At 47.3% G+C, this 72,089-nt stretch overlaps 1 protein-coding gene and 1 long non-coding RNA gene across 2 annotated transcripts; both read right to left on the bottom strand.

The window, feature by feature from the left end:
• Positions 1–2,964: 2,964 nt before the first annotated feature.
• On the bottom strand, positions 2,965–4,114 carry LOC141093989 (uncharacterized). The gene is made up of 3 exons (XR_012233005.1): positions 4,013–4,114; positions 3,707–3,917; positions 2,965–3,512 (listed from the first exon to the last, which is right to left on the bottom strand). It is a non-coding gene; the product is annotated as an uncharacterized lncRNA (long non-coding RNA).
• Positions 4,115–20,434: 16,320 nt separating this feature from the next.
• Positions 20,435–65,387, bottom strand: LOC141094264 (uncharacterized). Its single transcript, XM_073580089.1, has 6 exons — positions 65,227–65,387; positions 46,380–46,559; positions 46,173–46,296; positions 45,992–46,089; positions 45,708–45,798; positions 20,435–21,740 (listed from the first exon to the last, which is right to left on the bottom strand). The coding sequence occupies exons 1-6, from the start codon at positions 65,302–65,304 to the stop codon at positions 20,542–20,544; spliced, it is 1,770 nt and encodes a 589-aa protein (XP_073436190.1). The 5' UTR covers positions 65,305–65,387; the 3' UTR covers positions 20,435–20,541.
• Positions 65,388–72,089: the final 6,702 nt, after the last annotated feature.

The following is a 72,089-nucleotide window of genomic DNA, read 5'->3' as shown; positions in this document are numbered from 1 at the left end:
TTTGAAGAATTTGGCGGATTTTACAGCGGAGGCAAATCGTTTGAGGGTGATTGTTCTGGAGAAGGAGAGAGCGAGACAGCAGCGCATCAGGCATCGTAGACGACGTTTGTGGATCCACCCCATCACAGTCAAGAGAATGACGCGTGGGGTCTATTCTACACTATGCATGGACCTTCGACGAAACCCGGATAAATTTTTTGGATATGTTAGGATGAAAATGGAGAATTTTGATTACTTGGTGGAGCGCATTGCACACCTCATAAGAAAAGCGGACACCTATTGCCGCTTCTCTGTTTCACCCGCAGAGCGTCTGATGGTGACTTTAAGGTAAGCCACATTTATTGGATATGATCGCATCAGAGCACACTTTCACTGCAATCTTGTTGGTGGTAATTTGTATCTCCAAGTGTTATAGGTCAGTTTTGGTATGTAATGCTGTGATTTAAAACTAATTTATTGTTTTTTAATTCCCCACAGATTTCTTGCAACTGGAGAATCCCTTTCGTCACTGCATTTCCAGTACAGACTCGGGATTTCCACCATATCTGGAATTGTGAAGTACACATGCCGTGCACTGTGGGACTCCTTAGCTGAAGAGTTTTTACCAGAGCCCACAACAGAGAGGTGGATTGAAATTGCTGACAAGTTTCAACAGATATGTCAGTTTCCAAACTGCTTGGGCGCTGTGGACGGGAAACATATCCGCATTGTAAAGCCAGCTGGATCGGGATCGGAATATTTCAATTACAAGAAATATTTTTCAATTGTCCTCATGGCCATCGCTGACGCGGAATACAAATTTATTGCGGTTGATATTGGGGCCTATGGCCGCTCCAATGACTCTCAAGTTTTCAAACTGTCTGCCATGGGGCGTAAACTGTATGGAAACACCTTCCAGTTCCCACCACCTAGACCGCTGCCGCAAACATCTGGTCCACCTATGCCATTTGTCTGTGTAGGGGATGAAGCCTTCCAGCTGTCAGAACACCTTTTGAAACCGTACTCTAGCAGAGGATTGACAAGACCAAAACGCATTTTTAATTACCGCCTCACAAGAGCAAGAAGAATAGTTGAATGTACCTTTGGTATTCTGACAGCCAAATGGCGGGTCCTATTGACTGCGATCAACCTCAAGACAGAAACTGTGGACGAGGTGATCAAAGCGTGCGTGGTACTCCACAATTTTGTTATCTGCAAGGAACCCATTTCCATTGAGGACACCTCTGAAGAAACCACCTTGCAAGATTACCATGACATTACCACTAGAAGTTCTGTGACGGTTTCAGTAATGAGGGACAATTTTGCACTATACTTTATGTCACCTCAAGGCAGAGTACACTGGCAGGATGACAGAGTGTGAAAGATTTGTGCCCTAACCAAACTTGTGTACCTTCTGGACCAACAGTATATACCTTTGCCAACCAAAGTTGGCTATCTTGTCATGGTCTCTATTTTTAGCTTTAGGCCACAGGTGTGTACCTGGTTGTGTTTTATGCAAAGTATTTCACCTTTTAACAAAAGTTGTGTACATTGTTAGGAAATCACCAACAATAAACACAACTTTTTAGGTGAAATACTTTGCTTCAAACACAACCATGAACACAACTGTGGCAAAAAGCTAAAATTTACCCACAGTTATATACCTAGTTTTGAATACCATTTCACCTTTTAAATACCCTGTATTTAACCTTTTTCGCCGCAGAAAGAAATGACAGACAACCAGTGTAAAATAATTTAACTTTTATTGAAAAATGTTTTTTTTAGTAAACTTTTTTAAAATTTTAATAAACTTGTTTAATAAAACTTTGAAACTATAAAACTGAAACCATACAACTGGTCATTTTTATTTAAATACACACATTATAATTCTGTGTAGTGTGTGGTGGAAATACTGCTGTAGGGGCTGCGGGACACTTCGACACTGGGAGTGTGGAGAGAGGACTGGGATCGTGGTGGGGAAGGAACAGTTAGAGGTGAAGGTGTGGAAAAAACTACAGAATGGGTGGACATGTGGGAAGCAGAAGAGGTGGTGGGTGGTGGAGTGGAGGGTTGGGCAGGGACTGTAGGAGCAGATGATGTTGATGGCAAGTTGTATGGGGAAGGAGTTTGGTACGGGGCAGGTTGCTGGAAGTGGGGAGATGTCTGGTACGGGGCAGGTTGCTGGAAGGGGGAAGGAGTTTGGTACGGGGCAGGTTGCTGGAAGTGGGGAGATGTCTGGTACGGGGCAGGTTGCTGGAAGTGGGGAGATGTCTGGTACTGGGGAGGTTGCTGGTACTGGGGAGTTTACAGGTACTGTGGAGGTTGCTGGTACTGGTGAGGTTGCTGGTGCTGGGGAGGTGGATGGTGCTGGGGAGGTGGATGGTGCTGGGGAGGTGGATGGTGCTGGGGAGGTGGATGGTGCTGGGGAGGTGGATGGTGCTGGGGAGGTGGATGGTGCTGGGGAGGTGGATGGTGCTGGGGAGGTGGATGGTATGTAATAGGAGGGGGAGGATGGAAAGTGGCTGGAGGTGGATGGTATGTAATAGGAGGGGGAGGATGGAAAGTGGCTGGAGGGGGTGTAGATGTAATAGGAGGGGGAGGATGGAAAGTGGCTGGAGGGGGTGTAGATGTAATAGGAGGGGGAGGATGGAAAGTGGCTGGAGGGGGTGCAGGTGGAGGAACTACTGTGGTGGGAGGAGGAGGAGGTTGGGAGGTAACTTGCTGGAGAGCAGCGTGGCATGAATGCATTACATGCATCTGCTGGGCAGGAGAGAGCGTTTCCATGCGCTCCACAACAGACCTGAAAAAGGTGTGGTTTGGCGAAGATCTTGCTTCTGAATGCATGGTTTGCAGAAGTGTCTTCACCTCCAGAATGCTGGAGTTGATCTGCTGATAGCCTGCGGATATTTGCTCTGACAAGACTTTTAGACAGTTCTGGAAAGATGCATTCAGATGCAAGAACTCTGGCGCATAAGTCTTTTCCTGACCCCTCTGCCGCTGCCGCCCAGTACCCGCAGGTGTACTAGAGGTGGCAGGGGCAGAAGGGTGGGGTAAAGGGAAAGCGATCTCCTCACCAGCAGCTTCATGTAATGTAGGCGGCCACGATGCTCCTGTGCTGGTGGATGGGACAGATGGGTCGAATGTGTGGGAAGGCTGGGAAGGTGCAGATGTACCGGGGCGGTCGAAGTGTCCCTCGGTGCCGGTCTCCTCAGGGATCGCCTCAGAAGGGTCCAATCGTGCCGGCTCCCGAGTGCTGCTCACCGTGCTGTGGAATAAAGAGAAAAAAAAACAATTAAAATACTGACATGGTATGGCCCTGGCTGAAAAAAAAATTTACATATAACATTTTTTTTCACATGTGGTGTGTAATATTTACCTTCTGGTGACCATTGTTTCCCGGAGGAACGACAGGGCTTCTGCTTACTTGTACTTGCTCCTGCGTCCTCCAGATCCACTCGGGGCCCGCATCTCTTTATTGAACTCCTTCTTGAAACGATCTCTCACAGACCGCCACCGATTCACAATTCTGTTCCCTTAAACGAGAAAGGAGTGGTTAGTATACAACATCAGTGTTTCCCAAACTCCAGTCCTCATGGTCCCCAGGGGTCATGTTTTCATGATTTCCATAGTAAATAGAAATCCTGAACACATGATCCGTGGGGACCACGAGGACTGGAGTTCTGGAAACACTGGTTTACATCAAGCAACCGGTACTGTATATACTTACGCTCTTTAATCTGGGCCCGAGCTTCGAGGTCCTCCCAGCGGCCAACAAGGAGCGAACAGATTTCCTCCCAGAGTCGTCGGGTAACGATCAGGTCAGCGTGGCGGCGGTCAGCCATATTCCAGAGCGGCTCCCTTTCTCTGACAAGATCGATGAGGCGGTCCACATCAATCCCTCCATCCTCACCGTCAGAGTCGGGAGCACGCTGTGAAGGCTGTTAAAGAAAAAGACAAAAATAACATAATTAGCCTCCACAAAAGAAATGAAATAAAAAGTGCAAAAAAACAAAGCAAAAATATTTATACTTACACGCTGGTGACCGCCGCGTTGCTGTCGCCGACGACCCTGGGAGGCACTGCGAGGACCTCTTGGCCAAGCACCAGATTGGGAAGACTAGAGAAGAAAACAAAAAATGTTATGTCTTTGGATGTAGGCATTTGTTTGCTGTGTGTGGTCTGCAGAACATTGTTTTCTATGTGTTGTGTGTAGTGTGATGTTGTGTTTCTGCGTTTGATGCAAAAAACTTACGAATTGTGAGCCCACTCCAGGTGTCTGTCCACCCCTTCCTTCTTCTTCTGGGAGCTCCTCTTCATCTTGTGATTCCTGTTTTGAAATAAAAGGCAATGAATAGACACATATTACAGAGAAGATGGATTTTGGAAATAAAAACTTACCGTCAAACGCTGACGATGCGAGGGAGGGCTCCCAGAAGATGATGTGCTGTGGTGGCCACACTCCATGCCTGTGGGTGGTGTTCCAGCTGCTGCCATTGCTGCTGCTGCTGCATCTATTGGGCGGCTGTTGAATAAAGAGAAACAAAGGGCCAATGAATATCTTGATATTCAATAGCCCTAGTTTGGAGGAATGGGTTATTTGATAATTACCGTCTCTCATCTGCTGCTGGCCTCCCCTCCTCAGCATGTTCTATTTGCTGCTCCATTTGGGGTGGTGGTGGTGCGGATGGTGCTGCAGTGGTCTCCTGCCTTCTCCTGCGCCTGGTTGCTGTCTTGGGTGGCATGTTGGGTGTGGCTGTGGGTCCCACTGTCTTGCTTTTATATATGTCTTGTGGGCAGAGCTACTGAGCATGCTCAGACCAAAAAACCGGATCCGGCCGACGGATCCGGCTTTCGCCGGATCCGGCGCATTGCGGCGCTCATAGGCTTTCATTGTGTGAAAAAGCCGGACGCGCCGGATCCGGCGTGTCCGGCTTTTTCGACGGAGACAAAAAACGTTACAGTCACCGTTTTTTCCAGACGCCGGATCGCGACACATTGCCGGATCCGGCGAAAACCGGATGAAACGCATGGCCATCCGGCGCGATCCGGCGCAAATGCAAGTCAATGGGGGGGAAAACGGATCCGGCATTGCATTTCGCCGGATCCGGTTTCTGTCAAAAGCGCCGGATCGCGCCTGACGGCGAAAACCTGATGTGTGAAAGAGGCCTAAGTAAAAATCCATTGTTCAATTACACTACATCATTATCTTCTAAAGATGGCAGACAATAAGTTGTAGGAGATGATGTAAGAGGCAAACATTAGCTATTCAAAATGATCAAAAATCATCGTTTAAGACTAATATGACAACAGTGTATGGTTCTTGACCAACTGAAGAACAAACGCATAAATAAAAAACTCAACATATAGATAACAGTCTATTCCTCCTGGCTTACAGGAAATAGACGTATGGATAATTAAGATAAAATGCTGTGTGGTCACATCAGATTTACTGTACATTTTTTTTTATGTTTGGCTGCTGTCCCACACAGACGCTTTTTATTGCAAAACTTGCATCTCCATATTTTGAGAGCTAGAATTTTTCTTAAACAATATTTTTATTGAGGTTTTCAGAGTAATAAGCAAAAATGTAAGGCATACATTTATACAATCACATCCAAATGAATTTTGAGTGATGTAAAGCAATACATCACAGTGTAATGACATTACAATCTTATCAACACTTGAAATAAGTGCAGTAAACAATAAACATAATAATAGAAAAAAAAAAAAAAAAAAGGAAGAAAAATAAAGAACCTTTACAAAAGTACACTAGGCACCTAGATATATGAAATTTTGGCACATCATGAATCAAAAAAATAAAAGAAAATAAAAGTTCAGGATATGAAATCTTCTATTTTGGGCTTGAGTTCCACCCATCTATACCACCTTTCATCAAATAACTTTATTGATATATTGTTAATGTAGTGAATCCTCTCATAAACACAGTGTTTATCTACCAGCATAATAAGTGTGACAATATCTGGAGGTTGCTTACTGTTCCAACCTTTCGCTATGAGGAAAGCTGCGGACATAAGAATGTGAGCGGCCAGGAACTTTTCCTTTTTAAGTCTGTGTATGTCTATGAGTAGCAAAGCTAAAGCAGGCTGTGGCTGAATACGCCAATCACATATGAGTGAAAGTAAGTCAAAAACTTTAAGCCAATATAGCTTCAATATAGGACATCCCCAAAAGACATGAAGTAAATCTGCTTGAGATCCACAACCACGCCAACACGTTCCAGAACCCCCCCCTCCAAAGTGCCTGAGTCTATTTGGGGTGAGGTAATATCTGTGAACTAACTTGTAGTGTGTTTCAAGTATGTTCATGCACCTCGTAGATTTAACCGCAATTTTAAGAGATGAAGTCCATTGAGGGATATATATCTGTCTCTGCAGAGTGGTTTCCCATTTCTCAAAGCATCCCTCATTAGTGAAGGTGTCCTTGCCAGTCAAGCTGTTATACAGAGGTCTGAGATAGCTCCCATGTCTGGGGGACATGCTAAATAAAAAATTATAAATAGTGTGGTTAATCAAAACCACTCTGCAGAAGTATTTCTTATATTTATTGTATTCCTCCTTGAGCAAAAGATATTTCATGTATTCCGTATTAGGAATTCCAAATCTGGTCTTAACCAGCTCAAAGGGCATGACTCTGTTGTTATCCAACAAGTCATCCACAAAAGTGATTGGAAACTTTGCCCAACTGTCGAACATAGGTCTTAAGGAAGTCCTGACAGGAGACAAAAAGGGGAGTCTCAATTTTTCAGTTGAAAAAGGGGAAACATTAGATTTTCCTTTACGCAAGTGTGACCAACACAACATAGAGGCTCTGAGTATTGGATTATCTATATTCACAATCTCTTTTCTGTGCAAAAGAAAGTATGATATAAACAAAATTGGTTCCCTGTTGGGCATCATATCCCTTTCAATTTTTGGCCATTCCAGTTCAGTCTGTTCCGTGAACCAACTTTTTGTTAATTCAGTCACAGTGGCAAAGTAGTATGCCTCCAGATCTGGAAGAGCTATTCCCCCATTTTCTTTAGATTTGAGTAATGTACGTTTCTTCACTCTAGGTTTCCGGTTATTCCAAATAAACTTATTCATCTGGTGGGTTAATTTTTGTATGGATTGTATGGATATGGGCAGAGGGACATTCCTATATAGGAACAGGACTTTAGGAAGGCAGAACATTTTGTATAACACTATTTTACCCATCCATGTGACCGGGGTTTTTGACAGTTCCCTCAACTTAAGGTCGAGAGACTGCAAAAGATGATCTATATTTGTCTCACTAATATGTGTGGGGTTACCTGTAAGCCAAATTCCTAAATATGGGATCTTAGCACTGTCCCAGTTAAAGGGATACTTGTCTCTTAATTGCTGTTTAATGGAAGCTGAAATAAAAAGTGATAAGACGTTAGTTTTCTTTGCATTAAGTTTGTAGTATGAGACAGAGCCAAACAAATCTATAATGTCCCAGATCTTTTTCAGTGAGTCAACTGGATTTGTTAGTGTAAGTATGATGTCATCTGCATAAAGATTTATCTTATGCTCTTAGTCCCTTATCAATTGAGCCAAAGGCTCCAGACTCAGGATAAAAATAATTGGGGACAGAGGACATCCCTGTCTTGTCCCATTTGTTATGGAGAATTTGTCTGACATCGTGCTGTTGACCAGTACAGAGGCAGACGGCCGAGAGTACAAAGCTCGAATACTCCTCAACATCTCCTCACCAAAGCCCATCCTCTCTAATACTGTGAATGCATAGGCCCAATTAATATGGTCAAAGGCCTTCTCAGCATCAAGAGCCACAAACAAGCTGGGAATTTTATTTTTGTTACATGAATGTATATGGTGCAGAACACTTCTAGAACTATCTGAAGTTTGTCTAGATTTTACAAAACCGACTTGATCGGGATGTATGAGGTATGGAATAACATCCTGCACTCTTTCTGCCAGTATTTTTGCATAAACCTTGATGTCTGCATTTAGGAGGGAAATGGGCCTATAATTTTCAATTTTGGTCGGGTCCTTGTCTGGCTTGGGAATCACCACTATTGTGGCTCTCAGCATGTCTGCATTGCACGTTCCTTTTGATTTTATAAAATTCAGGGCATTTGTTAAGTGTGGGATAAGATCCTTTTGAAATTCTTTATTGTACTCTATGGGAAAGCCATCCGGACCTGGAGCTTTATCACTTTTAAGGTTGCTTACTGCAAAAGAGACCTCACCTTCAGAAAAGGGTGCATCAAGTGATTCCCTCTGCTCTAGAGACAAAGATCCCAATTTTACCTTTCCCAGGAAATTATTTATCATCTCTGCTGTAGGAGAGGGATGAGCTCCATTTTCTCCTATGTTGTATAACTTTGAATAATAATTCTCAAAGGCCAGGGCTATATCTTTTGGCTTTTCTATATTCCTTGAGTTTTGGATTATTTTTTTGATTAAATGTTTTTTGTTTATAGGTTTGAACCTATTTGTCATATTTTTTGAGGGTTTATTATTATTTACATAAAACCCTGCTCTATTAAACAGAGTCTTTTTCTCATATAAGTTTATGAGGAGATTTCTGAGTTCTAGTCTAAGGGAGTATAGTTCGTTATATTTAGCAAAATTTTTATCTGCCTTGGCTTGGTGTTCTAATTTTTGGATTTGCTCTAGCAATATTTTCTGTTGGCTCTCTCTTGCCCTCTTCTGTCTCGAGGCCATCTGAATTAAGTGGCCTCTGATGACACATTTGTGTGCCAGCCATAATGTTTCAGGTGTGATCTCCTGGGAGTTATTCTCTTTAAAATAGTTTGTTAGGACATTCCTTGTTAATGATATATTCTCTGGGGAGTCTACAACAAATTTGCTATATCTCCAATTGTATTGTTTTGGAGTCAATGAAGAAATACGTAAAGTCAGTAGAATTGGAGCATGATCTGACCATGTAATGGGGCCAGTTTGAAAATCTATGTACGAGTCCAGTAGTGAGAAGTTGGTGAATATATGATCTATTCTAGTATAAGATTTGTTATGTGGGCAAAATCGAGTGTACTCTTTTGAAGTAGGGTTCAATATTTTACAACTATCATGTAAATTGGAGTCTCCCAACCACTTTCCTAGATTCACGCTCCTATAATATGGAGCTGCAGATGAGCAATCTGTATCTGGGTTGACTATACAGTTGAAATCCCCTCCCCATATGATTTGCCCCCTACTGAAATTGGATAATTTCTTTTTGACCTTATTGAGAAAGCTGATTTGTCTCACATTGGGTGTGTATACATTTACTACCGTATACTCCACACCTTCCAAAGTAAAATTGATGGCAAGGTGTCTGCCTTTGTTATCCCTATATATATCTGAAATTACTACTGGCAAATCTTTGTGGAAGGCAATGGCTACCCCAGCTTTCTTCCTTCCTTCATTATTAGAAAAGAAAATCTGAGGGTAGTCTATATTTTTGAATCTTATATTATCAATTTCTAGAAGGTGTGTTTCTTGTATCATTGCAATATTGGCCTTCAATCTTTTAATCTCCTTCCACAAAGCAAATCTTTTGAAAGGACTATTAAGTCCATTTACATTAAATGACAGAACTTTCAACTCCATGCTATATCAGGAAGAAAAATATGCATTAAATAATTCAATGAAGTAGAGTATTTCACCTGAACATACATCCAAAAGGTATGAGATTTCTCCAGTGATTTTTTGTTAGTGCCTGGTGTGCCTGTGAATAAAAACATGTTACAACCTAGAACAGAACAAAACTTGTTAACAAGACAAATTGGATTTCTCAAAAGAAATGGTACCGAGAGAAGATCTCTCAGTTAGCACGTGGGGGGTGAAAAAGAGAGAGTTCAGGCCTAGAGCCAGGGTCAGTACCACCAAGTCCATTATCTTTTCTTTTGTATGGTCCAGGACTGGGAAAGGCGCCTCGGCTGCTGCGAAGGGTTGCTCCTCTCTTGATTGTAGGGTGATGTTGATGATGGAGTCTCCAATGGAGGGATACCTAAATCTTGGAAAAATCTGTTACAATTATCAATGTTAGACAAGGCAAAAGTGGTGTTTCCCTTCATGACTAAAATTTTTGTAGGAAAGCCCCATCTATATAAAATCTTGTGTTTCCTCAAGTGTGCAGTAATTGGAAAGAAGTCTCTCCTCTTCTGCAAGGTAGCTTTTGAAAAGTCTGCAAAAATCCTAATATCCTCATATGGCCTTGGTAGGGTGGGTGATTGCTTACTTTTCCTCAGGATGTCCTCCTTTGTCAGGAAATAGTGGAAATATGCAATAACGTCCCGTGGGGCTCTATCTGGGGCATACTTGGACTTGGGTAGTCTGTGTATACGTTCCATTAAAAGATCCCCTTTGGTGGCCCCTGGGAGCATGGTATGAAGCAACTTTTGCAAATAAGCATTAAGGTCTCTGTCTTTAACATTTTCAGGTATTCCCCTGAATTTAAGGTTATTTCTTCTACTTCTGTCTTCTTGCTCTATCAACCTTGATTTTAAGAAAGTAACCTCTTTTTCTAAGGCATAATGTTCGTCTATCAAGGTATTGTGGGATTTGACCATTTCCTCCATTTTGGACTCTAAGTGGTCCACTCTCTGGCCCAAGCTGTCTATATTATTTTGGAGGTTTGTATTGTAACCCTCCAGTTGTTTTTGGAATGTCTTTGCAAAAAGGCATAGCATATTTTTTATGAATAATTCTGAGGCTGCATTGCTGGTAGCCTCTACCTCTGTTAATACATGTAAAATGTTCTCCGGTATAGGGTCATCAGAGGGACAAGAGTCCTCCATTTGTATTTCCTGTTGCAGCTCAGCCGAGCTGCTACTAAATCTGTGGCTATTCAGTGAGGAGGGGGACAGTTCCCTCTGTAATGGCGTTAGAGGGGTGTCTGATATATTAGAAATGTCGGGGCAAGATGAGGAGCTCCTTATTATGTTTGTGTCCTCCATAGCAGCGGTCATCGTTGCTGCTGCACTAGATTTCACAGGCTGCGCAAGATTTGTGCTTAAGTTACGCAATTTGCGTATCTGCTGCGTAGTCCCGTCTGTCCCCCGGTCAATCTCGCGGTATTTCGCTCCCCTCTCCTCAGCTCTGCTTTTATTGTAAAAATTGCCACTTTCTCTGGCCTGTAGAGCGGCGGTTTTAGCAGGGGTGGGTGAAGACTTACCCCCCGACTTGAACGCTGCATGTCTCAATCTCTGTGGTGTTCTCAGCTGCTGTGTGCTGCAGGCTGTGGCTGCTGTGAGGTGGGCGCCATCTTGGCTCCTCAGCATGAGGGGAGAGCGCTCCAGCTTCTTTGCTTTTCCTGCTCTTTTACTGAGCGGATCCATAATGTGGGGGCACCGCTGGTATTTATGGAGGTTCCCACAAGTTTGCTGTTAGTCCTGGCTCATAAATCGCTTATTAATAGCGCTTGGTAGGCCGCGCTGGAGAGGAGCACAGAGCTCAGGCTTCCATACAGCTCAGACGCTGGCCACGCCCCCCAGAGCTAGAATTTTTCCACAGTTTTGCTGACAGTCATGTGAGGGCTTGTTTTTTTGCAGGACGAGTTGACGTTTACTGGTATGATTTTCGGACACATGACATTATTTGATCACTTTTTATTCCGATTTTTGGGAGGCAGAATAAAAAAAAAACCAAAAAACAGTAATTCATATATTATTCTTTTTATGCCTTTCCACATGTAGTAAAATTGATAAGGCGGTTTTATTCTTCGGGTCAGTACTATTACAGCGATACCTCATTTATATTTTTTTTTAAGTTTCAGTGCTTTTACACAATAAAACTATTTTATAGAAAGAAAGAATCCCTTTATTAGGAAAGCTATAACTTTATTATTTTTCTGCGGACGGACCCGTATGGCGGCTTGTTTTTTGCAGGACAAGATGACGTTTTCAGCTGTACAATTTTCATGTAGACTGGGTTTTTTTAGCGTGCCATTTTCCACTTTTTGTTCAGCAATAGGATAATAAAGCATGTTTTTTTTGTCTTGCTTTTTTTGTTTATTTTTATGGTGTTCACTGAAGTGGTTAACTAGTTTTACGGTTTTATAGGTCGGTTCGTTCCAGAAGGGGTAATACCAAATATGTGTTGTCACGAACTGGGGGTGTTTGGTTGCCCCCAGTTCTTCAGGGGATTTATTATATCCCATTTTCCAGTTCCAGTTTGGAATTTGCAGCTCTCTGGCACCCCCCTTACCCTCAGGTGAGTCAGGGAACTACACCTAGGATAAGTAGTCACCAGAAGGGCTGCCTTGCTGTGTACTGGCTATTCGGCATGCTGCAGTGAGGGCCATAAGACTTTTCCCAGTCTCAGAAGGGAAATACACGTATAAATCTCCATCCGTCACTGCTAGTGTCTCCCCAAAAGCCCAGAACACTTCGCTGCCACCAGCTCCTGGTTTAGTGATTAATATCGGGTCAGGAGCCAACCTAATCAGTAGCGTTGACTTAGTTCGGAGGTCATGGCAATAAGTATTAGAGCAAGGAAAACCAAACTAGTAAATATTATAGCTTTTACTCCAAAAACAAGTAGGCAATGTTTACAAAATATAAAAGATATTACAAATGAGACAATCTACAGTATGTACAGACGATTACAAAAAAAAGATGGATTAAAAAAAATGAGCTTACATGTTTCAGTTACTGGCACGCTATGTGGAGATGGTTGGTGGGGGAGGGGAACCGTCCCAATTCATCAGGCCAAACTGAATAGCCTCTCATAGCTTGTTCCCCAGGGAAAAGACACCGTCCTAACTGGGTTCCCTAATGTTATACACTCTGTGCATTACCTGAGTGGGCAGAGCTAAGGAATTTACTCCCCTTTTCAGAATTTACCAAAACCTTATTAATTCCATATCTCTGGGTGGTACCTTGTAGAGCAACGGCAGGACTATCATTAATCTTTTTCTGAAATTAACTTTCTATTACTTCAAAACAGGGAGTGGAAGTATGATCCGGTTAAGCAGAAATCCATTTCTCGGATTCTGCTGGTGCGGAGCCTATAAAATTCACTGGGTGGTGGTTCTACAGTTGTAGATCCCAGAAATGTAAGTTATGTGTTTTTATGGCTCTTCTGTGCCAGTATTTTTTATCTTACATGAACACCGTACTAAGACAAAGAAGTGGCCATGTGCTCCTGCTTTTTACTTTCAGGTTCGTAGCTGTACGCAGGAGTAAGGGGTGAGGGGAATCACACACACATTCTGGAGGGAGGTGGGAGAAAGAATTACATACAGGCAGGTAGAGAAGAGAAAGATAGATGCAGCTTGCACAAAAAAAAAAGAGGGGGGAAGCTATAAGGGGGAACGTGGCTGCAGCATAAAAGTCACATACCAAGGAAATGTAGCAGAGATGTGTATGTGTACCTATTCATGACAGTTCCTCCTTTTGGACTGCACTACGGAGGCAGGACCTCTCGCTGGCGTCAGTCTGTACCAGGAGCGGCAGACTGATGTCGACTGACTTTAGCACTGGAGAGTGGCTCAGGGCTGTTTCCAAAGCCCGGAAGGCGACCTTACAGCCGTCTGTCCGGGGTAGCTTTTTCCTGGTGAGGTCAGTGAAGGGTTGGACTGTTGAGTCACCCCCAGCTGTAACATCTCATTGATCTCCTGGCGCATAACATGCTGCACCTCGTCAGAAATTGTATAGGGTGTCTGCCGTAATGGGGCATGATTCTCAGTGTCCACTTCGTGGACCGCTAACTGTTCTTCTGGGTCTGTTGGTAAACACGGCCCAGAAGGATTCAAGCATGGCTCACAGCTGCAATGGCTAGAGTGCGGATAGCACGGCCCTTATCTCCACGCCCTCTATGGACCCACCAGCCTTAGCTTGGGCCAGCATGTCTTCCTCCCCATCCTCAAGCAGGTTGCAGACCACTAGGATGCAGGCTTCATGTTCTTGATGAGTCTTCATCATATTGACGTGGAATGCCTTGCACCTAACCCGAGCGTGGTCAAGGTTTGACCATGTAGGTGACTTGGTTCAGCTGTTGGTGCACGACGTACGGGCCTTCCCAGGCTGCCTGAAGCTTATCCTTTGGTACGGAGACCAGCACCCACACTTTCTGGCCCACCTGGTAGAACCACTCCCAGGCGTTCTGGTCGTACCAGTGCTTATCGTCATCCTGAGCTTGTGCCATGTTGTAATGCATCAACTGTGTCAAGATCTGCATCTTGTCACAGAAGCGCTTGACAATCCACAATGGACACTTCTGAAGGGTTTAGCTCTTCTTCACAGGATTCCCTTATCAACCCAAGGGTTCTCCGAACTTGCCTGCCCTACAGGAGCTCGAAGGTGGAGAACCCAGTTGAGGCCTGCTGAACCTCTCAGTAAGCGAATAGCAGGTGTGGGAGGTACTGCTCCTTGTTGCATTTTTGGGTCTCAACCAGCATTCTTAGCATCTGTTTGAGGGTACCATTGAAGCACTCACACAAACCATTAGTTTGTGAGGTGATAAGCGCTCGATACCAGACGCTTCACCTGCATTTTCTTACAGAGAGCCTCCATTAGGCGAGATATGAAATGGGTCCTTTGGTCGGTAAGCATCTCCTTGGGAAATCCTACTCGTGAAAAGATGGCCAACAGTGCATCCGCCACCTTATCCAACATATTTGAGGACAGAGCCACTGCCTACGGGTAGCGTAGTCTACCACAATGTCCACCGCGATCCTCTGCAAAGGCTCCTCTATCACTGGCAGAGAGAGCCTTCCCCACTCTCTGACATGTGAAACAGGAGCGGCAGTAGTTTGTTACATCTGTCCCCATCTAGGGCCAATAGAAGTGTTGAGACAGCCAGGCCTTAGTTTTGCTGATCCCCAAATGTCCAGCGAGTAGAAATTGGTACGGGACAACCAGCTGTCTTTCCCTCAACCACTCCTTTACCGGGAACTGCCTCCTGATACAGCCTCGCTTGTTCTCAGAACACCCTCTCTTTATCAGACTCAGAGGTGGGCTTCTGAGCGAGGCGTCTCAAGGTGTCCAGGCTCGCGTCTGCATGCAGAGCAGCCTGGAACTCCTGGCTGGAGGCAGCCAGAAGTGACGTCAGGGTCCCCTCCTCAGGGGAACCCTCTGGGACCTGCTCAGGCGACATCTCTGGTTCAGTCAATTCTCTGACTGAGGAGGGTCCAGAAGGCAGGGTGTTGCCTGTATTCTGGGCACTCTGACTGCGGGTGACAGCAGCTACATAGGCTGTGTCCCCGGAGATTTCCACAGACCCATCAGCCGGCGCTGCTATGGGTTCCACCTCCCCATCCACCCCATAACTCAGGAGCAGTGGTATACACAGAGCAGTTACCTTCCTCTGTGGTACTGGTCAGTTGCAACGCATCACCTTCCTCACGGTTCCCGTGCATCTCCCCATTTCCCTTAGCACTGTCACTTGCTCCTGTTAGGGGTTCCTCAGCCATTTCACCCCACAGTGACGTGGCTGAGTACTCCTACACCTGTAGACACATCATAACTATTGGATAAATGGTTACCAGGTAAATCACTGTCAGGTAGAGTATGCAATTTCACAACATTAGCATCAACATTACCCTTCATATCAGATTGGGGAGGGGGGTCAGGGACATAATATGCAAACATTCTCCCCAAATCAGTCCCCAACAGAACGTCGGTGGGCAAGTTTTCGGACAACCCCACTTAATTCACCCCGCTCCCGGCACAATCTATAAAAACCCGGGCTATCGGCAAGGGACAATGGATACCCCCAATCCCTGTGATAGTCAGGGTTTTCTCAGGAATAACCTCTTCAGGGGCTGCCAGTTCAGGTTGGATGAGGGTTCGTTCAGTCCCGATGTCCTTGAGGCCTCTAGCGACACGGCCCCCCACGGTGATGTGCTGCACATTGTCATAGACCCTCCCAACCTTCCCAACCACAAAAAGAACTGCTGCATTAGGCCCTGAAGCCTTGGCTGGGTGGTTCTTCTGCTTCTCCGGACAGGTGGCGCTGATACATCCAGTCCGATTGCAGGAAAAACACTTGCCAGGATCTGATGTAGGCCTGGTGTTGGCAAAGGTGACAGGGCCTCCAGTGAGTCGGCTGGCAGGGGCACTGGGGTTGGTTGATGATTACCTCCTCTCCAGCTGGCCGTGACTGGCTTCCGCACCTCTGGTTTCTGGTTGGCCTTATAGTGTCGGCAATCTGCGCTCCTTTGTTTACGTCTTTTGGTTCTCGATCCAACACGAACTGCCGCACCTCAGCTGGGCAAAGATGTAGGAACTGGTCTTTGATCATCAGGTCCCTCAGCTGCAAAAAGGTGGTTACTTACAGTCCTTGGATACACTGGTCAAAGTGGGCCCTGAGTCCATGCACCACATCGCTGTAACTGTCGTGTGGGCCACGTTGGAGGTTCCGGAACTTTTTCAGGTAAACCTCAGGAGTTAGCTGGTACTTCTTTATCAGGACCTGCTTGATGGCCTCATACTTTCCATCTTGGTCTGGAGGGAGAGAAGCAAAAGCATCCAGAGCTTTGCCTTTTAGCCCTGGTGTCAAATATCGGGCATATTGGCTCTTATGCAGCCGATATTGTCTGCAGGCTTTCTCAAATGCCCTCAGGAAAGTGTCCAAGTCCCCGTCCTTTTCCATCACCGGAAAGTGCTCTGGCCAAGGTTTAGGGGGTTGAGCGTTGCTGGACGCACTGCTCTGCATGGTAGATGGTACTGCCCTGAGTTGGAACATCTGCCGTTCATGGTCTCACAGAGCTTGGGCCTCTGTGGCTCGGGCCTCTCGCTCAGCTTGAGCCTCAGCAGCTCAGGCCTCCACCTCCCTTGGCGCTCTGCTCTCTCCCCTTGCCGCTCAGCTCTGCTTCTTGGAATTGCAGGACCTGCTGCAGACATCTCTCTAAGTCCTATGCAGAGCATTGTTGCAGAGCTATCTGCAGGAGGGGGTCCACGCTACCCTGGAGGCAATCATGGTCAGCCTGCACCAGTTGGACCTCTGATTCAATAGTGTCCATACTTTGGCTGGTCCCAGCCTCCCCTGAGCTCTGGGCATGGTCCTGACCCTCTTCAAATTGCACCAGTTCAGCGACCAATTGGTCTTTGTTCTTGCCATGGGGGTCAATCTGCTTTGACGTGCACAGGGCCATAACAGTGGCCTTAAACTGCTGCTTATAAAAGGCCTTGCCCAGCTTAACCATGGTTGACAAATAAAAGATAGGATAGAAAAACAAAGAAAAAGGGTAGGGGGTAATCACTATACCACTGTATCGTCTCAGCACCAATAAACACTGAGTTGGTTCTCCAAAACTTCTTGCGCATGGGCCTCGCAAGAACCGTGCAAGTTTTTAGTGAGAGGCATGATTTCTCAAACTAGATGACTAATGCTCTATTATCCCACCGATCTGTCATGAACTTGGGGTGTTTGGTTGCCCCCATTTTGTCAGGGGATTTATTATATCCCACTTTCCAGTGGGAGATGAACTAATGAGCGTGGGAAAGTTTCTGATTTTTTTTACCACGCTCATCAGTTCACCTCAGGTCAGCCAGATACGACACTGAGGCAGCATGGAGTCCCTGGCTGACTTGAGGTGAACTGATGAGCGTGGGTAAAAAAAATCAGAAACTTTCCCACGCTCATTAATTTATCTCCAGCCAGCCGGGGAGGCTGCGCAGAGATAAACTAAGTCATTCTAGCAGTGGTTTACAGCAGGTTGGTCGCATTAGCACTGGTCCCGTTGTAAACCAGTTAACCCCTTCTGATGGATTGCAGCGGGGGACCTGACTGACCAGCAGAGGTAAGTATATTGTTGTTTTTTTGTTTTTTTTTTTACAGGTCCATGGTTTATTTATGGATTAGCAGAGGAATAAATGTGGTCAAAAACTTGGTGTCTATATTTCATTAAAAGAATTTTTAATTAATGTCTGTTTTTTTAACCCTTTACTAGTCTAGGGTTAATAATGGGTAGGTGTCTTATTGACACCTCTCCATTATTAACCCAGCTTAATGTCACCTTTCAATAGCAAGGTGACATTAAACCATTCGCCACCGCTACAGGGCAATGGGAATAGAGAGGCTAAGTGCCAGAAAAGGCGCATCTTATATTGGGTGGGGCAGGTTTTTGTAGCCGGGGGAGCTAAAAACAATGGTCCCTCTCAAGGCTATTAATATCTGTCCTCACTCACTGGCCTTCCCTCTGTGGTTGCAAATTTACCATGGGAGCCCACGCAATTTTTTTCAATGAATTAACCCATTAATTTAACAACTAGATGTCCCGAATTTTACACACAAACCCTAATCTAATTATTAGTCAAACACATATAAAAAAATATAAATTAAATGGTTTACTGTATGTAAACCATGTGTCATTTCATGTCGTGTTTTAGAATGATTTCACAGAAGCCAGCAATTGAATTAGCGGCTATTATGCTATGTAGAACTCGAAATATAAATATATATATATACTCGCGTATAAGCCGAGATTTTCAGCCCATTTTTTGGGCTGAAAGTCCCCCCCCCACTCGGCTTATACGCGAGTCATAGGCCAGGGGGTAGGTGGGGAAGGGGGAGCGGGGGAGTCAGATCATACTGACCCCCGACGCGTCTCTGCAGCACCCCTGCTTGTCCCATGGTCTCATTTCCTTCCTACAGCGGTCACAGGGTACCGCTCATTTAAGTCAAGAATATGTGCATATTTATTACTTTAATGAGCGGTACCACGTGACCGCTGAAGGGAGACCGTGGGAGAACGGGGCTGCAGAGATGCGCCAGGGGGAGGTAAGTTTATGCTGTATTCACCTGTCCCAGTTCCAACGCTGCTCGCTGCTGTTTGCCCGTGGGGTCCTCTTATCAGTGACATTCAGACAGCAGAGGATGCGGTGACATGGTTAGTGCGCACCCTCTGCTGCCTGACGTCACTGATAGAGGAACCTTGCGGGCAGACAGCGGTGAGCAGCGTTGGAACTGGGACAGGTGAATATCTCAGCTGCCGGGTCCTGAGCAAGGGGGCGACACCTATCCCCCATAGCGCGCCGGTGTCTCCGCCTGCTCAGCACACTGGCGCCTGACCCTCAGGGACAAGAGTTAAGTGAGTATGTCTTTTTTTTTTTTTTTTTAAATACCTGCAGTAGTAGCAGCAGCAATATATGGGAGAATAATCTATGGGGCATCTTATGGGGGCAGCATATGTGGGGGCACATTCAATGGAGCATCTTATGGGGGCAGCTTCAATGAAGCATTTTATGGGGGCAGCATATGGGGGCATATTCTATGGAGCATTTTATGGGGGCAGCATATGGGGGGATATTCTATGGAGCATCTTATGGGGAAGCATATGGGGCATACTCTATGGAACATCTTATGGGGCCATAACCTTTATGGAGCAGCATATGGGGCATATTATTCTATGGAGCACCTTATGGGGCCATTATTAACCTTTGTGCAGCATTATATGTGGCGTATTTTGTATGGAGCATCTTATGAGGCCATCATGAACTGTATGGAGCATTATATGGGGCTCATGATTCAATATGGCTATTCAAAAACATTTAACCTACTGATGTCTCAATTAATTTTACTTTTATTGGTATCTATTTTTATTTTTGAAATTTACCAGTAGCTGCTGCATTCTTTCGTTTCTTTATTAAACATGTCAGTATGATTTTACTATATCGCAAAATGAATTGCAGGACACCGGTGCGTATTTCTCGCAAGTCACACGTCTGGTCCGTGTGTAATCCGTATTTTCCTCGCCCCCATAGACTTGCATTGGCGTATTATGCCTGTAAAACGCTGAGAATCGAGGCATGCTGCGATTTTCTCGGCCCGTAAAATACGGCCGAGAAATATATGGCTGATGGGAGCTGCCCCATAGAGAAACATTGGTCCGAGTGCAATGCGTTGTTTTAACGCCTCTCACTCGTCTATTTCTCTCTAGTGTGACGCCGGCCTAAGGGAGATCGTGGCTTGCAGCATGAAAGTCACATACTAAGGAAATGTAGCAGAGCTGTATATGTGTGCCTATTCATGACATGTGTAATTTTTTTCTATTTTTTAAATAAATATATTTATTGGATTAATTTTTTTGTTCTTTATTTTATTTTAATTTTTTTTTTTTTACTCTTTTTCATTGTCCCAGAATGGGACATCAACTGTATAATGACAGATCGCTGATCTACCTTATCACAGTGCCATATCTTTATGGCAGCTTGCATAAACACGGCTCCTACGGCGCTGTGTATTTACGGCACAAGTCGGGAAGGGGTTTAAATATGCTGTCTATGAATGGATGGATGAGCTAAGTTGTGCCCTTTAAAATACCTCTGCCTTCCTATAAAGACAATAGGAAATATTCCTTCTAGTACAGACCATTTGCTAACATCCCTCTAAGCTGAGAATTCAGGAGCAAAGGATTGACACCTCCTTCTAGCAAATGCCCCTTTGTGCTTACAATGTACTGTATATCCAATGGTATATCCAGTTTTAGCCTTTTTTCAACTAAATGTAAATCTACTGCCTGATTGATATCAATTATTGATTATTTATTTCCTTCATGCTCTACACGAGTTTTTAGATGAAGAAGAAGATATGATTCCCAGGAATAACATTACCACATAAAAAATGGTTTCTACCCTGTGTGAGTTCTCTGATGCGCAACAAGTTTTGAACTTGTAATAAAACATTTCCCACATTCTGGACATGAATATGGCTTCTCTCCTGTGTGAATTCTTTGATGGATAAGAAGACCTGATCTCCGGATAGAACATTTCCCATATTCTGGACATGAATATGGCTTCTCACCTGTGTGAATTCTTTGATGTTTAAGAAGATATGATCTCTGGATAAAACATTTACCACATTCTGGACATGAATATGGCTTCTCACCTGTGTGAATTCTTTGATGGATAAGAAGATCTGATCTCCGGTTAAAGCATTTCTCACATACTGGACATGGATAAGTCTTCTCCCCTGTGTGAATTCTTTGATGGCTATGAAGATCTGATTTCTTTTTAAAACATTTCCCACATTCTGGACATGAATATGGCTTCTCACCTGTGTGAATTCTTTGATGTTTAAGAAGATATGATCTCTGGATGAAACATTTCCCACATTCTGGACATGAATATGGCTTCTCTCCTGTGTGGATTCTTTGATGGATAAGAAGAATTGGTTTGTTAGTAAAACATTTCCCACATTCTGAACATAAAAAAGGCTTTTCTCCTTTGTGAATTCTCTCATGTGCAAGCAAGTTAGATTTAAATCTAAAACATTTCCCACATTCTGAACATGAAAATGGCTTTACTCCTGTGTGAGTTCTCTGATGTTTGAGAAGACTTGATTTCTCTGTAAAACATTTCCCACATTCTGGACATGAAAATGGCTTTTCTCCTGTGTGAATTCGCTGATGCATAAGGACATATGCTTTCTGGATAAAACATTTCCCACATTCTGAACATGAATACGGCTTCTCTCCTGTGTGAGTTCTCTGATGTTTGACAAGACTTGATTTCTCTGTAAAACATTTCCCACATACTGAACATGAAAATGGCTTCTCTCCTGTGTGAATTTTCTCATGTGTAAGCAATCTACATTTATGTTTAAAATATTTCCCACATTCTGAGCAGGAAAAAGGTTTCTTCTCTGTGGGAATTATTTGATTCTCAACATCACTTTTGCAGCTTTCATTTTGCTTAACAGTCTGTGATGAATCCAAATAGGTGACTGATTGAAAAGGCTCCGATGACTGATTTTGGCTCTGAAGGGCTGGAGGTATAGCTGGAATAATGGCGTGCTTTTCATAGGTATCTGGTTTGACACCACAGTCACCTGCCAAGAATAAAACAGATTTTATTATTTTTCAATAGCAATGCCTTATATTTTATATCATTTCTAAATCAAGAAAAAAGGGCAGCACTACCAAAATAATACAGCAGGTGCAAAACCTATTCAGCAGTGTCCAAACAGCCAAAATGACAAAAGGAAAAAAAATAGGCAGCACTCAAATTAAATGTGAAAAAAGTGGATACTTTACTGATCCTCAGGTGGCAACGTTTCAACGGTGACCCGTCTTTGTCAAGCAATGTGCCCATAGTCAATACAGACTTAAATAGTAGTAACACATGTGTATATAATTCCAATGATTAATCCGTTTTACATATTTCAAATAGCCATTGTCATAGTAACGTTTTTATATATATATGGATATGTTTATAACTATATCCTTTTTATTTTCTCTCCAGATATATGATGCTGTGACGAGAGTGACTACAAGATTATGAAGGGTACTTAATAAGAGGCATTAAGATAAGATGTATATTTTTCATTTTTCTATAGAATGAGTTTTTATGGTGATTTCACTGCAGTATAATAATGCCTGGTATGTGTGTAATAGAGTGAATGGGAACTGCATAAAGAGTGACCTCTGGTGGTGAAGGGTATTCAGGATTGGTTAATGCTGTAAAGAGAGACTGTGTGATGTTGTCATCTCTTGTTAAAATAGCAACACAGCCACATCGTCACCCTGATGGGTGCCTCTAAGGTTTGTGACCATTCCAGGTGTAAAAACCGCAACCCCAGGCACCAATATAAGCATTTTAGCATAGGGGCTGTAATGCCCTGAAGCAAAATGGCAGTTCTGAACAGTATGTCTAGTGAGCATGCTCAGGCACCCTGCAATGATCGGCCATGCAGTGATGAGTCACTTGTTGGAGCTGGGCGGTAATGAACAACACTGACCACAGCGAGTAGCCAGCATTAACAGAGAGCTGCAAAGATATAAGTGAAGTATACTAACTTTTTTAATTATATAAGCCTTAGTAGCCTCATAGGTTGTGACATGATCAGTTTTATAGGCAAGTTGAGTCTTTTTAAAGCACTGTATATGCACTGTTGCACTTTGTATTCTAGATCTTTGGTCATATGTATATATGTTTAATGGAGCACTTGTAAACGTTACTATTGTGAGGAATTGAAATACTTTCCCAGCACAGATGACTAGTTACCTCAATTTATGTTGTATTTACATGCAATGACCTTATCTGGTGGGGGAATATGTGCCTTTCTTTCTCTCGGCAGGGGGGCCACTTGGGTTCACATCACTCCAGACTGGCTGGAGACTTCACTGGCTGTGAATTCAATTTATATTGGTTAGGGGGTTGGGAGTAGAGTTGAGAGACTTGATGGGGGAGTGCAATTGTGTCTGGGGATCTGAAGCGAAAGGAGCAGAGTTAAGGCCGCTCCTGGAACCCATGAATGGACTATCGAACTTGGAACTAAGTTTTCTCTGGCTTCGGTCGTGAGATCTATATTCCCCTAGGAATTATCCCATGGACTATTTTTACTGACTTGTTGCTGATCCCGTGGACTGGGGGCATTACATTGGGGTCATCTACCTGGACTTACTGAAATGCTTGTATGGATACAAATAAAACTTGTTGCATCGTTAACCTGCCTAGGTGATTACTAATACCCACAACTCTAGATCTTCACAAGTGGTGGCAGCGGTGGGATCACCTATCTCTGAACAGCGTAACAGAGAAAGTTACTGATGGTGACTTGGCAGAAGAGATGGCAGACTCCATCTACAAGAGACTCAAGTAGGAGCAGCCGAGAGCCCTGTGCTCTGGGAGAGAACTGGAGTGGTCGATGGCGGACAACCGGATGGCCCTAATACCACGCTTGGACAAGTGGGATCGAGAACACCCACAGGAGGAGATCAGTCCAGATGTAGAAGAGGACAGCCCAGTGGACGGACAACAGCCGCGGGCAATCATTCCGACGGCAGAGGATCGATTGACCGAGCTGGGGCGGGTGCTGGCTGCGCTAGGAGAGCGGGCCACAGAAAGAGAACGGGCGGCTGTGATAAGCAAATATCTGGGTGTCCATGTAGCCGTAACCCCACCACCCTCTGCGCAGATGACAGTGGATAACGGGAGAGAGGGACCCGCATTTTTGAGGTACCGGGACATACCGCAGTTTAATGAAGACACCACGGGTATTGATGACCATCTTTGATTATTTGAGAACCTCTGCCTGCTTCATGAGGTGTCCATTGAGGACTGGCCGAGATTTTTGAGTGTTGGCCTGACCGGGAAAGCCAGAGAAGCTTTTAATAACTTGTCTTCTGGGGATCAGAGGTGTTACGCTACCATTCGCAGCACATTACTGGAGAGGTATGCCGTCACACCTGAAACCTACCGAAGGAAGTTTCGGGAGACTGAAAAGCCCAATGCACATACGCACCGGGAGTTTGCCAACACATTACGTACAGCATGTGCTCGGTGGATCGAAGGACTGGGAGCTTGGGAAACTGAACATGTCTTGGATATATTCATGCGGGAGCAATTTATGTCCAAGCTCCCACGTGACATAAAGGAATGGGTGGCGGATAGAAAACCACGGAGTCTGGAGGAGGCTGCAAGATTGGCTGATGATTGGTCTGCCAATCGTCCAGGGCGGTGTGGGAGAACAGCTCCGGCAAGTCAGGAACAGGGGCTTCCCGAGAGGCCAGCGAGACCCATGGTCCAGTGAGAGGAGGAACTGCGAGGATTTCGTACTCTACAAAGAGGGGGAGGTCTCCAAAAAAGCCAAGTACGGCCAGCATCAGGGCGAGGGGGATTAAGCTGCCATAGCTGTGGACGCATGGGACACTTCGCCAGGGAATGCCGGGCCCATTCGGGTCCACGTCATCCGCATTTCCAACCTGTGAACAGTGTACTGCAATGGGGCTGGAATGCTGGGGGCGAGAAAAGAGGGGGAGGTCCCCCAAAACCCCAAGTACGGCCCACATCAGGGCGAGGTGGATTAAGCTGCCATAACTGCGGACGCAGGGGACACTTCGCCAGGGAATGCCGGGCACATTTGAGTCCACATAGCTGGAGGAGAATCTCTGAACATTTGGATAGCCCGACTACATTTAGACTGGGGACACAGCAAGGGAATGGTGGATGTGGGGGTAGTGCGACACCTACCTGTGGATGTGTTGCTGGGCAACAACTCAGGAGCAGGGTTGGTGTGCCACTGGACCAGTGTCGCAACCCGAAGCCAAGGACTCATTCCCGCAGCATCAGAAGACCACGGGAATGCTGATGAACTATCGAGACAGACTGAGGAAGCCACGAACTCTGGTAGTTGTCGTCAGAAGGATAGTCAATTTCATGAATTGGAGCCCAATACTTGCCGTGCTGGAAAAGTGGGGGAGGAATGTGAGGAATTGAAATACTTTCCCAGCACAGATGACTAGTTACCTCAATTTAGGTTGTATTTACATGCAATGACCTTATCTGGTGGGGGAATATGTGCCTTTCTTTCTCTCGGCAGGGGGGCCACTTGGGTTCACATCACTCCAGACTGGCTGGAGACTTCACTGGCTGTGAATTCAATTTATATTGGTTAGGGGGTTGGGAGTAGAGTTGAGAGACTTGATGGGGGAGTGCAGTTGTGTCTGGGGATCTGAAGCGAAAGGAGCAGAGTTAAGGCCGCTCCTGGAACCCATGAATGGACTATCGAACTTGGAACTAAGTTTTCTCGGGCTTCGGTCGTGAGATCTATATTCTCCTAGGAATTATCCCATGGACTATTTTTACTGACTTGTTGCTGATCCCGTGGACTGGGGGCATTACATTGGGGTCATCTACCTGGACTTACTGAAATGCTTGTATGGATACAAATAGAACTTGTTGCATCGTTAACCTGCCTAGGTGATTACTAACACCCACAACTCTAGATCTTCACAACTATGACAATGGCTATTTTGAATATGTAAAACGGATTAATCGTTGGAATTTTATACACATGTCTGTATTGACTATGAGCACATTGCTTGACAAAGGCGGGTCACCGTTGAAACGTTGCCACCTGAGGATCAGTAAAGTATCCACTTTTTTCACATTTAATTTGAGTGCTGCCTATTTTTTTTCCTTTTATATGATTTCTATATACATAATTCTACACAAATCAAAGTATAAAGAAACTATGACCTCAGACAGTGGTGAGCCACCTGTTCACAAATCCCATGGTACTGAACCTCTAAAGTACAATCGACAAACATAATACACAAACGCAGAGAAGTTTGAAGCAATAAAAGGAGGATTAAAAATAAGCTTTATTACATTACAATCTATAACAGGTAAAAATATACACTATAACAACATGTAAAATTCTTAAAAGGGGTATTCCCATCTCTGATCAACTATCCAAATATGTAGTAGGTGTAATAATAATATTAGGAATATGTAGTATAGTTCTTCTGACTCGCTAAGTTGCAGAGCATTGCATTAGCTTAGGTATCCATGGTTACTACCACTCATACTGACTGTTAGGTATCCATGGTTATGACCACTAGCAACTAAGCTACTGCAATGCCCTGGACATTGGGTAAGCGACATAGAGAATCAGGAAAACTATACCACATTTCTAATTGGAGGTATTTGCGATTATTATTACTACTCCTACTATATTTTGGGATAGGATACTGGAAATGGCCTCCTTCACTCGTCAGTGTCTCCAGTATGTGATGACAGTTTTCATACGTACCGGAGACACTAATACACATAGACCCATTCAAGTGAATGGATCTGCGCACATATCAGTGTGTTTCCAAGGTTCGTGTGACTGTGGGCAAGACAAGCTGACATGATTGTTTTTTAGCAGCAGCACAGGCCGCAAAACGTCTCGCAAATGTGCACCCTTATGACACATGGATGACATGCATGTGTCATCAGTGTGACACATACTGGCGCCAGGCAATCAGCGGTACTGTTCACGATGATCCCCTGTGTTGGGTGTTGAAGACAGCTCACATCATTATACCCTGCTCTGCCTGTGATCAGCGTGAGCATGGGACAATGTTGAGAGTTGTATTCAACCCCCGCTGTCTACATAGAGTAAAATTAATTATAAAATTAAAAAAAAAAAAATCACATTATACTCACCTTAACAGCTAATCCCCTGAAGCCATTGTCCTCTGTAAAAAAACAAAAATGTAAAAACAAGAATATCACCTCACCTGTCCAATGTTGAAAGAATCCAAAGTTTCCAATGCCATAATCCATCTGTGCAACATTTGGTCATCAGCATGAGCGGTGATCTGAGGCCGGCTGCATACGTTGAAAAGCTGGGGAGTATGACTCGTTGCACCCCGATTTCTCACGGTGAACTGTGATGATCTCACTGAGGTCAGCACAGTTCATGGGCCCGCTCTCGCTGCAGGTAGTCATTTTCCCTAGCTCTTCAACAGGAGCGGTTGCCTCATAACCCTCCATCAAACCCCATTGCCAAAAGCACTACCAATATTGGCTGGTGACTAACTCACCTTTATCTACCTCCAATTCCTCAAGATGGCTGGAACATCATTATAAATAAGCCTCTGCACTTTGTGTCAACACCACCACATAGTAAATTGTATGGTCTTACGGGCAGGGTTGTTAATATATTTGCATTAATTATTGTATTATCATTTACTTTGCTATGACTGCTGTATATGAACTGTTGAATTATAAAAAGCTGGGGAATATGTTGACGCTATATAAATATAGACTATATTATTATTATGAGCAAATGTCACACAGATGGATTACGTCATTGGAAACTCTAGATTCTTTCAACTTTGGACAGGTGAGAGATATTGTCTTTTATTTTTGCTTGTTTACAGGGGACAATGGCAATGTTAATGGTTTGTACCCATTGCTGCCATGAAAAAAAAGTTCAGATTTCAGTCCAGAAAAGTAGGACTAGTGTCATGCAAGTGTTATCTGATTGACATCTGAATGCCATGTGATTGCTATCTGATTGCAATATGATTTTAACATGAGGTTTGAAACAGTAATTCTCTGTCATTTACACATATTTTCCATGTAAATATTCTTTAATACACACACACACACACACACATATATAGATAGACGTGAGTGATGAAAAGCCGGCAATTCATCTGCCAAGTACAGTAAAATCACACAAGGACCCGGCCTAATAGAACTGATAGATTACATATAGTATGTACACACAGAATAGATTGATATAAAGATGTCAGTCACATATATAATTAGTACAACACATATGCAGTTTACTGTACATGTATTTAATTAAATTACTATTTTTCTGAAAAAATTGCTTGGGCTTAATTTTCATAACCAGCAAGGGGAAAGCTGACGAATGTGGGCTGATGTTTACATCCTGAGGTAATACCCATAGAGCTTCCCAGGCTATTAATATCAGATCTCAGTTGCATACTTCGCCTTTACTGGTTATTATAATGGGAGACCCCTCCAAAAAATGACGTAGGGTCACCCTAAAATTAACCCCTTAACACCTGGAGGTATTTTTGTGTTTTCGTTTTTCGCTCCCCATCTTCCCAGAGCCATAACTTTTTTATTTTTCAGTCAATATGGTCCTGTGAGGGCTTCTTTAATGCAGGATGAGTTGTACTTTTGAATGACACCATTGGTTTTACCATGTCGTGTACTAGAAAACAGGAAAAAAAAAGTCCAAGTGCAGTGAAATTGAAAAAACAGTGCAATCCCCCGCTTGTTTTTTGCTTGGCTTTTTTTTACTAGTTTCACTAATCGCTGAAAATGACCTGCAATTATGATTCTCCAGATCTTTACAAGTTCATATACACCAAAGATGTCTAGGTTCTTTTTTATCTAAGTGGTGAAAAAAATTCCAAACTTTGTTTAAAAAAAAAAAATGGCGTCATAGTCTGATACCGGTAGCGTCTCCATTTTTCGTCATCTCGAGTTGGGTGAGGACTTATTTTTTCCACGCTGAGCTGACGTTTTTAATGATACCATTTTGGTGCAGATAGGATCTTTTGATCACCCATTATTGCATTTGAATGCATTGTCGCCGCGACCCAAAAAAAACCGTAATTCTGTCGTTTTGACTATTTTTCTCACTATGCCGTTAAGCGATCAGGGTACTCCATTTTTTTATTGATAGACTGGGCGATTATGAATGCGGTGTAAGGATTGTACTCACTCAGCTGAATAGGAAGAAACAGGAGACACATTCTCTTCAATGTCCTTTTGGATTTATTTGCTTCATAAACCATCAACTCCGCAACAGAAAGGTAAACAGTCTTTACATCAGGCAGACGCCGCATCAATGTCCATAGCAGAGCTCTATCTGGAGCCACAGACCACTCTGTAGTGTCCACCCTGGACACTTGGAAGTCTGTCTACTCTGGCAGACTCCCAAACACTCACTGCCAAGTGCTAAACACACCTCAATTACATAGCCTGTAACCACACCCACAGGTGAGGTATGGATCACATGGGCATGACCTCACTGCAGGTACTGAAACTCACAACCACACACACACACACACACACACACACACACACACACGGAAAAAGAGGTACAGTTAGCACCCTTACACAAAGGTGAGGCAATATGGGTAGCCAGACCCTCCCCCATCTCTCATAGCTACCCGCAACCCGGACCCAGGTGCGCTAAAGGACATATTAGTGCTCATGTGCACTGAAGACAAAATACTCTGGGATGCATCACGGGGAGCATCCATCCCTGTGACATATACCTCCCATTAACTATGCGACCACCAGTCACATCACATATTTCCCCCCCTGTGCAAACCTGTGGGGTTGAACACTTGTCCTAAACTGAGGGCCTCGAGACAGGGCACCCATATCACCTTGCCCTACCCGTCGAGAGGGCCTTCCCAACTGATATTGAGCATCAGCTCCTGAGACATAGTCTGTCACTGTCACCACATCCCTGTCTGTGAACAATGTGCTATCAGACTTTTTCGCCTCATGTTTCAGTGTCAGAAATCTATTAGACCTTCCCCACCCACATAAGTCAGTATGTAGGCATAATTTCCTTGCACCCATACATCCTGTCTGGTCTGACTCTCATTTTATCTGCTACAGGGTCTCCGGCTTGGGTCACTCAGCCCTGAGCTAACAGAGGCATCACTGCTTCTACTTCTTTCATCAGGACACCTTCTCTAATCTCTCTGCTGGCCATTTCTCCCATGGTTTTTATTTCCCGGAGAGTCCTTCCCTCTGTCCCTATGTCCTCTATTAGCTCCAGCTTGAAGACTTTCAGTCATAAGCGAACCTCTTCGCCTCTCTATACCACGAGTTGAAGGTGGCAGCCATCTTCTTCCAATTTCCTGCAGCCAGGGCTGCCACTAGGAATTTCGGGGCCCCATACTGGCAAAATTTTCGGGGCCCCCTTTAGACTCCACCCAGGCTCCATCCAGCCCCGCCTCCACCACTCGAACTGTCCACAGTCCCACCGCTCTCTCTTGGATAAACTCCACTTCTCACCTATCACACATTAACAGTTCCCATCACCAGGTCATACATATAGCCAGCAGCTTTTGCTTTGGCCAAAAGATTGTTTTAAGTCGCCACCATAACAGGGTAGACACTTTTGGCCAGGCCCTACTCTACTGTAACCTATTAAATATTTGTTAAAATATGCAATACAATTTAGGTATATTTTTATTTATTTTTCAATCTTTTAAAATGACCAATAATATCACATACAAGGAACAAATACCACCGCACCATGTCCAGACCACAACTTACCACCACATACAAGGAACAAATACCGCTACACCATGTCCAGACCACATATTACCACCACATAGTGACCTATAATAAGACATACAAGGAACAAATACCGCCATACCATGACCAGACCACATATTACTACCATAGTGACCGAATAATATCACATACAACGAACAAATACCACCGCACCATGAACAGACCGCAAATTACCACCACAAAGTGACCAAATAATAGAATATACAAGGGACAAATACCACTGCACCACGCCCAGACCACATATAACCACCACATGGAGACTGAATACTACAATACTGACATTAATTAAAAAAACATAATACTATGACCATAAGAGACATTATACACACAAGATCTGTACTTAGTATGCAGTGTCTGTGTACAGGTAATATAATGATCAATGACATTATACACAGGAGCTCTGTATATAATGTACAGGTAACACAGTGATCACCGGTGACATTATACACAGGACATCTGTACATAGTGTTAGTGTACAGGTAACACACTAACTCACCAGTGATGTCTCTAGGTGAAGTCCTTCATCTTTGTTTTTCATCTTTCATCCAGCACAGATCGCCATCACGTCTTCCAGCCAGGACTTGTCTCTGCAGGAAATAACACAGTTATCTAGAGCTCCGCTTGCAGAACACATTACTTATTTTTTCCCAACTTCTACATTACACCGCATGAAGAAAAAAAGGCGACATAGTATCACTCTACACAGTAACAGGACCGCCCCCCCCATTTACAACAGTATCCTCAAGAAAATAAAATACATCACTGCAGTAATAATATCCCTTAATTAGCCCCTATGGTAATAATATCCCCCATCCTGACTCCCGTGTGTCTCATTTTTGGCTTCAGCCATATGTTCTCCCATCCCACCCTCATCAGTATCCATTCTGCCCCATATGATCTCCCCTCCTGACCAATCTGTCTAAATCATATCCATCCTGCCCCATGACCCTGCTCCATCTATCTCCAATCATGCCCGGTGTCTCACATTCTGCCCCCTCCTGTGTCTCACTGTCACATTCTGCCCCCTCCTGTGTCTCACTGTCACATTCTGCCCCCTCCTGTGTCTCACTGTCACATTCTGCCCCCTCCTGTGTCTCACTGTCACATTCTGCCCCCTCCTGTGTCTCACTGTCACATTCTGCCCCCTCCTGTGTCTCACTGTCACATTCTGCCCCCATGTCCAGCATTCTGCCCCAGTGTCTTGCATTCTACCCCCAGCGTCCACCATTCTGCCCGCAGCGTCCAACATTCTGCCCCAGCTCACAGCCTGCCCCCATGTCCAGCATTCTGCCCCCAGCGTCCAGCATTCTGCCTCAGTCTCCAGCATTCTGCCCCATGTCCAGAATTCTGCCCCAGCGTCCAGCATTCTTCTGCCCCATGTCCAGCATTCTGCCCCGTCTCACAGTCTGCCCTCATATCCAGCATTCTGCCACCAGCATCCAGCATTCTGTCCCCAGCGTCCAGCATTCTGCCCCATGTCCATTCTGCCCCCAGTGTCCAGCATTATGCCCCATGTCCAGCATTCTGCCCCCAGCGTCCAGCATTCTGCCCCATGTCCATTCTGCCCCCAGTGTCCAGCATTATGCCCCATGTCCAGCATTCTGCCCCAGTGTCCAGCATTCTGCCCCATGTCCATTCTGCCCCCAGCATTCTGCCCCATGTCCAGCATTCTGCCCCCAGCGTCCAGCATTCTGCTCGCAGCATTCTGCCCCTAGCGTCCAGCATTCTGCCCCCAGCGTCCAGCATTCTGCCCCCAGCATTCTGCCCCCAGTGTCCAACATTCTGCCCCCAGCATTCTGCCCCCAGTGTCCAACATTCTGCCCCCAGCATTCTGCCCCCAGCGTCCAACATTCTGCCCTCAGCATTCTGCCCCCAGCGTCCAGCATTCTGCCCCCAGCATTCTGCCCCCAGCATCCAGCATTCTTCCCCCAGCATCCAGCATTCTGCCTCCAGCATTCTGCCCCCAGCGTCCAGCATTCTGCCCCCAGCATCCAGCATTCTGCCCCCAGCATCCAGCATTCTGCCCCCAGCATCCAGCATTCTGCCCCCAGCATTCTGCCCCAGCGTCCAGCATTCTGCCCCATGTCCATTCTGCCCCCAGCATTCCTGCCCCATGTCCAGCATTCTGCCCCCAGCGTCCAGCATTCTGCCCCCAGCGTCCAGCATTCTGCCCCCAGCATTCTGCCCCCAGCGTCCAGCATTCTGCCCCAGCATTCTGCCCCCAGCGTCCAGCATTCTGCCCCCAGCGTCCAGCATTCTGCCCCCAGCGTCCAGCATTCTGCCCCAGGCCCCCTGGATAGCCGCTCTCAAAAAAAAAAAAAAAATTCTTCTTACCTTGTTATCTGGCTGTGCTCCAGCGGCGAGGCTCCCTCCCTCTCCCAGTCCCACGTGGCACACTGACTGAATGAGGAAGTGGAGGAGCAGAGCAGTGTGTGACGTCAGGTGAGGGCAGTGCTGTGGCTGGACCATTGTGCAGGGGGGATTTCGGCGCTGGCTGGACCATGGTGCGGGGGGGGCCTGCCCGAGGGGCCCGGGGGGCCCGGCAGGCGCTGAGTCTGAATTTAAAATAAAGTTGCAGAAGCCTGTATAAAATGTAGGGGGGCCCCAGCGCGGATCGGGCTGCCAGCATGGTCGGGCCCCCTAATCACCGGGCCCCATACACATGTAAGGCCTGTCATGCCCTGATGGCGGCCCTGCCTGCAGCTCTCTGTTGATTTCCTCCCTCTCAAGTCTTAGCTGCTCTACTTCCTTCAGGTACACCACGCGATACTCGAGAAGCATTCGGATATTCCCAAAGCTCTCTATGGATCCGACAAGGAGGAATAGAACCATCCCATCTTCGCCCACGTCCTGGGCTTCGTCATCAGCCGGAATCCTCACTCTCATCACACCGGACCTATTCACCATCTCCTGCATCTCTTTCCGAAGTCTTCTGATTACTTTCCTCACCAGACCTCTGGGCACTTGAATGATGTCTTCCACAAAGCCCAGGCGACTTTGTGCTTTCCTCACTGGCTTCAGACGTCGAGCGGCTTCGTGATTTCTCAACAGGATCATCTGCTTTGTGCGGAGGCATTGTAGGTGCATGTCCCTCAGGATAGCCACCCACTTCACTGTGACTTTCTTAGTCGACAGTATGTCCAACTGCTTTGTCTTTCCCTTCGTTACATCCTTACTGGCACACGCTTCTTGTATGTCTTCGGGTACCTCTATTATGCACTTGAAAACCAAAGTCTCACCTTCTTGGCTATACTGTTGTACCTCCTCATCCTGAGCGTCAGCACAGTTTTCCCAGACATCGACGTCCCTTGTATGGCCATCTGCATAGCACTTTCCCTGCTGGATTTCTTCCTCCATGGAGGCCTCTTTGGTCATCCTCTCCAGCTCACTCTCCTTCATGGTGATCAGACCGAGAGAGCACGACAGTTCGATTTCCTCATTATCCGTGGATTTCTAGAGCTGGGCATTAGTCTCCTTCTCTATCTTGAGCTCTTGGAGAACTTTATCTTGCTCCTCTGCCAAGCAGCGACGCTCATCCTCTCTCAGGAGAAACTCCTGTTGATGCTTCTCTTGGGCCTCTCTGAGCACCTCCATATCTTTCAATATGGCCTTGTTCATAGTTTGACACGCTGACAGGTGACCTCTGAACTCAGAAACTTCCTTCTCCAGCTCAACCACTCTGTGCTCAGCTGCTTGTCTTAGGACCCCTTCTCATTCAACATGCTCTTTTACAGTCTCTTTAAATAGCTCTATCTCATGGTCCTGCTCTCTTTTGGCCAGCATGTGACGCACCATCAGTTCTTTAATCAGATTTTCAGATGGGCTCTCTTGCCCACCCATACTCTGCCTCCGCCTCTATGGTCTCTGCAGGTCTACTACAGGTCTGTTTTAATTTTAGCCCATCACCAACTCCCTCTGTGCTGGGTTTTTCCGAGGTAAAGTGACCCCCTTATTACACACTTTCCCTTGCATTCGAGTCAGTCTGAAATGGAGTCACCCCCACTCACCCTGTCATCCTGGAACAGCAAGTCTCGACTCAAACAGGTATCGGACCCCTTTCCTGGAGGTACCCAGTTTCCCATGGTCACACGTTTGGTCACCCCAGCTAAGTCCCCGCGTTGGTCAGACCTACACTTTCTCTTGGTGACCTGGAACTCTGGACTATTGACCTAAGGTGGTTCTACCTCCTCCTTTGAGCCACCCCACACTTCATCAACTTCCCATGCATCTTCAAACAACACAAAGTCCCAGTCCCTCTCAAAGGAGTACAGTAAGTTCGGTGTTATACCGCCATCTTGGCACTCGACACTTTTGGACATATGCATGACACTCTGTCCACAGTATAGACCACAGTGACCCCATGGATGCAACGAACTTTGACCTTTTTCTCTTTCAGGCAGAGAACGAGAGGAACTCCCATCAGAGTCACTTGACTCATGGAGTCCAGCTGTTCAGAGACTCCTTCATGGTGTAACATCACGGCACACACCTGCGGCCTGTCGTCATACAGAAAGTCTATGCCGCACTCAGAATAGGTAAGACACTGTTATGGTGAATATTTATACTTTGCATTGATTATTATTTTGGACAATTAAATTTACCTACCATATATACTCGTGTATAAGCTGACCCATGTATAAGCCGACCCTCCTAATTTTGCCTCAAAAAGCTCGTTAAACTTATTGACTCGTATATAAGCCTAGGGTGGAAAATGCAGCAGCTACTGGAAGATTGAAAAAAAAAATAGATACTAATAAAAGTAAAATTAATTTAGACATCAGTAGGTTAAATGTTTTTGAATATCCATATTGAATCAGGAGCCCCATATAATGCTCCATACAGTTCATGATGGCCCCATAAGATGCTCCATATAAAATACACTCCATATAATGCTGCACAAAGGTTAATAATGCCCCCATAAGATGCTCCATAGAATAATATGCCCCATATAATGCTCCATAAAGGTTATGGCCCCATAAGATGCTCCATAGATTATGCCCCATAAGATGCTCCATAAAATGCTCCATAGATTATGCCCCATAGACAATGCCCCCATATGCTGCCCCATAGACTATGCCCCCATAAGATGCTCCATATATTATGCCCCCATATGCTGCTGCTGCAAAAAACGCCATCCTCACCTCTCCTGCTCAGGACCCGACCCCTGGGATATTCACCTGTCCGGGCTCCATCGCTGCTCACCACTGTCTGCCACGTCATCTGTCAGTGACTGTTCAGCCAGCAGAGGGAGCGGCATGCACTAACCACATCACCGTGCCCCCTGCTGCCTAAACGTCACTGACACATGATGCAGCAGACAGCGGTGAGCACACTGAGCAGCAGTGTGGGAACGGTGACAGGTGACTATCGCCATACTCACCACGTCCTGGCGTGATCTCTGCAGCCCCACTTCTCCACTGTCTACCTTCCTGCCTTCAGCGGTCACATGACACAGCTCATTACACTCATGAATATGCGCATATTCATGAGTTTAATGAGCGGTACCACGTGACCGCTGAAGGTAGGAAGGGAGACCTGGAAAAGCAGGGGGGCTGCAGAGACCGTGCCGGGGGGGAGGTCAGTATGATCTGTGACACCCCCGCTCCCCTGCCCCCAGGTATATGACTCGTGTATAAGACGAGAGGGGGACTTTCAGCCCCAAAAAAAGGGCTGAAAATCTCGTCTTATACACGAGTATATACGGTATATATCTTTGCTAATTTTGCATTTTAGTATAGCTTTTAAGTGTTATTCGTAAAAGCAATAACACAGGGTGTTGTCTCTGATATAGAGATGTCTGTGTGTTAAACATTTCTTTGTCTCTGAAAGTCTAGAAATCTGGATAGAACTGGTTTGAATTTTGCTTTTCCCAACTTAAATATCTTCTGTCTTAGGTAATGTAATGTAAGAAGCCATTCCCACTTTCTTATCTCTGTAGTAGTAATAAAGACCTGTGACTGGGCATCTGAGGACCAAACAAGAATTGTACACAGACACTGGCTGTGTGTATTTTCTTGCCTCCGATGCATCATATTTTTTTTTATTTCATTTTAATTTTAAATCAATAATGGCAGATCTGGAGATAGTTTATATTTCAACCGAAATTAGCTCTCCTTGGAAGGGGTGACCACAACAACACTAACACCACTGTTCCCCAGACATGTCCACTGAGGTAACCGATGCCGCCCTTTTGAAAGCTCCACCCCCTTTTGGGGCTCTGCCCCCTGGCAGGATTCCACCCCTTTTTGGGCCACCACCCCTTGCTGGACTCCACCCCTTTTGGGCCACCACCCCCTTGTGGGACTGCACCCCTTTTGGGCCACCACCCTTTGCTGGACTCCACCCCTTTTGGGCCACCACCCCCTTGTGGGACTGCACCCCTTTTGGGCCACCACCCCCTTGCGGAACTCCACCCCTTTTGGGCCACCACCCCCTTGCGGGACTCCACCTTGATTACTTAGCTTGTAACCACACCCACAGGTGAGGTATGGATTACATGGGCTGGTCACATGGTCATGACCTCACTGCAGGTCCTGAACCCAACGACCATACACACAGGGAAAAAGGGGTACAGTTAGCACCCTCACCCAGAGGTGAGGTAATATGGGTAGCCAGACCCGCCCATCTGTCATAGCTACCCGCAACACGGACCCAGGTGCATTAAACGACATATTAGTGCTCATGTGCACTAAAGACAAAATACTCCGGGTTGCATCGCAGGAAGCATCCCTCCCTCTGACATATACTTCCCATTAACCCCGCGACCACCAGTCACACCACAGCATCGATACCAAATGTGTGTATGTTTTTCTTTTATTGTTTTATTAAGAATGGGGTGAAGGGAGGTGATTTGAACTTTTTTTTATATAATTTATTAAAAACTTTTTTTCCCCACTTTTGGCATGCTTCAGTAGTCTTTATGGGAGACTAGAAGCTGCCATAACCTAATCGGCTCTGCTACATAGAGTCGAAGATCCGTTTGCCTCTATGTAGCAGAATTACTCACTTGCTATGAGCGCCGACCACGGGGGGAGACTCACAGTAAGTCGGCAATTATAAACATAGAGTTCTCCAGGAAACCTCCAGTTGTCATGCCAACCCACCGGTGACCCATGATCACGTGACATGTGTCAACGGTGGGCGGATTTCCGGCGCGATTGCCGGAAGCGCTTGTTAAATGCCACTGCCAGAATTAGACAGCGGCATTTAACAGGTTAATAGCAGCGGATGGATAGTGATTCCACCCACGGCTATTCCGGGCACATGTCAGCTGTTCAAAATAGCTGACAGGTCCCGGGAAACATGTGTGCTCAACGCCGGAGCCCACATCAAAGGGAGGGAGTCCAACATTAGCGTAAATGTACGCCCGATGTCGGAAAGGGGTTAACAGCCAGCAAAGGCTAGGCAGTCAGCTGCGAGCTGATATTAATAGCCTTGGAAGGGGACATGTATATTGGCCCCATCCTAGACAAAAAACATCAGTTCTCAGCCATCCCAGAAAAGGCTCATCCACAGGATGTGCCAAATCTAACATAGTAACATAGTTATTAAGGTTGAAGGAAGACTTTAAGTCCATCTAGTTCAACCCATACCCTATCCTAACTTGCCCTAACATGTTGATCCAGAGGAAGGCAAAAAAAACCCATGTGGCAAACAGTAAGCTTCACATTGGGGAAAAAAAATTCCTTCCCGACTCCACATACAGCAATCAGACTAGCTCCCTGGATCAACGCAATATTAAGGAAACTATTGTATATACCCTGTAATATTATACTTTTCAAGAAAGGCATCCAGTCCCTTCTTAAATTTTATTAGGGAATCACTCATTACAACATCATATGGCAGAGCGTTCCATAGTCTCACTGCTCTTACAGTAAAGAATCTGCGTCTGTGAGTATGCTTAAACCTTCTTTCCTCCAGACGTAGAGGATGCCCCCTTGTCCCAATCACAGGTCTAAGAGTAAAAAGATAATTAGAAAGGTCTTTGTACTGTCCCCGCATATATTTATACATTGTAATAAGATCACCCCGAAGCCTTCGATTCTCCAAACTAAATAACCCCAAGTGTAATAACTTGTCTTGGTATTGCAGACCCCCTAGTTCCCTAATAACCTTGGTCGCTCTTCTCTGCACCCGCTCCAGTTCAGCTATGTCTTTCTTATACACCGGAGACCAGAACTGTACACAGTATTGTAAGTGTGGTCGCACTAGTGACTTATATAGAGGTAAATTTATGTTCTCCTCATGAGCATCTATGCCTCTTTTAATGCATCCCATTATTTAATTTGCCTTTGCAGCAGCTGCCTGACACTGGCCACTAAATGTGAGTTTGTCGTCCACCCATACACCCAGGTCTTTTTCAGTGACAGTTTTGCCCAGTGTTTTACAATTAAGCACTTAATTATACATCTTGTTTGTTCTACCCAAGTGCATGACCTTACATTTATCCCCATTAAAGCTCATTTTCCATCAGCCCAAGCTTCTAGTTTACATAAATCCTCCTGTAATATAAAATTGTTCTCCTCTGTATTGATTACCCTGCAGAGTTTAGTGTCATCTGCAAATATTGAAATTCTACTCTCTATGCCCCCTACAAGGTCATTAATAAATATGTTAAAAAGAAGCGGGCCCAAAACTGACCCCTGTGGTACCCCACTGCTAACCGTGACCCAGTCTAACCCCCTTTGTTTCCTATCCCTGAACCAGCTTTTAATCCACTTACACATATTTTCCCCTATCCCCATTGTGCTCATTTTATGTATCAACCTTTTGTGTAGCACCGTATCAAAAGCTTTTGAAAAGTCCATGTACACCACGTCCACTGCATTCCCTTGGTCCAGTCCGGAACTTACCTCTTCATAGAAGCTTATCAGATTAGTCTGACAGGAACGGTCCCTCGTAAACCCATGTTGATATTGGGTCATGAGGTTATTCTTCTCCAGATACTCCAGTATAGTATCTCTAAGAAAACCCACCAGGATTTTACCCACTTTTGAGGTTAAACTTATTGGCCTATAATTTCCAAGTTCAGTTTTTGTCCCCTTTTTGAATATTGGCACCACATTTGCTATACGCCAGTCCTGTGGTACAGACCCTGTTATTATGGAATCTTTAAAGATAAAAAATAATGAACTATCTATGACTGTGCTTAATTCCTGCAGTACTCGGGGGTGTATCCCATCCGGGCCCAGGGATTTGTCAATTTTAGTGATTTTCAGACGCCGCCGTACTTCCTGCTGGGTTAAGCAGGTGACATTTAATTGAGAATTTTTTATCCCTGATCATGTTATCCGTCATGGGATTTTTCTTGTGTAAATACTGTTGAAAAAAAGTCATTTAGTATATTGGCTTTTTCCCCATCCACCATTTCACCCAGACTATTTTAAGGGGGCCAACACTATCATTTTTTAGCTTCTTACTATTTATGTAGTTAAAGAATATTTTGGGATTATTTTTACTTTCTCTGGCAATGAGTCTCTCTGTCTCAATCTTTGCCATCTTGATTTGCTTTTTACAGAATTTATTTAATCTTCTGTATTTAGTTAATGCCTCATCACTACCTACTTACATTAATTCTCTAAATGCTTAATTTTTGTCACTTATTGCACCCCTTACAGCTCTATTTAGCCATAGTGGTTTCCTCCTATTTCTCGCATGTTTATTCCCATATGGTATATATTGTGCACAGGTCCTATTCAGGATGCTAATAAACGTCTCCCATTTTCTTTGTGTATTTTTATGTCTCAGGATATCGTCCCAGTTAATTGCACCAAGATCATCTCTCATCCGTTGGAAATTTGCTTTCCTGAAGTTTAGTGTCCTTGTAACCCCCCTCTACTACACATCTTATTAAAGGATACATGAAAACTTATTAATTTGTGATCACTATTACCCAAGTGACCCCCAACCCTTACATTTGATATGCGGTCAGGCCTGTTGGTTAATATTAGGTCTAGCAGTGCCCCCCCTCTTGTTGGGTCCTGAACCAGTTGTGAAAGGTAATTGTCTCTCATAGTTGTCAAAAACCTATTACCTTTGCTTGAACTGCAGGTTTAGGTTCCACAATGTATTTCAGGGTAGTTGAAGTCCCCCATAATAATGACTTCTCCTTGAGTCGCAGCTTCATCTATTTGCTTTATGAGGATATTCTCTGTTGCTTCCATTATTTTTGGAGACTTATAACAAACCCCTATCAGTAATTTGTACAGCATGCCATCCAGCAGAGAAACTGAGCTGCGCGTGCTTACTCAGCTCAGTGTCTCACAGTGAACTCCTTTCACCTCACTGATGTCAGAACAAGCTCGCAGTGCCGTTAGAAAGGTCATGGGAATTCAGACCCATTGAACTCAGTTCAACTCACTAACATCAGTGGGAGCGCCGTTATAACTCTTCCCATGGCGATCATGCTAACGTTAATGAGTTGAACTGAGTTCATTGGTTGTGAATTTGCAGGACCTTTCTGACGAGATTTGTAAGCATGAGAACTTTGTCACGCTCGTGGTGAAGTCAGTAAGGTGAAAAGACTTCACTGCGAGACAATGAGCTAAGCAAGCATGCATAGCTCAGTGTCTCTGCTGGATGCTAGGCTGTGTAGTTGCATCATGCAACAATGCAGCCTGCCATCTAGATGTAACAGAGCTAGACCCATCATGGGACAAATGGATTATTATCTTAGCGGATGGGTAAAATATTATTGTTTATTATTTTAATTCTGTTACAGGAGACATTGGCTTCAGTGGACTGAGAGATGGCGTGAGTATGGTTTAATTTAGAATCATTAAAGGAGTCTGTGTCCGGAATGGGGCTAATGTCCATGGTCCCTTTGTAGGCTATTAATATCACCCTGCAGCTGTCTGCCAAGTCTTTGCTGGTTACTAATTATAGGGAGACGTTACGTAATTTTTTTTAGGAGGCCCCCGTTTTAATAACCAGTTGTGGTACAGTAAAGGGGGTTCTACTGGATGGGAGATACATTTCTCCCAGCAGATTAATATTTGGCCGGGTTTTTCCCTAAAGACAGGACCTTCAATGAGATCATGGTCACGTGATCAGCCCATGTGATGTCTACCTCACTTGTGGGAGGGGTTATGGGCTATGTAATGGAGGTTGGTATTTGGCACATGGTGAGTGTGTGTTTGGAAGTTACAGGAACTTGGCTGGACTTAGCCTGAACTTGTATACAGGATCCCCGTGCTGCAGGACCATAGCAGCAAGACTCTCAACAACCCTGGGAATGGCACCTGGAGGATGTCGAAAGACCTGGCAGCCGCTTAGTTAAGCCCGTTCCATGCAAGGGGTGAGTCTGGTACCAGTGGTTCTCCAAGCTGGAGTATATTTATGTTTTTCCTTACTTTCTGTTAACCTGCTGTTTGCAACGTGACATTAAACCACTGAAATTGGACTTAAGCCTGTGTGTCGCCTCATTACTGCAGCTCTGCCATTATCTACCAGAGCGAATCCCTACACAGGAGAGGCTAAATATACAGATGTGAGCAGATATTAATATCCTGCAAAGCTCCACGGGTATTACCCCCTTCCCAGGCTATAAACATCTGCCCCCACCTGTCCGCTTTCCCTGTGCTGGTTAATAAATTGTCGGGGGACCTCACACCAGTTTTTTTTGCAGAAAATAATTTAGTAAGTAATAAAATACATGTAAAGTAAACTGCACACACACTGTAATAAAGATGTCAGTTACATACAGAATTAGATCTATTCTATTCTGTTGGGTCACGCTGTGATTCTACTGTACGCGGCAGATGAATTACCGACTTTTCAAAGGACATGGATGTGTAAAAATCAGACGGCGCTCACATGGTCTGAGTGACATGCGATTTTTTTCTCACACCCATTGACTTGCATTGATGAGTGTTGTCTGAGATACAAGGACAGTTGCAGAATGCTCATAGAATAACACTGATCAGAGTGCGGTCTGATTTTTATCGGATTGCACTCGTCCATTTTCCTCGCAGATGAGTATGAGCCATTAATGTGACTATAATGTGATTTTTTTGTTTTCTTCTTAAATTTTACACTATGTAGACAGCAGGGGCTGAATATTGTCCTCTGCTCCTGCTAATCGCAGGCAGAGCAGAAGACAATGACGTCGGCTGTCTTCAACATCCGGCGCCGGGGATTAGCGCAAACAGTACTGCTGATTCCCAGGCGCTGGTACGAGTGATACTGGTGCGGTACATGGTTGCCACACATGAAACACAGACACATATCTCTGGGCCAGACAAAATTGTTGGACTTTGCCAAAATTTGCTTTCGGCCATGACTTATCTATAATGAAGCTTTGAATGCGTCCTTCTGTCCAAAGCCGGTGTAGACTGCGCCTGTGCAGTGTGGCCAGAGTCAGAAGGATGCATCCAGCATTAATAGAGGTGACAGGGAGGAGGATGAGGATGGAGGACGAGTTTGGCACCGGAGATCGCGGTATGCATAGGCGCTGACCAAATACGTGAGGACATACCGCGAGCTCCGGCAAGGCTGGAAGAGGAGTGTTTGGCCGAAGTCAGCACCTACACATGGCGCGATCTCTGGCGCTATTTTATTGAAGAGAAATTCGCACACAGTGTCTTCAACAAAATTTAAATATTTAACTCAGACAACATGTAGCAGGAGAGCGGGGAAAGGTTTATTGTTTTTTTGTTTGTTTGTTTCTATGCATGTTTAGAACAACAGCAGGGCTGCAGGATGGGGGAGCATATACCAGGATGGGGGGAGCACATACCAGGATGGGGGAGCATATACCAGGCTGGGGAGAGCATATACCAGGCTGGGGAGAGCACATACAAGGATGTGTGACTATATACCAGGATTAGCTATTGAACCCGTTGTACGCCCAGGTTGCTGGCATTTTTATTGGTACATTTTTGGCAGGAACGTGGGGTGCAGTGACGAGACGCAGGCTAAGCAAGGGTTATAAGGTTTATTTAAAGGGGAATACTCCACGCAGGGAGGTAAAGGGTTAAAATGTAGGGAGACAAAGGGTTATACAGGGAAGACAAACAGTACATTAAATCAAAGGATATTCTTAAGGTGAAGAACAATGGTTCCAAAATAACAGCGGTTCAATCGCAATGATGTCAGGAAGTCCTTAAACTGCAGCTCCTGCTGCGACCTCAATGGCGCCGTCAACGGCTGGCGCGGTTTCTTTTTTAATGGGGTCCAGCAAGCAAACAACACCCCTTCTTCTGTTAACAGTGGTCGGTCTCCGGTACCTTCCACTGCCCCTAGTCTATATACTGTAGATGTTTACAAGGTCACGGGCCACGGTACTGTCTAGGCCCGATGTGACTCTTGCACAACTCTCCTGACAGTCTCAGTAAAGTGGGCCCAAAGTGGCTGACGGTAATAAGGGTCTTTTACGAGCCCAGCGTGGCTCAGCAGGTGTTTAATGGCCCAGTCAGGGTGCAAGTGTCTGTCCTGTCCCCGGTCACTCTTATGGGGCAAGTGTGTTGTCCTCACAGACACGGAGCGTTCTGTGACTTGCTTTCTTGCAGCCATCGAGCTTACACTGCCAGTCACCTTCTCTCTGGTTACCGCTGTTGGTGGCGGGCGACGACGGGCTCTTGCTTGCACGCTACTGGTGCTCCCGACTTAAGTACTCCTCTGTGACTGCTGCAACACCCAGCTCAGCTCTGTGTGTACGGCTCTACACGGCTCTGCTCTGAATTGCTGCTGGGCACACTGCTTCCCTCACTGCAGCAGTTCCTGTCCTTATGGTCGACTGCAGCACAGCCTGTCGCAGCCCTAGTACTCCGTGTCAGGATGGGGAGCGGAGCGCACTGCTCACCCCACTGCACGCTGCTCTGACCTGGCGCCAAACTCTCCTCTTTCGCGCGCTTTTCCTTCTTATACTCCTGTGGCTGCGCACTCTTTCTAGGTTCTCCCCGTCCCCTCCTGTCAGCAGGAAGCTCCGTCTCTCTCCTCACTCAGGCTTCTCCCTGGGAACAGAGGATGCAGCCTTCCTAGTTCCAGATCCGGCATGCAGGTACCCACGGTCCAAGCTCCTTACATTCCCCCTCTCTTTTAGCTCGCCATTCCACGGGCAAGGATTTGTCGTACTCCAGGATGCTTGTCTGAGGGCCGACAGATGCCCAGAATTTCCGCAACCTCTCCTGCATCACATTCTGCCAGTAAAAGCTTGTTAGGGTCACTCCAAACTTCAGATTGAGTGGTAGGGAAAGGGGGGGTTCATCCAGGTCCCACGGAGCAGCAATCTCCGAGGCCCGGTCCTCTTCTGGGTCTACATTTGACACTTTGAGATATTCTCCCTCTTCATATTCCATATCTACAGGAGGAAACATTTCAGGCATACCTTGCATCTCCTCTACTTGGTCAGGATTCCTTGGGCTGGCAGGCGGAAAACTTTTCACTTCAGAGAATGGGACAATTGGTTCTTTCTCCTCATCATTGGAAACCTCGGGAACGAGCGTCACAGGAACACGTGGAACTTTCTCCACTTCTTGGAGGAACTTGTGGTAGGCAAGGTAGCAAAACACTTCAGTGGTCTATCTCCTTACACTATGTTATAGGGATCCTGTCACCAGAAATAACGCTGTTAACCTGCAGATATGTGGTCAATCTGCAGGTTAACAGCCTTATTATGCTGCCTGGTGCACGCAAGCAGCGGAATGCAGAGGAGAGAAAATGAACTTTATTAGCAGTATGGTCATTTTAAAAAAGTTTGCTCATTTCTGCATCAAGATATGATGTTTGTTCTTTCCTAGTGAGCTCATCCAACACATCACATAAAGTAGGATATCAATAATCAATTGTGTACAGAAGGTATAGAGAAACACCTTTGTAGATAGAAGAACTTCATATGCTGTCACGTCACGTCTCACTATGACTACTCTTGTACTGACATGCTCCTGCACTGTCACTTTTCTAACCAGCCTTCGCAATATAGTCCATGGCTGCGCTGGTGGAGATGCTGCACTAAATTCACAGGGTCACTTAGTTCATTGTGTAAGAGTCAAATTAGCCAATCTGTTTTTACCAGAGGTAAGTTGTTACCCGGTTTTGAGTAGATTATTACCGGACCCTACTTCTATATCCTTTCCTGATCTGTCTACATATTTCTTGTTGACCTCAAAACGGTTTGGTTTCTCACTTGACTGTCCTTCCTGGACCGGTACGGGCACTAGAAATTCAACATATAATTACAGTAGAATCTGTGACTTCTCCACATCTAGTGGTTACTACTCACCTGGGCAGTCATATGTAGGAATCTCCTCTTTACACCGCTCATCACCCCTCACATATGCCTCTGTAGTATTAATATGGGTCAGATCTTCACCCTGAAACAAATATTGTAAAAATCACAAACAAATGGAGAAGTCTATGATCAGCTCTAATCCTGCCATTTCCACCGCTCTAATTACATAAGTATAAAACATATAATACTGGTGGATAAAACAAGACTGAGCACAAGACCTTCACAGCCGTCTACACATCATAGGGGAGATCTCATGACACCTTCTCTCAATCTACCTGATGATCCTGAGGAACATTGGGATCCTCTTGTTTACAGTCCTGTGGAAGAAGAGGATGGGGACATCTCTCTGGTGTGGTCTTCTTACTGGATAGATCTGGAGGAAACACATACAGGGACTGAATTCATTCTTGACATACAGATAATTATAGGCCGTGTGTATTTAGTCCTGTCTATTACCTGGTGATGTGAGGGGCTGGGGAACCTCCATCATGATGTCCTTGTACTGATCTTTGTGTCCTTCTAAATACTCCCACTCCTCCATGGAGAAATAGACGGAGACATCCTGACACCGGAGAGGAACCTGACACATACAATGATACTGTCATACCCCAAACCCCTTCATAGCGTTACTGTATAATGTCCCAGCATTCCCAGCAGTGTCACCTCTCCAGTCAGCAGCTCAATCATCTTGTAGATGAGTTCTAGGATCTTCTGGTCATTGATGTCCTCATATTTCAAAGGGTGAGGTGAAGGCCCCGTGATTGCATTCAGGGGTCTTCCCCATCCCTCAGACACAGGGTCCTGACAGCGATCACTAGAGGTCTTCTTCACTACTGTGTAATCCTGGTTATGGAGAGACACATTAATAAATCTCACTACAGACATTTCCAGAATCCTCACCTCTCCAGTTCTGTCCATCTGTTATTCCCATAGATAACGATGTTGTAAAAACAAGCCATGACATATCTGGAGAGCTCTTGCAGGAGGTGCCATTGATGAGGAGAAGCTACCATCTGCTGCCCAGCAAAAATCAAGTGGAACCAAAGTATGCTTGAAGGTTTGCAGGGGGAGTGACCTTGTGTGCTTGAGTGGATCATAGAATCATAGAATCGTAGAGTTGGAAGGGACCTCCTGGGCCATCTGGTCCAACCCCCTGCTCAAAGCAGGATTCGCTAAATCATCCCATGTGACCCACAGGAAAGTTTTCCCTAGTATAAAAGCCCTGCAAGCCCATTCACGAGGATATTTGGCAACAGGGAAGGGAGCGGGGCACACATGCCCCAGAGACACCACTGAGACCAGCGTGGCAGGCGTCAGAGGGCAGTCTACGCCACCCAGATGCTGATCACCTCTTCTGGCAAGGTCTGGATTCCCCAGAAGCTATCCCCAAAAACGCCTTATTCTTGTCAAAGCCAGAAGCTGCATACAGCGCTGGTCAAGTTTCCGAGGCACAACTATGCCTGTCATGGGCTGACACCCAGTCCTCTCCGCCTTGAGCATGAGAGACTTCTGCCTATGGTCAAGCAGAGAAGACCCATGCGGAGACTGTGACAGGAGAGGCACGCCTGCAATTGAGGATGAACGTTGCGAGTGAGTAGGGTCGTCACTTCTAGCTATCATCAATGGTCCCGAGATCAGCTGGGATTAGGAGTACAGATTGGGAGGGGGCCGGTTGGTGCGCTAGAGGCTCAATGGGCTTTAATACACTATTTCAGGAAGAGACTTGCTGCCTAGCATTAAAACCCGGTGACCCCTGCTAGAACCAGAGCTTTGGGGGAGAACTCACATGGTGAATCCCAAGACTGGGCACACCACCTTTGTGAAAAGGACACTAACGTTAAATAGTGAAAGACTTTTCTTGTTTATTCTAAACCTGTTGTTATTCCTTCTACTGTAAAATTGCACTAACACTAATTGTTTAAAGGTTACTGTTGTATATAAAGAGAATTATATCAACCCTTGGCTGTTTCCACCTCGTGATCTCTGCTCGCTGCATCCAGACACACGGATTACTTTTGGTGTATTGAGCAGGATGCAACATCAGAAGAAGAGATAGTGGACTATTCTGTGAACCAAGCCAGGCAAAGGAAATATACACTTGGCGGCTATGCTCAGCAACCTTCCCAAGTTCACAGGGAGCAGTGTGTCGCTGTGGGACTGGGCAGATGCTGAAAAAAATGCTACGCATGTATGCCCTGGCCCCTTCCATTTAGGCCAAGTTAACCCTCCTGACCCTTCATCGGGAGGCCCGGCAGGTGGTTATGTACCGCCCACATAGGGATCATGACTCTGTGGAAAAGGTGATAAAAATCTTGGAGGATATGCATGATGACACCATGGACCTAAGGCACCTCAGCATGTGGTTGTTCTAGCGGGTCCAAGGGGAAAGTGAGATCATAGCTCAGTATGTTATGCATTGCAGGAAGTGACGGCCCATATCACCAAGACCACCCAAGATGGGAACCGAGGACTGGGTCCCTTGGACTAAGTGATGCGGGACCAACTCGTTGCTGGACTGAAGGATTCCTCTCTGAAGCAGATCTTATTGGAGCATCCATGCCTGAATCCCGGTCTCGGATTCCTTGAGGTCGGGGCCAAAGTTAGTCTCAGAGACAGAGGGACCTGTTTTCACCGCTGTGGTCCGGAGTCATGACGTGGTCACCTCTGAGTCAATACTTACTGAGACCGACTGGGTGCAGGAGATACGTCAAGATATTTGGGACATTCGAGGTAAGCTGTGCAGCAGCAACGGGACACTTGAGGCCAATCCTCCAGCTGATCACCTGACCCCATGTTAGTGGAGGTCAGAGAGGGGAAGTCACTCCTTTCAGACCACAGCATGCCATGTCCATACCCCACCAGCAGAAAGCGAGCGAGAGTGTTGTGCCCACTTCCACCCCAGGTTCATTTCAAGTGACTGTCCAAATCGAGAAAGGAGGAGACGGGGTGCCCATTAAACTAATGCGCCCCAAGGCCGTGGAATATACCATGAGGGAGAAGAGGGAATTCTGAGGATATTGTCGCCGAGAGACCCATTACCTGGGCTGAATTCAATGGGCAACACACTCACTGCTTGATGGACACGGGGTCTCAGTTGACCACAGTGTCTGAGGCATATTTCCAGAGTCATTTTCCCAAAGTTTCTTGCGCCATAAAAGAACACAGCATCCGAATGGGTGGTGGCTAATCAACTGTCTATCCCGGTAGCAGGAGTTGTGTGGATGTCTGTCTGGGTGTGCAGGAAGGATCCGGGCCGAAAAGGAATAGTGTTGACAAAGGAGTCTGGAGGCGGATGACCCATTGTAACCCTGGGCATGAATGTACTAAAACAAGTGGGACAATTCTTAGCTGAGGACCCCGATAAAAACTATTGGACCAGTGCCACCCATGACCCGGAAAGTATGAAGGTGTTCCAGCAAGTCAGCGAAATTCAGATGTTGCCCGCTGCCCCCCAATATCTCGACAATGTATTGATACCGCCCAAAGCCACAGTGACACTGCCAGTGGGACGGACTGTACTGACTATGCCGGTACTAGCTCATGTATCCTTAGAGGGTGTGGACGTCCATACTGAGCCTATAGAGGGAGAAGAAGTGATCTCCGGATTATTGGTTGCCTGCACACTGGCCACTGTGTGACAGGGACGAGTACCTGTGCGCAGTAAAACCATAAGTGGAGAAATTCTACAGTTGATGCCCAGACAAGAAGTAGCTCGAGTTTGTATAATGCCGGATGATATCCCCAGAGCTGATGCTACAGGACTGACACCTGTGGGAAGAGACCCATGGACCTTAGTAGTGTCACTTGATAGTCAGGAAAACAGAAGCGAACCACTGGCTGGATTTCACCTCTTGGAACAGATAGAGGCCGACCTCACAGAGTTTTTCACGAGGTAAGTTGAGCAGGTTTAACAGTTATTACAGCCTTATCGAGAGGTGTTCGCACAGACTGAAGAGGACTTTATGTGCAGCCATGCTATTCCTCATGAGATCCCTACAGCAACCACTGCTCCCATTCAAGAGAGGTATTGGCAGGTCCAACCTCAGATGTACCAGGGGGTGAAAGAAGTGTTGGCCCACATGCTGCACAATGGCGTGATCCGCGAGAGCCAGAGTCCCTGGATGGCGCCCATCATGTTAGTTCTGAAAAAGGATGGTACCCTGTATGAGCTTCTGCGTGGACTACCGAAGGCGTGTACTATACGGGACTCCTATCCCTTGCCGAGAATTTGAGGAGTCCCTATCTGCATTAGGAAAAGCCAAATATTTTTCCTCTCTTGATTTAGCCAGTGGCTACTGGCAAGTACTGGTAGCTGAGAAGGACATCCAGAGAACAGCTTTTGACCTCCCTGTGGACCTGTTCAAATTCAACCGGATGCCGTTTGGACTGACGAATGCACCAGGAACCTTACAGTGGTTGATGGAAATATGCTTTGAACTTTGAAGCCACTTTGATCTATCTGGATGACAATCATTTATTCCACCACGTTTGAAGAGGATCTTCACCGGTTGGAGCAGCTTCAAAGACACAAATTAAAAATAAATCCCCGGAAGTGTCATCTATTTAAGTGGGAAATTGAATACCTGAGACACAGTGTCTAGTGAGGGAGTTTACCCCACCACAGAGATAGTGGCTTCAGTACTGAAGTGGCCCACACCTACCGACCTGAGAGAACTGTGAGCATTCCTAGTGCTAGCCGGATACTACTGTAGGTTCATAAGGGACTTTGACAAGATTGCAGTACCACTCAATGAGTTGCGGGGCATGACTGGAGTAGCCAAACGTCAACCCATTCAATGGGGACCATGACAAAGGAAGCATTTCAGGCATTGAAGATGGCATTGACAGATGCCTCAATCTTGGCGTACCCTGACTTCTCATAGCCCTTCGTAATGTACAGCAATGGAAGCCTATAAGGACTGGGGGCAGTATTGGCTCAGGTACAATAAGGAAGAGATCGGGTGATTAAGTATGCCAGAAGGTCACAGAGACAGAGAAGAATCCGGACAATTACAGTTAGATCAAACTGATGTTGCTGGTGCTGGTATGGGACATGACTGAGAAATTCGCTGAGTATTTGGTGAAGTCACAAATACACGTGTGGATGGAACAACCCCCTGGCCTGTCTAGAAAATGCGAAGTTGGGAGCACTAGAACAGTGGTGGGTTGCAAGGATGTCTAAATACCAGTACAAGATCTCCTATCAGTCCCAGAATACGCACACAGACGACTTGTCCAGAGTTACCCAAGCTGGACCGAACACAGACATAGATGAAAAGCTTGAGGCTGATGAGATCCCGAATTTTAGGCAGTTCACCGTGACTGTAGTAACCACTCAGAAGTCTAGAGAAGAGCCCAGACCCACCCAAATTCTTGGCCATTCAAGGGACAAGTGGATACATCTGCAACAGTCCAATCCAGAGCTGACAAGCCTGAGGAAGTGGGTCACTCTGGTGCAAAGGCGTGATCAGAAAGCTAGGGCTGCTTCACCCCAAGTACCCTGCAGATCTTGGGCCAGTGGGAAAGGCTCTTCCTGAAATATGGCCTGCTGTGCCAAGGGATTAAGCTCCTTTGAGAATTCGATATTACCTGGCAAGTAGTAGCTCCACAAGCACTGATAGTATGGCTGGCAAAAGAAGATCATGAGACCGGTGCCCACTTCAGTGTAGATAAGACCTTTCAGTGGCTGCAACGACTGGTGTACTGGCCTCAACTGAGGCAGAAGGTCAAAGGAGTTTGATGAATATGTCATCATTGTGAGCTGAACAAACCCTGAAACAGAGGGCTCCTATTCAGGATATTCGAACCTCTGTGCCTTTAGAGGTCCTGATGATCGACTATCTGATGACCGGAACTTCCTACAATAGCTACAAATATTGCTTGGTGATGACTGATCACTTCACAAAGTTTATGGTGGTGACTCCCATCCTGCATCAGACAGCTGTAGGTACAGCCATAGACATCTGTCAGAACTTCATTCGCATATATGGATGCCCAAAGCAAATTCATTTCGACCAAGGGACCTACTTCCAGGGACAAGTGATGGCTGTACTGTATTGTATCTAAGGAAATGACAAATCCAAAACTTGGTTGAGCAGAAGTTTCGTGAAGTGGAATATTCAAATCGATCCCCAGTGTCAGGAGGACAACTTCAGCCAGGGGATCGTGTACTGGTGCATGCCAAACAACCCGGGAGCAAGCTAGATCATCGTTGGGAGGCGGTACCCTACCGAGTGGTGAGGAAGATTCACCCGAATAACTCAGTTTACAAGGTTTTTCCCTGAGGGAGATGATGTAGTAACATCTCGGGTGTTGCACAGGAATATGCTGCGACCCTGCTCATCTGAAGCAGAAGACTGTAACGAGGCAGGGCTCCTAACAGAAGTCGCTGAGGTCATGCAAAGTGGGGTCTTAGAGGTGAGGAAAAATCGATTGCAAAACCAATGAGTTCACCGGAGATGCCATTGCCGCTCTCGAGTGGGAGAGAAAACTAACTTGGAGTCAATTTGCCACCTCCAGTGGCTGAGTCTCCAAGTACCCCAGACATGCCTCTACAGGAAGAGCTCAGCAAGACTGAGCAGGCCAACGCCGGAAATTCCCCTAACTGTTGTGAACACTCTTAATCTGACTTCTGAGTCTGGGCTCACTCTGGTGGTTGCTGTGGGTAGTGGAGCTGGCCGGGTTGACAGAAGTCTATCATCTGAAGAGGATGAGTGGAGATCAGGGGTAACAGACTGGGAGGATTTAAGTGAGCAAGCTTCCCTCAGTTGCTGCTGGTGATTTGGTTTTCTTCCTGTGCATTGTGAAGTCTGCTTTTCCCCTCCTTGGTCTTGCATCATTCAGATAAGTTATTTTTTGCTGGAATCTTTTGCATTTGATATAGTTTCTGCCTGAGTTTGTGCCTCATCTTGTCTCACCGGCAATATGTTTGGGGGCTATCTATTCATTTGGGGTTCTACTCCGGGGCAGTTTAGCTTTCCCCTTTCTTGCTTTAGACTTAGTTAACTCTTTGGCTGTGCCGAGGCGTCTAGGGCATCATAGGTACGTCCCACGGCTAATGCTAGTTGTTTTGTTAGGTTTAGGGGTCTGCAATCCGCTAGGATACCAAGCTTTCTGGTTTCCTGGTTGCTTAGTTTATTCCCCGGCTATCCTCCTCGGTGACCGAATCATAACACCTAACTGTCTGGTCCCACATACAGCAGAAGACCAAGGAGTGCGTTCAACTGTTGGCTGAACTCGGCCTACCTGTGGAGAAACTTGGAACTCGAAAGAAATACACTCGCCCAATGACTGCTGAGCAAAAAGGGGGAGGAATGTAACAAGAAGCCTTTAAATATCTGTAGGACTCTTCCAGGAAATGCCATTGATAAGGAAAGGCTGCCATCTGCTGGCCAGCTGAAATCAAGTGAAACCAAAGTATGCTGGAAGGTTTGCAAGGGGAGTGACCTCATGTGCTGGACTGGATCAAGTGACCCAAAGGAAATACTTCTCTGCTATAAAAGCTCTGCGCACCCATCCATGAGGAGATTTGGCACCAGGGAAGGGAGTGGGGCAGACATGTTCCAGAGACACAGCTGAGACCAGCGTTGCTGGCCTCAGAGGGGAATATACACCACCCAAGTGTTGTTCACTGCTTGGAAAGATCTGGATTCGCCAGATGATATCCCCAAGAACAGCTTACACTTTTCAGATGCAGAAGCTGCGCCTGTCAAGAACTGAAGCCCAGTCCTCTCCACCTTGAGCCTGAGAGACTTCCACCGATGGTCAAGGCAAGAGGACCCGTGCGGAGACTGCGACAGGAGAGGCACGTCTGCGATTGCGGAGGAACGGTGCAAGTAAGCAGGGCCATCACTTCTAGCTATCATCAATGGTACCGGGATCAGCTGGTATTAGGAGCTCAAGTTGGGAGGGGGCGGGTTTGTGCATGTGAGGCTCAATGGGCTTTAATAGACTGCATCGGGAAGAGACATGCAGACTAGCAGGAAAACCCGGTGACCCCCGCTAGGGCCAGAGCTTTGAGAACTCACGTAGTGACTCCCAAGACTGGGTGCACCACCTTTGTGAAAAGGACACAAGCATTAAATAGTAAAAGACTTTCTTGTTTATTCTAATCCTTGTCATGATACCAGTGCTGGGTGACCGGCACTTCTGGGGTTAATATTCTAGTCGCAGTGCAGACTCTCACCTGCACACCTGGGACCTATTATGGTGGCCTCTCATTGGTTCTGGGGAGGCTTCTTATAGCCTCAGGAAGCTCCCATCCCCCGTCAGTTATACTTTCACCCTTGGCATTGTGTGGTGACCCCTGAGTGTGTTAGTGCTGTGTTCTGGTTGCATGATTCTCTGTGTATGACTCGGTCTGTTCTCTGGATATTGCTTTGGATTCTGCTTGGTACCTTCCACGTCTGTTTGGTTTTGATCTCTGCTTGGCCCTGACTATCCGTTCTGTCTCATCCCTGATACTGTACTGATATCTTGTGTATGACCTTTGGCTTTGTCTGACCTCCCGTCTGTTTATCCCTCCTGTACCTCGCTTGCCTGTATTGTGCCTGACCTCTGCTTTGCCCGACTGAGTTTTCTTCCTCCTCTGAAAGCAGGACGCTAAGCCCCGCCCCCTTGCAGTTACATGACTGTTCACATGACTGTAGGTCCTGTGCATGCTTTCTAAACTTCTACTTTCAGGTCCCGTGCACCTTTATTGTCTGGCTGTTCTTGTCCCCAGGGGTCCCTACGGTGCGGTTGAGTCCCTGCTTAGTGGAGGCTGTACGCCGGCGCTGTCAGGACCCTGACATTATAACTGACCGTTAAGTTTTTTGGGGGCTTTCTATGCAGAGAGTTATAGATCCCATACAGTCTCTCGCTGACTGGATGAAAAGTCTGAGTCAGATGTTTCAGGGTTTATCTCTGGAGCAGCAAGCTCTGGCTCGTTCTCAGCAGCAGGTTTCTGAGACAGTGCGGGGAGCTCTAGCTGCTGGGTCTCTGGGGGCTGGGTCGAGTGATGTTGTTTTGGTGTCCCCAGAACCACCTGTTAAACTGCCTGACTTTTTTACTGGAAACCTTCATGGAGGGGTGCAAACTTTTTTTTAAGTTTGAGACCACGTTCCTCTGGGGACGAAAGTCAGAAAGTCGGGGTTGTTATGTCTCTATTAAGAGGGTCCCACAAGCTTGGGCTTTCTCCCTTTCTCCCACTGCCCCTGAGAGAGTGTCCGTGAATGCATTTTTTGAGGCCCTCGGGCACATTTATGATGAGCCTGACCGAGTGCGATTGGCAGAGGACATCGTGATGAGTGTCTGTCAGGGGAAACAATCAGCTGAGTGGTTTTGTACTGAGTTCCACCGCTGGGCTGCAGAGGTCTCTTGGAACAACGCCGCACTCGAGGATTCTTTCGCAGAGGCTTGTCCGAGCGGCTGCAGGATACCTTGGCGTTACATCCCCCACCTAACTCTCTCGAGGACGCCATGACCCAGGCCGTCCGGATGGACCACAGGCTGCGGGCCAGAGGGGTGATGCAGGTGAAAACTCCTTTGTTCCCCAGTGGAAAAGAGACTGCCCCTGAGCTCATGGATGTAGGCGCTCTCTCCCTGAAGGATACGGAGAGGAAACGCCGGAAGGACAAGCAGTTATGCTTTTACTGCGGTAAAACGGGACATTGGAAAAGGGAGTGTCCTGATTGCCCGTCTTCAAACCCGGTCGGTGGGAAACGACTAGGTCTGGGTAGTCAATGGGGAGACTGCTCAGACCCTCAGGTACCCTTTTCCTCGTTTTTTAAAGTGTTACTGCCTGTGGAACTGTTTGTGGACGGTAGTTCTTTTTCCTCTACAGCCTTCGTGGACTGCGGGTCATCGATTAATCTCATTGACTCCCAATTGGCCACACATTGCAAGATAGGGACAGTTAGGCTCAAGGTTCCGATCAAGGTGATGGCCATTGACTCCTCTCCCCTCACTAAGGAGGGAATTCGCTTTATGCCTGACTTGTTTTCGCTCAGAGTGGGCGCTACTCATGTGGAAAACCTAAGTTGCTTTGTGCTGGACAATCTACCTGCAGGGTTGGTGTTGGGCATGCCCTGGTTACAACGCCATAACCCAGTTATTAACTGGAAAACGGGGGAGATTGTTCAATGGGGTTTAATGATTTTGAATTATGTGATAAATCCGCACTGCTGGTTGAACCTGTTAAATCTGTGTCTGTATCATCTGTCGAGCTGGAAGGTATTCCGGAATGCCTGAAGGACTTCGAAGATGTATTCTCCGAAAGCGAGGCCGAGACGTTACCGCCACATAGACCCTTTGACTGCATTATTGAGCTGGTCCCGGGGGCTAAATTACCTAAAGCCCGTCTGTTTAATTTGTCCGGTCCTGAGCGCTTGGCTATGAAGGAGTACATTGCTGAAAGTCTGCCCAAAGGACACATACGTCCTTCAGTCTCACCTGTGGCGGCAGGTTTCTTTTTTGTAAAGAAAAAAAGATGGAGGGTAACGTCCCTGTCTCGACTTCCGGGAGCTTAATCAGATTACTGTACGGAATACGTACCCCCTTTCGTTGATTCCCGATTTATGTAACCAACTATCAGGGGCAAAGTGGTTATCTAAACTGGATCTTCGGGGGGGCATATAATTTGATAAGGGTCTGAGAGGGGGGTGAATGGAAAACGGCGTTCCTCGCGACCGAGGGACTATTTGAAAATTTAGTCATGCCGTTTGGTCTTACCAATGCCCCCACCATATTTCAGAATTTCATCAACGTGGTATTCTCGGATCTCATTGGTCGTTTTGTCGTTATCTATTTAGATGATATTTTGATATACTCCCCCGACAAGCATTCTCATTTGGAACATGTATGAACTGTTCTCCAAAGACAATCATCTGTATGCCAAATTGGAGAAATGTGTATTCTGTGTGCAAGAATTTTTTTTTGGGGGGTTAACTGTATCCGGGGAGGGTTTTCGCATGGACCCCAAGAAGGTGCAGGCCATTGCGGATTGGGCGCAACCCCGAGATCTTAAGGGTCTTCAGCGCTTCTTGGGGTTCGCCAATTATTACCGCAAATTTATCCAGGGGTTTTCGCAAGTTGTCAAACCTCTCACGGATGTAACATGCAAAGGTGCGGATGTGAGAAAGTGGTCCCCACTCGCAAAAGAGGCCTTTGCGACGCTGAAAAAATGTTTTATATCTGCTCCTGTCTTGATACAGCCAGATCCTTCCAAGCCATTTGTGGTGGAGGTGGACGCCTCCGAGGTGGAGGTGGGGGCGGTGTTGTCTCAAGCTCCTGCCACTCTAACCAAACTCAGGCCATGTGCCTTCTTTTCCAGGAAGTTCTCTGCTGCTGAAAGAAATTATGATGTAGGCAATAGAGAGCTTTTTGCGGTTAAGTTGGCGTTTGAGGAATGGAGGCACTTTTTGGAGGGGGCCAGTCACCCAGTTACTGTGATCACTGATCACAAAAATTTGTCTTACATCGAGTCTGCTAAAAAATTAACGCCCAGACAGGCCCGTTGGTCACTTTTTTTTTCTCGTTTCCAGTTTACTATTACATTCCATCCAAGGTCAAAGAATGTCAAGGCTGACGCCTTATCTCGTAGTTTTCACCCTGTGTCTGTCCCTGAGCCACCGTCCTCCATTCTGCACCTTGGGGTGGTGTTAGCAGGGATCGTCTGAATTGGAACAGGAAATTGAGGGGGCCCAGTCGCTGTCTCCTGCGGCCAAGGCGGGGGGCAAGTTTTTTGTCCCAGAACAACTTCGCCTTAAACTCTTGCAAGAGTTCCACGAATCCAAGTTGTGTGCTCACCCTGGTATATCAGCCACGCGACTGGCGGTGGCTAGGATCTTCTGGTGGCCTACTCTGGGTTCTGATATAAAGAAATTCATTTCTGGTTGTGGGGTCTGCGCTCGTTCTAAAAGCTCCCATAGCCGGCCAGCGGGGGAGCTGATGCCCTTGGAAGTTACCGAAAGACCGTGGACCCATCTGTCCATGGATTTTATTACCAATCTTCCCTCTTCCAGGGGTAATACGGTGGTATGGGAAGTGGTGGACAGATTTTCTAAGCAGGCTCATTTTGTACCCCTGTCCGCATTACCTTCTGCTGAGATCTTATCCAGATTGTTTGTGTAGCATGTGGTCCGCTTGCATGGGGTACCCCTGAATGTGGTGTCTGATCATGGTGTGCAGTTTGTGGCTAAGTTTTGGCGTGCTTTCTGTAAAAAATTAGGGATATCTCTGTCCTTTTCGTCTGCATACCATCCTAAGAGTAATGGTCAGACAGAATGCACTAATCAGTCTCTGGAACAGATCCTCAGATGTCTGACTTCTGCTATACAGAATGACTGGTGTGATATACTGCCGTTGGCTGAATTTGCCTTCAATAGTCGGGTGAGTCAATCCACTGGTATGTCCCCTTTCTTCATCAACTATGGGTTCAGTCCTCATTTTGGTAAGTTTTCTCGATTCGGGGTGCCCCGGGGCTGAGGACTCTGTTCAGCGGTTAAAAGATACATGGGCAGAAGTCCAGCGGCGTATATCTAGGTCTCAAGGCAGGTATAAGTTTTTCGTGGACAGGAAACGAACACCTGGTCCCATGTTTCAGGTGGGAGAGAAAGTTTGGCTCTCCACGCGAAAACCGGATTACTTACCGGTAATACCCTTTTGTAGAGCCCACGACAGCACCCACTGAGAGAGGGGATCCGCCCCTAGGAACAGGAAACCTACAGAGAGATAAATAGGGCGGTCCCCCTCACTCCCTCAGTTTGGATTACAGAGAACAACGGAGGAACCGCCATACGTGTTTTAGTTCATTTGTTTAGACAGTTCATCTATATATATATATATATATATATATATATATATATATATATATATATATATATATATATATATTTCTATGCTTGCTCAAGTTATTTACATAATAATTTTTAACTTTAAAACCTCCACCACCAAGAAGGACCACTCGTGAAATCTTATGGGCGGGAAGTGAGCGGGTGCTGTCGTGGACTCTACAAAAGAGTATTACCGGTAAGTAATCCGGTTTTTCCTCTTCGCCACGACAGCACCCACTGAGAGATTTTCAGAGATAATCACCTGGGAGGTCACACAGTGTTAAGGACTGATCTACCAAAGGTCAAATCCTCTGTAGAGGACAAACCTAGTCTATAGTGACTATATAAGGTAGACGGAGAAGACCAGGTTGCAGCCTTACATATTTGCTCAATTGGGACGTTCGCCCTCTCGGCCCAGGAGGATGATACTGCTCTGGTAGAGTGCGCCTTAATACCCTGTGGAGGGTCTTCTCCTTTTGCCGAATAAGCCATCGTGATCGCATCTCTGATCCACCTGGACAGCGTACCTCTCGTAACTCTAGCCCCTTTCTTGTTTCCCTGGAAGGAGACAAAAAGAGACCTACTCTGCCTCCCGGGGCCTGTCCTATCTAGGTAGGCTAGCACTGCTCTCCTTACGTCCAAGGTGTGATATTTAACCTCCTCTTGTGTTGTTGGGTTCTCATAGAAGGAGGGTAGGCAGATCTCTTGAGACCTATGAAACTTAGTAGCCCGTTTGGGAAGATAAGACGGGTCCGTTCTCAATACTAGTCTGTCCTGGGTCGCTGACAGGAACGGGGGATCTACCGATAGGGCATGAAGATCGCTTACTCTTCTTGCCGATACTAAGGCTACTAGCAGGACAGTTTTTAATGAAAGGCATTTCATTGATGCTGAATTTATTGGCTCGAACGGGGCCAGCGTGAAGGCATCCAAGACGAGGCTAAGGTCCCATGTTGGTACCTGAGGAATGTGGACCGGATCTGACCGCTGACAGGCTGAAATGAACCGGGTCACCCACTTATTACTTGCCACATTGTGGTTAAACAAAACTCCTAGGGCCAACACATAGACCTTTAGAGTATTCACTGAGAGCCTCAATTCTCGGCCTCTCTGAAGAAATTCTAGAATGGCCGTAATGGGTACTACCTCGGACAATCCAGCTGGGTGAAAGGCCAGGAATTTCCTCCACACTTTAGCGTAGATCCTTGTTGTGGATTCCTTCCTACTTTGTAGAAGGGTGTTAATCAGGTTGAGAAGCCTCTCTGCTTCAATAGCTGCCTTTCAAGTTCCAGGCCGCTAGGCGCAGGGCTTTGACCTGTGGATGGTAACAGGGTCCCTGCGAGAGAAGGTCTTGGTGTAGTGGCAGAATCCATGGATCGGTTATTGACATGGCTCTCAGCCACGAGAACCATGGCCTCTTGGGCCAAAATGGGGCTATCAAGATGACTCTCGCCTTCTCCTGCCTTATTTTCCTGACCACTGTTGGTAACAGAACCATCGAAGGGAAGGCATAGGGTTGCCTGAATGTCCAGGATGCTTGGAGGGCGTCTAGTATGTTTGGGTTGTCTGCTCTGTAAAGAGAAGCGAACCTTTCTACGCGTCTGTTGGCTCTGGTTGCGAACAGGTCTATCTCCGGTCTGCCCCATCTTGCCACTATGATCTCGAAGATGTGGCGGCTGAGGACCCACTCGCCCTGGTATAAGGTTTGGCGGCTGAGGTAGTCTGCCCGAGAATTGTCCACCCCTCTTATATGGAGTGCAGATAAAGAGTGGAGATGCATTTCGTCCATCTCTAAGATTTTTTCCGCGATAGACATCAATAGTCCTGATCGCGTGCCTCCTTGCCGGTTTATGTATGCCACTGCCGTGGTAGTGTCTGATTGGATCCTTACGTGGGTTCCTCTTAGCTGCAGGAGGAATTTGGACAGCATAATAAATTGCTGTTAGTTCCTTTATATTAGAGGAGCTTTTTGTTTCATGCTCCAACCACTGGCCTTGCACCATCTCCTCCTCTAGATGGGCCCCCCACCCTAAGGGGCTAGTGTCTGTGGTAACTACCCTAGAGGGAGTAACCCACCATTGAACCCCCTTTGACAAATTATTAAGGTCTAACCACCAATCCAGGGAGTTAATTACTTCAGGCGATAGGGACATCTTTCCCTCCAACCGTCCTCCCAGTCTATCCGTCTCCTGCAAAATAGCCCACTGCAATTTTCTGGAGTGGAATTGGGCCCATTGCACTGCCGAAATGCATGATATTAGGGACCCCAACAACGACATACCCTGTCTTAATGATATTATGGGTTTCTCAGTAATTCTCCGTATTTTATTAACTATGGCCTGCGCCTTAGTGTCTGGTAAAAAGCATTTATGACTTACGGAGTCTACTTGGAGGCCCAGGAACGTTTGACAGGTTACCGGTTGTAGACTGAAACTTCCCCCAGTTGATCAGCCAGCCTAGTGTCTGTAGGGATGAGACAATATCAGCTATCCTTTTTTGACATTGGGAGACCGAGTTTCCTACTATGAGTAGGTCGTCCAAGTAGGGGACCACTAGGGTGTCCTTCAGCCTCATATAAGACATCACCTCCAGCATTAATTTGGTAAACACTTGAGGAGTCATAGACAGCCCGAACGGCATCGCCGTAAATTGGAAATGTTGAATCCGACCTCTGAACCAGACTGCTACCCGCAGGAACTTCTGGTGCCCTCGGTGTATGGGGAGATGGTAATAGGCATCCTTTAGGTCCAAGACTGCCATATAGCACCTGCTGAACAAAAGTTTTATTGCTGAACGTATTGTCTCCATTTTAAACGGTCTCAGCTTCAAGAATGTATTAAGCTTTTTTAAATTAATTATTGTCCTAAAGGATCCATCAGGTTTAGAGATTAAAAATAGGGGAGAATAGAAGCCAATTCCTTCTTCATCCTCTGGGACGTCTATCAGAACCTGTTTGGCTAACAGCGCTGTAATCTCCATCTCCAATGCTTCCTGCTGCGTTTGAGACTTCATAGAAGTCAATAGGAAGGAGTTTGGTGGATGCCGAACAAAATCTAGTTATAGGCCCGATGAAATGATATTAATGGCCCAGGGGTTGGATGTAATTTTCCCCCATTGGTGGCTGAATTTTAACAACCTGCCACCTACCGGTGAACTGGTGCTACCGGAATCTGTCCCCTGGCCTGAAGGGACGGTTCCCAAATAGGTTTCCTCTCTGTTTGGGATCCTTAGTGCCCCAGCGGTTTTGAGGTTTGAAATCCTTTTTCCCATACGGAGGTTTTCTGAAGGATCTCCTGTTGAAGGGAATATACGGGTTAGGGAAACCTTTCTTCCTCTCACCCGCCTTGGTTAGGATCTCATCCAGCTCCGTGCCAAATAGGTACTTACCCTGGCAGGGTATAGCACAAAGCTTAGTCTTTGTTTGTGTATCTCCTCTCCATCCTTTTAACCATAAGGCCCGACGGCCTGAATTGGTTAGCCCTGCTGCTCTAGCAGATAATCGGAGAGAGTCCGCTGAGGAATCGGACAGGAAGGCCACTGCCCCTTTAATCAGGGGAATGGAGGAAAGGAGCTTATCTCTGGATGTTCCGCTTTTAATCTTTCCTTCTAGGTCATCCAACCATATCAACATTGACCTTGCTGTGCATGTGGCTTCTATTGCTGGCTTAAAAGCTGCCGTGCACACCTCCCAAGATCGTTTAAGGAAGGTATCTGTCTTACGATCCAATGAATCAGACAGTGTCCCTGAATCTTCCACCGGCAGGAAAGATCTGCGAGACGTGGAGGCCACTGCCGCGTCTACTTTGGGGGCTCTTGACCAAGATGTCAAATCTTCGTCATCAAACGAATATTTACGTTTTGACGTTAAGGGGAGGAAGGTTCTCTGACCCTGTTTCTCCCACTCCCTCCTCACCTGCTCCTTTATAGCTGGAACTACTGGGAAGGCCCGGATCTTTTTCTGGGGAATGCCCGCAAACATCATCTCTTGCAGAGTTTTGGGGTCCTTAGTCTCAGGGAGCCCCATAGTTTTCCGGACGGACTTCACCAAGTTATTAACACTGTCCGTAGGAAAACATGTTTGTTTCTCCTCATCTGAGGACAAATATTCTTGGGATCTATCTGAGCCTAGCTCCCCAGATTCTGACAGCGATCCAGACGCCAGTGAAGCTATTCCTCTGACAGAGGAGTGACCCCCCAAACTACCGGAGCTGCCTAAGGCTCGTAGCTCTTCTCTAACTATAGCCCGGATATCCTCCTTTTTCCCTGAGGATTCTTCCTGTAAGGTGTTTTCAATACAAGACTGACACAATCTCTTGGGGTGGCCGTCTGGGAGGGGCTGAAAACATAAGGCACACTCTCTATTTTTTGCCTTCTCCGTTCTTTTGGCCTTAAAAAGGGTATGGACCAGAAAAAACGCCATCAGCTGTAAGTCTGACTAAAAACACTCACCCGTGAATCTCGTCAGAAAAATACCGGCTGCGGGGGCTGCGACTCGGGCTGAGGCGAGGTGTGGGACGATTTTTTTCTCTTTCCGTTTCTTCTCCAAGGCTTCATTCTGCATATAATGCCCGCTGGACTCTCTTCTGGAGCTGCCACTCCTTCTGGTGCTGCTGCTCCTTCTTGTAGTACCGCTTATTCTACTGCCATGTGGGGATTCCCCTGGCTGAAGAACTAACGGGAGCGAAACCGGGTCGTTTATGGACGACATGGCTGCGCACCTCTGAATTATCGCTGGTGCTTTTTATGCAGCTTTCTGGTTCTGCCTCCTCCCCCTTTTTTTTTTTTTCCTTCTTTCTGTACTACGCATGCGCGGCCGCCTGCTCCCGTGATACCGCTGTCTTTCAGCCATCTCTGACCCCGGAAGCTGTTTGCTGAACTTCAGGGTCGCCTCTGGCTGGGAGCGCTGACGCCTCCCGCTCTGCCCGTCGCTATCTCCTCCACGCCTGGCCATATGATGCCCCAGGTATGCTGCCCTCTTAACGCTGCTGGCACCTACACCACGATCTCAGGGTACCGCTCTCCCCCAGCCTCGCTGTCTCGGGGGGCGCGTGGCTACCTTCCCCGGTGCCGCGCTTAAGTAATGCGTCTGTCCCGCTCCAAGGTTCTGGGTGGGGGGGGATTTAGCCTGCCCCATAAAACAGTGAGCCTCGGCACTCATTACCGCGGCCTCACCTGCATTACCAGCCATAGGGGGAACCTCCTCAACCGCCCGACGCTGCTTCCAGTCCTGGGGCCCCTGCTGCTCATATTATGCATGCGGGCGGCTTCCAGACCAGGCATCCTCTTCTGCAAGTTCCCTTCTAGGAACAGGAAACCAAACTGAGGGAGTGAAGGGGACCGCCCTATTTATCTCTCTGTAGGTTTCCTGTTCCTAGGGGCAGATCCCCTCTCTCAGTGGGTGCTGTCGTGGCGAAGAGGAAAACATTAAGTTAAAGATTCCGTCAGCCAAGTTGGGCCCCAAATTCATTGGCCCGTACAAGATTGTGGAAAAAATCAACCCGGTAGCGTACAGGCTGTGCCTTCCACCCTCTTTCAAGATCCCTAACGTCTTCCATAGATTTCTACTGAAGCCGTTTGAAGCAGTCCGGGGAGAATCCGAGTCCGCTGCCCCCCCCGGTTTTGGTTGAGGGACATGTGGAATATGAGATTGGTAACACTGTAGATTCTAGGTTGGAACGGCGGTCAGTACAGTACCTAGTTCATTGGAAGGGTTATGGGCCGGAGGACAGGTCCTGGGTGCCGGCCCGGTTGATGCATGCGGATCGTCTGGTTCGGGCTTTCCATGCTAGGTACCCGGGCAAGCCTGGGGTCCAGAGGCCCCCTGTTGAGAGGGGGGTACTGTCATGATACCAGTGCTGGGTGACCGGCACTTCTGGGGTTAATGTTCTGATCGCAGTGCAGACTCTCACCTGCACACCTGGGACCTATTATGGTGGCCTCTCATTGGTTCTGGGGAGGCTTCTTATAGCCTCAGGAAGCTCCCATCCCCCGTCAGTGATACTTTCACCCTTGGCATTGTGTGGTGACCCCTGAGTGTGTTAGTGCTGTGTTCTGGTTGCTTGATTCTCTGTGTATGACTCGGTCTGTTCTCTGGATATCGCTTTGGATTCTGCTTGGTACCTTCTATGTCCGTTTGGTTTTTGATCTCTGCTTGGCCCTGACTGTCCGTTCTGTCTCATCCCTGATACTGTACTGATATCTTGTGTATGACCTTTGGCTTTGTCTGACATCCCGTCTGTTTATCCCTCCTGTACCTCGCTTGCCTGCATTGTGCCTGACCTCTGCTTTGCCCGACTCTGAGTTTTCTTCCTCCTCTGAAAGCAGGATGCTAAGCCCCGCCCCCTTGCAGTCACATGACCGTTCACATGACTGTAGGTCCTGTGCATGCTTTCTAAACTTCTACATTCAGGTCCCGTGCATCTTTATTGTCCGGCTGTTCTTGTCCCCAGGGGTCCCTACGGTGCGGTTGAGTCCCTGCTTAGCGGAGGCTGTACGCCGGAGCTGTCAGGACCCTGACAATCCTGTTGTTATTCCCTCTACTGTAAGATTGCACAGCTACTAACACTAATTGATTAAAAGTTACTGCTGTATATAAATAGCATTATATCAACCCCTGACTGTTTCCACCTCGTGATCTCTGCTCGATGCATCCAGACTCCTGCATTACAGTGTAATGTGACATCATCAGAGTCTCTCACCTCTCCAGTAAGCCGGAACAGGATCTCTAGGGTGAGATGTAATATCCTCTCCGCCATCTTGTCTCTGTCCATATCCATCCTTGAGGGGTCAAGGCAGATTGTGTTGTAGATGTCAACGTAAAAGATAAAATTTATCAGGAACCTGAATGGAAAGGTGAGATTATGTAAAATCATACAAAATACTATGGAAAATAAACAACAAATTACTGGGTTGGTGCTGCTAGCTGAGAGCAAAAACCTAAAATGTAAAGTTCAGATTGTGACACCATTAAAGGCGCCTCTTCATGGTCTTCCCTTTCCCTCCATGCAGGGACACCTGTTTCCTCTCCCTCCATGCAGGAACACCGGTATATTCACCGCCCCAGTCACGCAGAGCGGTCCCCGGCGTGTTCCATACTTGCTGGCCTGTGTGTGCGCATCCCACCTCCCAGCGCGCGCTCCCGTGTTCTTAAGGGGGCAGCTTTTGCACATAGTAAAATGACTTCAGCCAATAGCTGGGAGGCATTTAGTTTAAGAGTACACCTACAAGATGGATCCCAACCAATACCTGGGAGGCATCTTGTTTAAAAGGCACCTTCCCCAATAGGGTGATGTCAAGCACTACAGTGAATCATTAGTAAGTGAGGGGGTCTCTGAGTGAAATTGTGAGGTCCCCTGGTACTGATGTGGCCAATGTCCTGAACCCATAGTCCCTGGTCATTGTGCAGAAAGTTCTGAATCCGAAGTCCCTGATCCTTTTGCAACCAGTCCTGAATCCGAAGTCCCTGATTCTGGTGAAGCCAGTTCCTGTGAGCGGCCAGTCCCTGAATCAGTATCCGAGGCCTGTATTTCTGAATGTGTGATATCGGAGTACCCTGTATACCCGGACTGCTAGAACCAGTCTCTGAATTAGTCTGTGTCAGTAACCATTCTATAGAGGATCCAGAACTTAGCAGTCTGAAAGCAGCACTAGTCCTCTCCATGATTGCGTACCTGAACCCTGAGGTCAGCAGCTGCAGTACTGTGGACTGCCTAGGAGTGGTACCTGGTGGCTACCTGCAGCCAAGCCTGACTACACCATCAGGAGCTCCATTGAACACCTGGTAGCCCGCTACGCCCCTCCTAGCTAAGCCCAGCACAGTGGGCTCACGAACCATGTGCCCCACCTGCGTGCATAACACAGACATCAAGTAATTTCCTTCAGTTACGATCACAAAAAAAGTTAAAAATGATTATAGAGTAAGGAGATATTGAATAATACAATTCAATACACGGCCTATTGGTTTCTGCTGGAAATCCAAAGAGAAAGAGGGACAAACTATGTATAGCCTCTGGCTATGGTAATTGGAAATTTGTTTCTAGTGTTGATTTGAAGTGCCAGTTCCATATGTTTTCAGGACTGTGTTAATTTGTGTTCACACATAGCCTAAACGTTGCAGGTTTTCACGCATTGAAATATGTGGAAACGATTCATTATTTTTACCACATACAGAAAATTGGCATGTTAGATTTGAAAATTTTGGCTTGGTCACAAAGTGGATAAAAAATAATGTAATAAAAGTTATTATTCTAAATGTTTTTGTAATTTCAGCTCTAGAATGCAGGTACATAGGAATACACTGGTATATAGAAATGTATCTCTATGTACCAGCACAAGATGTTGTATGTTTAAATCAACAGGGCCCAGACTTGAAGAAAAGTGAAGAAAGAGTTAATTACAGCACAGAGATGCCGGTATCCCGAGAAGGAACAACTGAGCACTAACCACAGAGAGCTGGGAGGAGAGGAGGCAACTTACAGACACAGAGTGAAAGGTGGGACGTTACCCTGAACGCCCGGGACAGCTCCCCCAAATTGGGGCTGTCCTGCTAGATGGTTGGAAACAACGAATAATGGAGCCTCCAGCACCGACCTCCACCCGCAGAGCCGCACTCCACATAGAGAATAATGGAGCCTCCAGCACCGACCTCCACCTGCAGAGCCACACTCCACATAGAGAATAATGGAGCCGCCGGCACCGACCTCCACCCACAGAGCCACACTCCACATAGAGAATAATGGAGCCTCCGGCACCGACCTCCACCCACAAAGCCGCACTCCACACAGAGAATAATGGAGCCTCCGGCACCGACCTCCACCCGCAAAGCCGCACTCCACACAGAGAATAATGGAGCCTCCGGCACCGACCTCCACTCGCAGAGCCGCACTCCACATAGAGAATAATGGGGCCTCCAGCACCGACCTCCACCCGCAGAGCCGCACTCCACATAGAGAATAATGGAGCCTCCAGCACCTACCTCCACCCGCAGAGCCACACTCCACATAGAGAATAATGGAGCCTCCAGCACCGACCTCCACCCGCAGAGCCGCACTCCACATAGAGAATAATGGAGCCTCCGGCACCGACCTCCACCCGCAGAGCCGCACTCCACATAGAGAATAATGGAGCCTCCGGCACCGACCTCCACCCGCAGAGCCACACTCCACATAGAGAATAATGGAGCCTCCAGCACCTACCTCCACCCGCAGAGCCACACTCCACATAGAGAATAATGGAGCCTCCAGCACCGACCTCCACCCGCAGAGCCGCACTCCACATAGAGAATAATGGAGCCTCCGGCACCGACCTCCACCCGCAGAGCCACACTCCACATAGAGAATAATGGAGCCTCCAGCACCGACCTCCACCCGCAGAGCCGCACTCCAAATAGAGAATAATGGAGCCTCCGGCACCGACCTCCACCCGCAGAGCCGCACTCCACATAGAGAATAATGGAGCCTCCGGCACCGACCTCCACCCACAGAGCCGCACTCCACATAGAGAATAATGGATCCTCCGGCACCGACCTCCATCCGCAGAGCCGCACTCCACATAGAGAATAATGGAGCCACCAGCACCGACCTCCACCCGCAGAGCCGCACTCCACATAGAGAATAATGGAGCCCCCGGCACCGACCTCCACCCGCAGAGCCACACTCCACATAGAGAATAATGGATACTCCGGCACCGACCTCCACCCGCAGAGCCGCACTCCACATAGAGAATAATGGGGCCTCCAGCACCTACCTCCACCCACAGAGCCGCACTCCACATAGAGAATAATGGAGCCTCCAGCACCTACCTCCACCCGCAGAGCCACACTCCACATAGAGAATAATGGAGCCTCCAGCACCGACCTCCACCCGCAGAGCCGCACTCCACATAGAGAATAATGGAGCCTCCGGCACCGACCTCCACCCGCAGAGCCGCACTCCACATAGAGAATAATGGAGCCTCCGGCACCGACCTCCACCCGCAGAGCCACACTCCACATAGAGAATAATGGAGCCTCCAGCACCTACCTCCACCCGCAGAGCCACACTCCACATAGAGAATAATGGAGCCTCCAGCACCGACCTCCACCCGCAGAGCCGCACTCCACATAGAGAATAATGGAGCCTCCAGCACCTACCTCCACCCGCAGAGCCACAATCCACATAGAGAATAATGGAGCCTCCAGCACCGACCTCCACCCGCAGAGCCGCACTCCACATAGAGAATAATGGAGCCTCCGGCACCGACCTCCACCGGCAGAGCCACACTCCACATAGAGAATAATGGAGCCTCCAGCACCGACCTCCACCCGCAGAGCCGCACTCCACATAGAGAATAATGGAGCCTCCGGCACCGACCTCCACCCGCAGAGCCACACTCCACATAGAGAATAATGGAGCCTCCAGCACCGACCTCCACCCGCAGAGCCGCACTCCAAATAGAGAATAATGGAGCCTCCGGCACCGACCTCCACCCGCAGAGCCGCACTCCACATAGAGAATAATGGAGCCTCCGGCACCGACCTCCACCCACAGAGCCGCACTCCACATAGAGAATAATGGATCCTCCGGCACCGACCTCCATCCGCAGAGCCGCACTCCACATAGAGAATAATGGAGCCACCAGCACCGACCTCCACCCGCAGAGCCGCACTCCACATAGAGAATAATGGAGCCCCCGGCACCGACCTCCACCCGCAGAGCCACACTCCACATAGAGAATAATGGATACTCCGGCACCGACCTCCACCCGCAGAGCCACACTCCACATAGAGAATAATGGGGCCTCCAGCACCGACCTCCACCCACAGAGCCGCACTCCACATAGAGAATAATGGAGCCTCCGGCACCGACCTCCACCCGCAAAGCCGCACTCCACATACAGAATAATGGAGCCTCCAGCACCGACCTCCACCCGCAAAGCCGCACTCCACATAGAGAATAATGGAGCCTCCGGCACCGACCTCCACCCGCAGAGCCGCACTCCACATAGAGAATAATGGGGCCTCCAGCAACTACCTCCACCCACAGAGCCGCACTCCACATAGAGAATAATGGAGCCTCCAGCACCTACCTCCACCCGCAGAGCCACACTCCACATAGAGAATAATGGAGCCTCCAGCACCGACCTCCACCCGCAGAGCCGCACTCCACATAGAGAATAATGGAGCCTCCGGCACCGACCTCCACCCGCAGAGCCGCACTCCACATAGAGAATAATGGAGCCTCCGGCACCGACCTCCACCCGCAGAGCCACACTCCACATAGAGAATAATGGAGCCTCCAGCACCTACCTCCACCCGCAGAGCCACACTCCACATAGAGAATAATGGAGCCTCCAGCACCGACCTCCACCCGCAGAGCCGCACTCCACATAGAGAATAATGGAGCATCCGGCACCGACCTCCACCCGCAGAGCCACACTCCACATAGAGAATAATGGAGCCTCCAGCAACGACGTGCACCCGCAGAGCCACACTCCACATAGAGAATAACGGAGCCTCCAGCACCGACCTCCACCCGCAGAGCCGCACTCCACATAGAGAATAATGGAGCCTCCGGCACCGACCTCTACCCGCAGAGCCACACTCCACATAGAGAATAATGGAGCCTCCAGCACCTACCTCCACCCGCAGAGCCACACTCCACATAGAGAATAATGGAGCCTCCAGCACCGACCTCCACCCGCAGAGCCGCACTCCACATAGAGAATAATGGAGCCTCCGGCACCGACCTCCACCCGCAGAGCCACACTCCACATAGAGAATAATGGAGCCTCCAGCACCGACCTCCACCCGCAGAGCCGCACTCCAAATAGAGAATAATGGAGCCTCCGGCACCGACCTCCACCCGCAGAGCCGCACTCCACATAGAGAATAATGGAGCCTCCGGCACCGACCTCCACCCACAGAGCCGCACTCCACATAGAGAATAATGGATCCTCCGGCACCGACCTCCATCCGCAGAGCCGCACTCCACATAGAGAATAATGGAGCCACCAGCACCGACCTCCACCCGCAGAGCCGCACTCCACATAGAGAATAATGGAGCCCCCGGCACCGACCTCCACCCGCAGAGCCACACTCCACATAGAGAATAATGGATCCTCCGGCACCGACCTCCACCCGCAGAGCCACACTCCACATAGAGAATAATGGGGCCTCCAGCACCGACCTCCACCCACAGAGCCGCACTCCACATAGAGAATAATGGAGCCTCCAGCACCGACCTCCACCCGCAGAGCCGCACTCCACATAGAGAATAATGGAGCCTCCAGCACCGACCTCCACCCGCAGAGCCGCACTCCACATAGAGAATAATGGAGCCTCCGGCACCGACCTCCACCCGCAGAGCCACACTCCACATAGAGAATAATGGAGCCTCCAGCACCTACCTCCACCCGCAGAGCCACACTCCACATAGAGAATAATGGAGCCTCCAGCACCGACCTCCACCCGCAGAGCCGCACTCCACATAGAGAATAATGGAGCCTCCAGCACCTACCTCCACCCGCAGAGCCACAATCCACATAGAGAATAATGGAGCCTCCAGCACCGACCTCCACCCGCAGAGCCGCACTCCACATAGAGAATAATGGAGCCTCCGGCACCGACCTCCACCGGCAGAGCCACACTCCACATAGAGAATAATGGAGCCTCCAGCACCGACCTCCACCCGCAGAGCCGCACTCCACATAGAGAATAATGGAGCCTCCGGCACCGACCTCCACCCGCAGAGCCGCACACCACATAGAGAATAATGGAGCCTCCGGCACCGACCTCCACCCGCAAAGCCGCACTCCACATAGAGAATAATGGAGCCTCCGGCACCGACCTCCACCCGCAGAGCCGCACTCCACATAGACAATAATGGAGCCTCCAACCCCGACCTCCACCCGCAGAGCCACACTCCACATAGAGAATAATGGAGCCTCCGGCACTGACCTCCACCCGCAGAGCCACACTCCACATAGAGAATAATGGAGCCTCCGGCACCGACCTCCACCCGCAGAGCCGCACACCACATAGAGAATAATGGAGCCTCCGGCACCGACCTCCACCCGCAAAGCCGCACTCCACATAGAGAATAATGGAGCCTCCGGCACCGACCTCCACCCGCAGAGCCGCACTCCACATAGACAATAATGGAGCCTCCAACCCCGACCTCCACCCGCAGAGCCACACTCCACATAGAGAATAATGGAGCCTCCAAAACCGACCTCCACCCGCAGAGCCGCACTCCACATAGAGAATAATGGAGCCTCCAGCACCGACCTCCACCCGCAGAGCCGCACTCCACATAGAGAATAATGGAGCCTCCAGCACTGACCTCCACCCGCAGAGCCGCACACCACATAGAGAATAATGGAGCCTCCGGCACCGACCTCCACCCGCAAAGCCGCACTCCACATAGAGAATAATGGAGCCTCCGGCACCGACCTCCACCCGCAGAGCCGCACACCACATAGAGAATAATGGAGCCTCCGGCACCGACCTCCACCCGCAAAGCCGCACTCCACATAGAGAATAATGGAGCCTCCGGCACCGACCTCCACCCGCAGAGCCGCACTC

This window comes from Dendrobates tinctorius, unplaced genomic scaffold (genome assembly GCF_039654945.1).
Source record: "Dendrobates tinctorius isolate UK_male_01 unplaced genomic scaffold, ASM3965494v1 ptg000063l, whole genome shotgun sequence".
NCBI classification, from domain to species: domain Eukaryota; kingdom Metazoa; phylum Chordata; class Amphibia; order Anura; family Dendrobatidae; genus Dendrobates; species Dendrobates tinctorius.
Note: the sequence above shows the minus strand (reverse complement) of the source record. Positions and strands in the feature narration are given on the sequence as shown.

What these genes read in the sequence shown, in the direction of transcription:
- LOC141094264 (XM_073580089.1), bottom strand. Translation starts at nt 65,304, where the DNA reads ATGGATATGGACAGAGACAAGATGGCGGAGAGGATATTACATCTCACC. An exon ending in CCAGCCCCTCACATCACCAG is followed by an intron (nt 46,090 to 46,172) that starts GTAATAGACAGG and finishes TGTTTCCTCCAG; the next exon opens with ATCTATCCAGTAAGAAGACC. An exon ending in ATGTTCCTCAGGATCATCAG is followed by an intron (nt 45,799 to 45,991) that starts GTAGATTGAGAG and finishes TATTTGTTTCAG; the next exon opens with GGTGAAGATCTGACCCATAT.